This window comes from Patella vulgata, chromosome 5 (assembly GCF_932274485.2).
Source record: "Patella vulgata chromosome 5, xgPatVulg1.2, whole genome shotgun sequence".
Lineage (NCBI taxonomy): Eukaryota > Metazoa > Mollusca > Gastropoda > Patellidae > Patella > Patella vulgata.
The window spans coordinates 22,223,295-22,290,299 of NC_065883.2; the positions used below are offsets into that span (position 1 = coordinate 22,223,295).

The following is a 67,005-nucleotide window of genomic DNA, read 5'->3' on the forward strand; positions in this document are numbered from 1 at the left end:
CCAATCAGTTAATTTCATTGTTTTTGTGACTCACGATAACGGCCATTGACTGGGATTATTATTAGTCAATTTAACGATCGAGATCAAAACAATCAAACAGTCGAGGTTAATGTCGCCTTTACGTTTTGAATTTAAATCTTCTGCCAGGTTTGGGTGAATAGTCATGACATAAAGGCAAAAGGATAGAAGTAAACAGACATAAATCCGGGAAATCACATGCAAAAATAGTGCCACAGTCTAAAGATTGCTTTAACCGGGTGTAGCCAAAAATCGATATAGTCAACACTCTACAATATTTTTATCAGATCATCGTCTCATGTTGAGACCTGTGGTTATGTCGATTAAGATCGTCGGAAATGTTATAGGCCAAGGAATTCATGGATATAACATTTAAGTCATGTCTGAGACCATATACGTCGCTGAAAAATATTCCCAATTCCATGTCACGTATAAAACCATTACCACGTAATAAATGGCGCAGGTTTCTAGTTTCAAGACGATCCATTAAGAATTATGGCCTGTAGGCGACACACGCACGCAAATTGGTCGTGGCTCTGTCCCAGGGGGTCGGACATGCACCAAAAATAAGAGAGGTCATCCTCAGAGTATCAGGAAAAAGTATGAAAAGATTCGAAGACAATCCATTAAGAATTGGGGCCTGTAGGCGACACACACACAGAAAAGAAAATAGGTGTGGCTCTGCTCCTAGGGGTTGAGCATGCACAAAATACAATAGGGATGGTCCTTAGGGTATAAGGAGTAAGTATTCAAACTTTCAAGATGATTCGTTGAGAAATGCAGCCTGTAAGTGACGAATAGACACACACAAATTGTGTGTAGCTCAGCCCCCGGGAGTCGGGCATGCACTAAAACAATAGGAATAAGTATGCAAAGTTTCAAGACAATCAGTAAATAATGGCGTCCCGTAGGCCACCCACAGATACATACACAGTCTTGCATGTTAAAGGTGTAAATCGAGGACTTTGGCTGGATCCTACTAATCGCGGCCTTGGTAAATATTGCATCTAACTCAAAGCACCGTTATTTTTGAGCTCTACTACACCAAACGACTATGAAAAAATATAAATAATATCTCAATTTATATATTTTATGCATCTGACTTTTCATAGAAGAAACGCGGACACACAGGAGTTTAAAAATAATTAGAGAACGTCAACAACCGAGTACATACACACTCGCATCCGTGGAAGTTACAAGTGTATACCAATAATATATATTGAGGGGGTTCAACACTTTATTTATCTACACCCCAATTTAACCACAGGAGCTGCCCACGGAAGGAATACATATTTTATTGATTTCGCCACTTAAACTACAGTCTTTATGTGAGCTACCGAGAACCCGTACACAATCGAATACATTGAGAAAAAAAGGCGGGGGAGGGAGCACGAGAAACTTTTAACTCCAGTTATCATGATTACAAGGTATATGGTATAATACAAGCATTTGATATTGCAACAAATTTTGTAATAATCAGATTAAAAGGAAGAGTGTAGGAGGGAGATGACCGGATGAGGGGGGGGGGGGTCACAAACTCTGTAATTATGAAAAGCCCGAATACGGATCCTCAGTGACTGATGTTTACAAGCTGTTACTAACTTCAATTGTAAAGTCATAAAGACGCCAAGGACGGGACTATTGGAATCCGCTCAGTTTTTAAGATACCACCTTAAATTTCCAAGGCACTAATTTGACTTCTAAGAAACATTTTACATGTGACAGTCCTGTGATTGAAGGCAAACTGTTACATAAAACTTGTTTATCTTGAAAATACCAGATTATATCTTGAAATCTCATAAGTATCTTGAAAATTGATGTCGTGTTAATTCAAGTTAGTATCTTGGAAATTGAAGTTTTCAAGTTAGTATCTTGGAAATTGAACGTCAGCAGCATGTAAATTGAACGTCAGCAGCATGCCACAACTCACGACAGCTCAGAGGAACCAGGCGCTTGGAAGACTAGACGTTGGCCACACTGCCCACGACGTCGCCAATCACTTCCAGGTCAATGTTCGGACCATGTACAGGCTTCAGCAACGCTTTCGGGCCAACAACACCACGGATGATCGCCCAAGAACTGGTAGACCAAGGGTTACAACAAGGCGACAAGAGCGCCATGTTGTGCAACAGCACGTGCAGAATCCCTTTACACAGGCATCTGAGACAGCTCGTCAGACAGTGGGAACACACGGAAGACCCACCAGTACCGATACAGTGCGCCGACGTCTACCAGAGAGAACATTGCCGTAGACCTTACCGTGGATCGATCCTCAACTCTCGCGAACGACATGAACGTCTACAGTTTGCCTAATAACAGAACGGGCAACACAGGCAATGAAGAACTGTTCTGTTCACAGATGAGAGTCGGTATTGCGTATCAACTGCAGATGGCAGGACCAAAATATGGCGTCGACGTGGCCAGCGTTATCCTGACCAATGTGTCATGGAACTAGACTCATGGGGAGGTCAAAGCATAAGGGTTTGGGGTGGAATCGGCCCGAACCAGAGAGCGGGTCCTGTGGTGTTCCAAAATCTTGGTCCAAGGAGAGGAGGCGGCATCACAGTAATGCGCTACATCGATCAAGCTCTCGGACCCCACGTCATACCACATTTCGCACGTCATCGAAACAACGTTTTCAAGCATGACAACACCCGTGCCCACACAGCCAGAGTTACTCGGGACTTTCTACAGCAGAACGCCCCACTTTTCTGAGAGTGTGGTTCCAGGTGCCAATGGCGCTCATCAATCGCCTGGTCCACTCCATGTACAGACGCTACGCTGCCGTTATTGACACTCGCGGTGGACACACCAGATACTGATGTATAGACTGGACGGTTTTTTTTGTTGGTTTTTTTTTTTTTTTGGGGGGGGGGGTGCTGTTTAGCATAGTTTTTAACTAATATAGTGAGAACTGCAAGCTCCTTATATAATCCCCCATAATGTATCTTTAATATCTTGAAATTTCAAGTTAATATCTTAAACTTTTAGAATATTTACTTAAATCTTTTAAGATATTTAGTCTTTAATATGAAAACGAGATATTTTTGGACTTAAATTCCCCTTAATGGAACTCTAACGTCAATCTAAATGTTAAAAAGAGTTTCATTCGACATAAAACTAAAATTTATGACACACTACTTGTATGAAATACACTGCTCAAGTTAATCGCGGGACCGTCCATAACCAGCAGCCAGTTCCTGTATTATCCAAATGTCAGATCACTAAGGTAGTCCAAATTTCACGAACTAACATAAAACAATTGCAACTATTATTTCTGCAGTAATCTTTTATATCGCACCAGCTTCTGTTTTTCAGCATTGGGTGGCGTTTCTGCGCATCTTCAATATCTTTCTTTCCAGGCATTCTAAATTGGACGATTTTTCTTAGGGAATGAATAGCGATTTTTTCGTCTTCTCTCCATGATCTTTTCGTCTGCGCTACACCCGACTTAACCCCAACAGGGCTGGTTTTATGCCTTTTCAGAGTGTTGAATTGGTGGAGCTTCCTCATCTTCTTCGTGTTCAAGGGGTATTTCATCTAAGGATTAACCGGCATGTTTTCCCAACTGACCTGTTTCCATCGGGTTAAATGAGTCGTGTTAGCTTGCTACACGCACCTCGTCATCGGGTAATATGTAGTATTCTTTGTGGACTCTAATATCGTGCCCAATATAACTGGCTAGTAGCTCTAAATCATTTTCCTTTCGGGTAAACATCTGTGATGCTGTAGCCACCTGTTTTCTTAGTTTTGTTGATCTTAAATTTTCGGGATTTTTAGTAACTCCTGAAAACGTCCGCAGAGGCTTGGATATAACCAAGGCTATTGCAGTGTGGTCGTGGAAAGAGGTGTGCATTTTCTGCAGTTACTCCCACAGCTTCTCTAAACTCAATAAGCAGCGATAGATATTCTACCATCTGTGGTGTTAGTAGTACGGGGACTGTTCATCCACGCTTTCCGGCGATATATACTACTTCAAATATCCTACAAAGGTTTACTTTCCAATTCGTAAATATTATCAAGATTTGTGATTCTGGCAAAGTGCTTCTTTTTGAAGTCTTCTAATTTCATTTTAGATATCTCTCCTTGTCGGCGGCGATTGAACATCATGATTTGACATAGGGTTACCGCGTTCTGGTGGACTTTCCAAGCCTGCTTATATAAGGATGCATCACGTAACATTTTAACATTTTCTTTGCCATTTTGGTCAAGATATCTCAACAGACTCAGGACATCTACATTAGTTGGTTAAATTCTGTGTTTTAATCAGATTGCATTGCCAAGATCCAGAACTCGTGGCTCTATACAATACTGTTCAACCTCCTGAAAAAATTAGATTACCTATTTTTAAAATCTATTTTCAGTAAACTTGGGGCGGTATTTATGAAAATTCTAAGAGTTGGAACCAACTCTTAACTGTCAAAAATTACTCCTAACTTTGTAGATTTTCCTAAGACCTATTTATAAAACATTTTACTTTAAGAATTACTCCTAACTATGACACATATTTAGGAGTCCTCCTGTAGCACTCCTAACTTGTTAAAAGTACTCTTATCTTGGTTAACATGGCCGTCCGTGTACGCCGCCTAAGAGAGTTTAAAACAAGAAGAGATTTCTTAGTGGAGTACAACAATGACGAGTTGATAAGGAGATATCGAATGGACATGGGTGGGATTCTTTTTGTGACAGATTTAGTTCGGCATCTACTTACGAGTCCTCCTAAACGAAATTTCTCAATCGACGCTGAGATGAAGATCGCCATTACGCTTCGTTTCCTAGCTACTGGTAAAATGCAACTGTGTAGTGGTGACAATTTCGGCGTCAGTCAACCTACAGTGAGTAGAGTGATTGCAGAAACGTTAGATGTACTGTCTGATCCGCATATTGTTCAGAGATTCGTATCGATGCCCATATCTCAACAGGAAACTCAACGACACAAGAGACAGTTCCACGCACTTGCGGGATTCCCCGGTGTCGTTGGTGTGATAGATGGGACACACGTCCGTATCCTAGCGCCTTCACAGGATGAAGCGCAAGCGCCGCCACCATGACATCAACACTGAGCTATAAATAACTTCAGGGAATCCCCGGATTTCCCATGGTTACATCGCTAAGAGTTTGGTTAGGACCCAAGTCTTACATTTAGTTAAAAGTAACTCTAAGACCCTTTATAAATATTTCTAAAGAGTAACTTTTAACTAAATGTTGTTTTAGGAAGTCTTAGAGTAAAAGTTATGAAAACTCTAAGAATTTTTATAAATACGGCCCCATGAAATGAAGGGGTTTCAATTTAACTACTGCTGTCTTCACTACCTACGCCTATGACATTAGTCTTCCTTGATAAAATCTTTCGAGGGATATTATGATAGAAAAGAATCACTTACTGGTTGTAAAGAAATGCAATTCTCCGGTCTGTTACCACAACATAACTTCTTAATATTTATAGGCATAACTCCGCATCTATCACGGAAATTTGATTTTGTGATTGGCTCGACTGTTGATTCGCTACTTATTCCGAAATATCAAACGAATTAAAGGCATTAATTCGGCAAAGGACAACAAATGTCTCCTTAATCCATCTACTTCTAGCTCATTTACTATTTTCTGAAATTTAAAAATTGTGTTAGCAATTTGCAAATAATTATCCCGGAGTTCCTATACTGTGAATATTTTATATAATTATTATCAGAAATGAGCATACATATTTTTGTATTTCTATGTAAATACATAAGCTTATTTTTGATACAATTATAAAAATAAAAAAAATAGCTGCCCCTCTTGAGCTTCTATTTTTTGTCTTTTATATAACTACAAGATAGTGTGTAAAAATAATGCATTGTGAGTTCACAAATTTTTTTATGTAAATATATCTATAATTATTAAAAATTTGTTGTTTTTTTTATAAATATTTTTCTATTTGCTGTTTCTGTGTTAATATTTTACGACTATTAAAAGAACATTTGTTCTTACTTTGAATCCCTCTGTTCGTTCCTTTCTGAGTCTTTCAACTCACTCCCTTGTGCCAGTTTTCCCTTTTTATCTTTTGCCTCTTTTTGCAACTTCCGTCAAGATATAATTGTCCTTCGTGTAGGTGGTGTTGTTCATTTTAAAGGTTGTGTTGCATAAGTAGCTTCCGGTATAGTTGGTAAAGTAGGTGGTGTGGGTTCTCAATATCGGGTAATGAATCTAATGATTCCACCTGGCATGTCCGACACAAAAACGTAGACCCCCCCCCCCCCCGGTTTTAAATGACCTCAAATAGACTGCTTTCGAGATATCTGTAAAACGAAAATGCACGTAAATAAATAAGGTTTTCCAGAATTCATATAAAATTCTAGCCAATATGTATAATTAAAATTAACAATTACACACAAGAAATTTTTCTGATCTGTCCCATGTGTCCATTTACTGCAGGAATCCTAAGTAGTACAGTTGTCACTGGCAGTCATAATTGAGTACCAAGATCAGAACTGCAGAAATAAATATTATGAATGATTTATTTAATTTAAATTTAATATTACTCATAAATATACTTTGCAGGTTAACGTGAAAATAATCGTTTCTATGATCAATCAATAATAAAAAAAATGCAGCTTGGTGAAGCCATGCCAAGATCAGGCTTAAATCAATTTTAATAACGGGACCTATCATCTAATTTTAAAGGAGTTAAATCGCTGATAGGTCGCAACGCATATAATAATGTAATATGAATATATATATATATAAACTGATTTACATTTACTCGTTTCCGTTTTTACTCTTAATTTCAAATCAGTTATGTCTCAACCGAATGGCAATCTCTGGCGTCTGGTTATTCCAGTCTGCATCGATAGTATTTATTGCGCACGCTCTCCAGATAAGAATATGTCACCGGTTGACATGACTAGTGGAAGTTGTCTAGCCTTGTTCTTCGAGTCCCTTGTTACAAATGGCGCTGAAACACATTCTGTTATACGATTCGTGTACCAATGGTAAAATGTTTAATTTGTCTTAAATTTTGGATATCAAAAGCCCATCTTTTCCTGATAAGATCGCAACATAATGTTGATTTAAATTGACAAATAACTCGTTTTCAATGTCGAAGACTTTGGATGGTATTGATCCATCAATTAGGTAACCAAGCGAAGCCAGTGATAACCAGTTTACCTCAGTCGAAGTAGATAATGTATCATCAACAATGACAACGGGTATCCAAATTCCAATCATTCACTGCGCAATTCGTCCTCGATTTTGAAGCCATGAGGGTATAAGTAAATACACGGGAAAAATGAAATCATTGTTTGGGAAGGATCTTGGCGTTTACTCCTTTTAAAACTGTCAAAATAGCGAGAATCGAGCTGTCAATAGTGTAGTTCGCGTTCTACAAATGCGCGACAATGGGATTCCCCTTTTTCCGGTTTGTAGAATCTCTTACCAGTCTCTTTGATAGTGAAATCAGCGAGAATACCATCGGCCTAGCAATTATTTTAAAAATTGGATTGATAAGATGAAATATATAACACCAATGAATTGGAATATTGTATAATAGTACAATTTGATGACCAGAATGAAGATTATTGGGACTATTTATTTAGTTACAGCTAGATTTGGATCGACACTTTAAATAAAGATGGAGTTGCAAATGTATGCGTCGTATTGTCGAATTTTGCTACACCATGAACCGCTTTTATTACATCCTTAAAATATTTGGGATTAATGTAAAAATTTAAACAAGCAGTTAGATTGTTGGTGTTTTTATCTTAGAAAAAGTAAAGAAGTTTAGCAATTTTTCTTAATTTTGTTCTGATATAATTGTGCTGTTCCTTATTGTGACCCTGTTTGAGATATTCCCGCTTTGCAAGCTCTAAAAATAAATAATCACTTTTAGCTATAGGTGAGATGTTATCCGAGTTCATGGGGTAAAGTGATTCTCGTAATGTTTCTTCTATTTCTGAAGGGGGGGGGGGGGGTCAAAAGTTGACTCTTTCGACACATTCGTTAGAGAATTTCCTTTTCTTTGTGCCACCGGTTTCATTTTCATCTTCTGGGTTCATTTTCTTTCGCTTTTGGGCATACATGGTCATTTATTCTTCCTTAGATCGCGCCGTACATAACAGCCATGACAGTATATGCACGGGCCATAACTATCAGGATCCACATCATCATAAGTTGGTCTATATGATAGCACCAAAGTTCCTTTACGCTTCCGTATTACCTGGCAGTTTTGCTTATGGTTTCTCGGATTTATTTTACAGAGCAATTTGGATTTCTTGTCACGATCTCTTTCCTGGATATACCTGAAAACATCATCTTTATCTCCACGCATTTGCACGAAGTGTCTTGGAAGTTTTGAAAAAGTGTTTTCACAAAAAAAGACAATATTGCTTTTTGTCCCATTTTCGTTTGTTGTTTGTATTGTTAGTACTAGGATCATTCATTTTAATGATCTTATGAAGTAGGTTCAGAGTTGTCTGAATCGGTAATCATTGTCGAGTCATCAGGATAATATTCAGTTCATCGTGAGAATCTGATTTCCTGTCATACGAAGTATTGAAAAACGATGAACATGAAAATACATGTAAATCGAGAATTAAGCTTTGGTTGATTTCTGCTAATTGGTTTGGCTTCATTTCCGTTCGTTTCAGTAATTGTTTTCCATTTTTCCCCCTTTCATTTCAGTTCTTTTCTTCTCGTTTTAATGAATGCTTTCTATCTATTTTCTTTTCATATAGATCGGTTTCATCCTTTTTGGGCTGATTTTCATTTTCATCTATTTCACTTCGACTGGTTTCATATCTTTGGCCTAGTTTTTCATTTAGTTCGATTTCATTTGGGTTAATCACCCTTCCTTTGTTAATTTCTTTTACATCGTTCATTTTTAGGTTGGTGTCATGTATTTCTATTTCACCAGGATTGGCTTCATTATGTTTAGTTTGTCCATCCGACTTCCTTTAAATAACTTTTCGTTCATTTCAGGATCACTTTTATTGTAGGTTTTATTATCTTTCGTTTGGTTTTCAATTGTCTCTATCCGTGGATTTTCGTTTATGGCTTCTGGTTTGAGTTTCATTTAGTTCTATTTCAAATGAGCTGGTTTCTCTGCGCTTCTATAATATTTCCATTTCATTGGGGTTGATGTTCTTTTTCGGATGGTTTTCATCTAGTTCACAAGGATATCACAAGGATTGGTTTCATTCTTTGTATATGTGTTTTCAATTATTTGGTTGATCTTTCTTTTCTGTGGGATCGCTTTATTTCGATTGCGGTTTGATTGGCTCCATTATCGTTGGTGTGGTTTTTATTTAGCTCTACTTTTTTTGAAATGATTTCTCTACATTTCGGTAGATCAGAATGGTTTTCATTTAGTTTCGTTTCACTTGATTCCATTTTACTTTGGGTGTTTTTTTTACATTGTTCTATTCTGATCTGATGGTCATCTACATACCTAACAGTGTAGGAACGTTTGTTTACTTTCAATATTTCAGCCGAATACCAAGTTCCATCAGCAGGCCATAGGGCTTGTACCCAGTCACCGGCTTTGACTTTTGTAGACTGCCATCTAAAATAAAAAGAATTGTATTTAAGTCAGTTTGTTTCTAATATAGAACAGGTTGAAAACGGTTACCCTACATAGGTCATCGTGTGTTTTATCAAAGGTATGATAATAAGAATAGTAAAACTCACCTTATGTAGGCTCCATGAAGTTTACATATGGCAGAAATAACAACTTACTTCTCTCACATGACCATATATGATGTGTATGGTAAAAACGATGAACAAATGACTTGATACTCTCGCTGTTCAATAAACACTAACCGCGGACTTCATACACAAAATTATATTTTTCATTTTTCAGACGGGGGGTTGGATGGCTGAATGGTTAGCGTGCGCGCTGTATCATAAAGTCTGTCATTGAGTCGACTGGCGTGGTTTCGAATCCCCGGTTGTACGTGGCAAGGAGTAGGGTCGCCTGTCCAACCTCGTGGGTTTTCTCCGGGTCCTCCGGTTTCCTCCCACTGCTAAAGACCCCTACGCGCAAGCGAATTATGTAAATAAAATTAAACCATATGTTAGTCCCGAAATGACCTAGTTTGTGTCGAGTGGACGTTAAACCCCATTTCTCTCTCTCTCATTTTTCAGACCACACACACGAAAGATACACTCTAACTCTAGAATACTGCCTAACGCTGAACACCTCAGATCGACCTGAAAATCAAATGGGATATTAAATCCGGGCTTAGCTCAAAAGGTCCTCGTTTTTCCTTGTATGCTATGTAGAGGCCACAATTTTTGTCGAATCGGTTTCAAACCTTCGGTTAATGAGACTATAAGTGGTATTGAATCTAGTTCCTTGGAGTTATGGCCCTATAAGTAGCTTAATTTTGCTTGCAAGCTCTCTAGAGGCCATACTTTGAAATTTTACGATAATTCATCTTATCAGTAGATTGGGATTGAAATTGGAACTGTTTTCGTTCCGTGAAGTTGTGCTTCTTCAATTAGCGTAATTTGGTTTGTCCGTCCTCTAGAGGCCTGGATTTTTGACGAATATTTGTCAAAACCTTGGGATAATCATTATTTTTGGTAGAAGACACCTGGGATTGAATTTGAGCGCAAGTGGGATTGGGGCCCTTTATTAGTGACATGTTATTTGCCCGCTCTAGTGGTCACTTGTTATACACTCACATTTTCATGAGCATATTTAAGTGTGAGCAATAATATACAAGGTGATAGACAAGATGTGGATTCCAAGGTTGTAAACATTATTTACCACAGTTGCAATTTAGAGAAGGAAAATAATAGTGGGAAGATTCATGTGTGTGTTTTTTTTTGCGGGGGGGGGGGGGTGCGCGAGAAAAGACTCATGTTATAAGCATCCTGAAAAGAGAGAAATGACATCGCGTGAGATAGATCACTTGAGCCATTTGCATTTTGATTATGAGCAGCAAGAGCCTTGTAAATTAGATGAGCACGGCGAAACCCGTTATGAAAATGGAACGCATTAAGAGCAAAATCCTTTTGGATGTTGCTGATGAGCAACAAACAATCCATTGAAATGCGATACATTTAAGATCATTATTCAGTTACACAATTAATACTGACTTTAAGCTTTCCGAAAAGCTTTCCGAAAGATTTATCGATTAACTCGGGTATCTTTAAAAAATTTATTTGATATATCCATCAATGGATGACTTATCAAATTCATAGATGTACAAATTAGATCTTTGTCGAGCTTACATACAGTTGCCAGTAGATCATTTTGATGTTGTATTACTAGGGTTATTCTGGAAAAAAAATTGTATATTGACACTCAAATCTTCTTTCGGACGTTAGTCAGCAGCAGCTGCTTGTCAACGTACAACTAATGCAGTGACTTTTGTATTTAATACGAATGGTCACGAACTTATTAATTATTTAAATGATTTTGCCTCAGTGGAAATACCCCAATGTGAAGCTCTCAAAGCATTTAGACAATTGCGAAAATTTCTAAGTGAGCTAGTTTACAAGATTATAACATTCTTAGCTGTTTTATATAATTCTGTTTTAATGAGAATGGAAATAACACCAGAGCCGTTAGTTTGCATTTCTGGAATAACAAGCTGGTGACGTTAAAGAGGGAGATTCAAAGTTTGATATGCTAGTTACAATTTGTAGCCAAATGTGTTATACCTGGTTGGATACATTGAGAAAGCTAGATAATTAGATTGAGTTAGATGGGCAATTTATGTTGGACGTAAAATGGTGGAGATGTTTTTATAAGTATTTACAAGTGAGCAATATTTTTCTGCGCCCGGCGAAATTCTTCAAACTGACGCTTGTGTAACAGTGTGCGGTTTCCGTCTGTGGTTGTACAAAGAAACTTGGATAATATGTTGTCTACTAATGTAATTAATCATGTTTTTTTTTAGTTTTTAAATTAGTGTGCTCGAGGGCTTTTATATACAGTAGCAGTTTATGATTTTGATATTAGAGCTTGTCATATAGCTGGTATAACAAATGGCATGGCGGATGATTTAAGTAGGGGTCGCGTAAGCCAAGTGTTGACTGCACATTCTGAACTTGTGTTGCAAATCATGCATGGGGACCTTTTACTTGGTAATTCCATGTGAAAATATTATGTGTAAAACAATATATTATTGATGTATTATATTGGGTCAGTGTATGACTATAAATCACCGAATATTCGTATGTATGTTTACATACTGTAAGTGTATTAGGGAGTAATTAATTGTTGTTCACTTTTGATGTCACTGAATTTTACTGATCTTCCTTTGTAGATTCTACTGTCCAATGGAAATTGTTATGGTTTAATTTACGCTACTCTCGGCAAACTGTATTTGCTAATGGAACTTTAAAAAGTTTAAACCTCTTGGATCTTTGTTGAGTAGTGTAAAATTATTGTAAAACAGCATTAGCAGGTTTATACAGGACGGTTTGCAAACCTCTGAAACCCGAGTTACCGATAACTCAAGATATATTGATTCGGTTGAGGTGTGTCATCAACATGGATGATCAGTTACATTTAACTTGATGGGATATTTTTGTGATTGCCTTTTGTCCTTTTTAAGAAAGTCGAATCTTGTGTCTGACTCGACTCAACAGATTTCCCAGGGTCGGGGACATTTCTTATTACACAGATCAGTGTTTAAATGGGCCGTAAATTTTAAACAGAACCAGCAGGCTATTCTCTTGGTAAAATACACAGGCTACCTTTTATGTCCCGTAACGGCGTTGATCAATGTGGTTTACAAAATTTCAGGCAAACCGAGTGGTGAACCACTTTTTCTTGTAAACTTTGTAACCAAATTAAGTCCCGTATTATAGATTTTTAAAATCTGCTTTATCATCTCTAGGGTATGATCCAAATATATGCATAGCTTAGGCGTGGGGACTGAAATTTTGCTCACCAGTCTGGTATTGATACTGAATCTTTAAGAATTCATAGTCATTGGAGATATTCTACGTATCGGGCATATATTAAATATGTATTATGCAAGAGCTAAATCTGCCTATTGCAGGTCTTTCTTTAGGCCTGAAACGTTGTCTAAATTATTAATTAGACATTATTTAACTGATCCAGGCTATAATCAACTCTCGATGTTAGCGTTAGCCTGCGATCTTTAGTGGTTTGTAATACATTTTGGGGTGGATAATTTAACGTAAAAATGGATTATGCAAGAGCTAAATCTGCCTATTGTAGGTCTTTCTTTAGGCCTGAAATGTCTAAATTATTAATTAGACAGTACTTAACTGATCCAGGCTATAATCAACTCTCGATGTCATCGTTAGCCTGTTATCTTTAGTGGATTGTATACATTTTTGGGTGGATAATTTAACGTAAAAATGGATAATCGAGATTTTGTTAATTATAGAACCAACGTCAGTAATGATGATCGAGGCTAGCCGAAAATTGAATCCTTGATATCTTAGTTCAGAATGAAGCAATTCGACAGAAACTTTTAGTATGTCAGCTCTTTATCTAATCTTTCCTTGGGCGGGGCGGGAGGGGGGCGAATAGTTAGCACGTACGCGCTGTATCATAAGGTCTGTCATTGAGTCAACAGTTGTGGCTTCGATTCCCCGGCTGTACGTGACAAGGACTGGGTTTTCTCTGGACCCTCCGGTTTCCCCCCCCCCCACAGTTAAAGACCCCCGCGCACTAGCAAATTATTGAAATAAAACTGAACCATGTTAGTCCCGAAATGACCTTGTTTGTGTCAAGTGGACGTTTAGCCTCCCTCTCTCTCTCTCATCTCCAACTACCCCTTTAAACTGTGTGTACTCCGCAGTTGAAGGTAACAAGAGTTATAAAATTCTGTTTTAAAAAATTGTTTTGTTATCAGGTATAGACCTAGTATTTATTTTCTAATTTGATAGGAACTTTATTAAAATATATTTCAGGTTCCTTCATGGATTGTGGTTGATACATGTTTATAATTAATAAAGTTTGTTTTCCCCAAGCCATGCCTCGCCTCTTTATACTTCCCAAGCAATTCAATTCCATTTCAAAACATTTGTTTGAAATCAAATGACTTAACGGCTTGCCTTTCTGTACCATCGCTCTCTTCACAAGCTATGCTTGTCTGACCATTGTTGAACGCCCACTTTCTCACACATTTACGGCTGTATTGAAGCATAAGGATATTTAATGTGTATCGTTAGTTTTCTCGTCTTTCGTCCATTTCCCGTATTATTCTTGTTAAAATCACTTGACATTTTTAGAAATTAAAGTGCTACAAACAGACAGCTGATTCATCTGTTGGTGATAATAGACTGTCAACAGCATTTGACATTTAAATATTTACGTCATAAGAATCTTGTGATATATACGGTATATACCCACTCACTCTACAGCTACATTGCACCATAAGCGTCTCTTGGAACCGTTGAACTAGTATTTATTCCTTGGATTATAATAATTTCCAATGTTTTTGCTATAATTTCCATAACACACAATGACAGTTTAGCTCATTTTCTCCGACATTAATATCAAATCAGACCATTCCGTTGACAATTCAAAGAAATTTTTTATTTGAAGAAAAAGACGTAATGACTGTTGACTTTTTGTTATTAACTCCCTTGTGAGATCTGAAATTGTCGACTTCTCATAAAATGACTTCAAAGAGATTTATGATTAATGGCGTATGGCTTATATATATACTCTTCAAAAAACGTAGGGGATATTCAGAAACAATACAAAAATGCGGATGTGTCTTGCGTTTTTTTATTAGAGGCAACCAGTGTACGTTAATAACCGGCCAATTGCCTACACATGAACATAAACAGTTCATATAGGTGGCTTATCTGACGGCCCCATTTCACTTGCAAAGAGATGCACTGTCATAAGTGAAAATGGGTGTTTTTGATTTTTGTCTTAAAAATGAGTAATTGCTCCACCAATCCTCAGACATTCAGCAATTCGTCGTGGCATGCTCCTAATCAACCGTCCAATCACGATTTGGGGCAATCTGACCCACTCCTTTTGCAGTGCCACGGCCAATTCTTGCAGTGCATTAAATTAAACGTAACACACTGAAGCAATACAGTAAATCTTATGCAAGAACCGATAGGAAAGCAAACATGGATAGGATAAACAAGCAAGCGGCAGTTTTCAACAACCCTTCCTTGAAGTGTCAAATTTGACAATGAACCCCTCCCACGTGTATGGCGCTATTGCGTGTTGCACATGCAGCTCCGTGGTTCTGTTGGGGCGATAAGTTCTTCATCTGTGAACATACTCTCAAAGCATGTCAAGTGTCCATGACTATTTATCATATCACAACCTGCATAGGTATTTGCATTTCAATATCCACTATTGTGGCATAATAGGGTTTATAGTAAAAATGGCTGTACCAACCGAGCTAAGGATGGTGAGCATGGTAGGGAAATTTGGTTTTAATTTAACATTAATATCGTATCGCTTATATGTAGTATAAAGTATAGCTATTAAAAGAAAAGGACTCGACCGAGATGGGGAAAAATAGGGTTTAACGTGATAATTCGCTGCACCAACCAGGTTAATGAAGACGGTATGAATGAATGAAATGAAATGGGGTTTAACGTCCTACAGTTCTGCTCCTAACCTGGGCTAATGAAGACGGGCATACGCCATACAGTGTGCTATGAGGGAAATTTTGCCCGGGCAGCGGCACTATCGCCTACTCTTATACCGAATTCCAATTGTCAGCGCCTTACCCACCTAGCCACGTGGTCCCCTAATGAAGACGGGGAAATGAAATGTGGTTTAACGTCCTACTATTCTACTCCTACTGTGTTAATGAAGACGGGCATACGCCATGCAATGTGATATGAGACACATTTTGCCCGGACAGCTCATATTTCGAATTCCAACTGTGTACAAGGGATCTCTGGTTTTCGTACAATCCGAACGACTATACGCTGTCCCGTCCTACCCCCCAGACAAGGTGAAAACACGCCGGAAAATCTAGATAAACTTTCTCGGCCAATGCAGGGATCGAACACCCGACCTCCAGGCTAGCGGGCCAGCGTCTTACCCCGACCGAAATGGACTCAACTGAGGAAAATGAAATGAAAGAGGGTATAAGGTCTAATATTCCGCGCCTACCGGGGTAATGAGGACGCATTGTCTCCATTACGGTTGTATGAGGGACGTTTATCCAATTGCCAATTGATGTTTTGTTGGGGGGGGGGGTAAGTGCACGGGGGGCGGGGGCGGGGGCATGCTGGAAAATCCCGAGCAAGTCTATCGTCTAACACCGCAGTGGATCTGGGGACCTCCAGGTTAGTAAGCTAGCTTGTTTATTCACCGAGCCATCGTGGCTTCTCAAATTAGATCAAATTTCTACATATAAAATGTGTGTTTTACAAATATTAATACGACTTTTTATGAAATTTATTTATTTACATCCCGTGGTTTCCCCTTGTCAGTGGTGCAGGACGGAGGGCCTGACAAGGTCACCGAGGTCCCGTGTAAACATTGGAATGCACGTAAAAGATCCCTTGGCAGTTGGAATTCGATATAAGAGTAGGCGATAGTGCCGCTGCCCGGGCAAAATTTCTCTCATAGCACACTGTATGATGTATGCCCGTCTTCATTAGCCCAGTATAGGAGCAGAACAGTGAACGTTAAACCCCATTTCATTTCATTTCATTTTTATTTACATCCGTGGTAATTTGAACCCCATTTCTCTATATATATACAAATTCCCATACTCACTAGTCTTATAAACAAAACAGATGATGTTTGTTGTTTGCTCACTGTGCAATGTTTAAAAAAAACTCTGAAAGTGAGAAATGACAGATCATAATAGAGAGAGAAATGTGGTTTAGCGTCCACTCGACACCAACTAATTTGACTGCACTAAGAAGGTGTAAACGACTGTCGTTCAATTTGAACTGTTCACGTATTTCACCAAACATATATGTAATTGATAAAAAAAATTGCAATGGTTTTTTTTTTCAAAATTTGAATATAAATCACTTTACATACATTCATATTACATTAATGATGTGCTTTTATAACCATTTTTGTCTATTTCAAGGCTCCAAAAAACAGAGCCATATGCTCTTTAATTAAAGCCTGAAAACATTTGTCGACGCTGATTTTTGTCGTAGCTCTAGCAAGACGGTGCTACCAAGTCTCTGTCTATGCCTAGTAAGATGTATTATGATCTGGGGGTGCGTGGGTGGGAGGGGAAGGCAGAATGGTTAGCACGCGTGCGCTGTATAATGAGGCCTGTCATACGCGACAAGGAGTAGGGTCGCCTGTCCAACCTCGTGGGTTTTCTCCGGGTCCTCCGGTTTCCTCCAACTGCCAAAGACCCCTACGCGCAAGCGAATTATTGAAATAAAATTGAACCATGTGATAGTCCCGAAATGACTACCCTCTCTCTCTCTCTCTCTCTCTCTCTCTCTCGCGCGCGCGCTATAATACATTATATGTGACGAGTGCTTTTACCAACATCATAATACTGTAATCAACAGAATTATAATTTTATCAAAATTGCAGACAGAGGGAGAAATGGGGTTTAACGTTCCTTCGAACAAACTAGGTCATTTCGGGACTAACATGGTTTTATTTTATTTTATTAATTCGCTTGCGCGTAGGGATCTTTAGCAGTGGGACGAACCTGGAGGACCCGGATAGGCGATCGTACTCCTTGTCACGTACAGGCGGGGAATCGAAACCACGTCAATTAACTCAATGACAGACCTTATGATGCAACTCTCACGTGTTAGCCATTCGGCCTCCCAACCCCTCTTCGGGACTTATAATTAGATATGTTTTGAAAATATCCCTTTGGTTTCCCACATACTCTGATTTTTATAATCAAGAATACTCACGAACATTTAAAATTCGTATATATTTTTATAATATCATAAACAACTCATTATTATTCAGTTTTGTTAGCAAGTTATTTTAGAAAGCTAAAGAAACGCGTCTATTTTGAATTCTTATTTATGTTATTTAAGTATGTTATTTAAGAAGTCGAAAGATGACACTTCTGATATTTTAATTACTAATATTTTAGCAACACGGTGGCTTCCGCAATAAATTATAAGCTAAATGGTGCATCACGACTTGTTTGGTTTTAATTCGTGATATTGCATTTAACCCCCCGCAAAAAAAAAAAATATAGAAATCGGATGGTGGTCGGAAGAAAATGAACAGTTCATACATTTAAGAATATTAGTATCCTACGGAAGACCATTTAAACTTGATTGTATAGACTGCTACACATGTCTGGACAATTAAAACTTTTGAAAAGATTTCGCGGAATTGTCTTCGTATTCGTGATCTTCTCTTGCTAATGTTTAATTTCCTAAGGCGAGCAAGGCTACATCAGCGACGCCGGGTCTTGCATCTTCGGCATCTTGCCATTCAGCGTCCGGCACGTTTTCATCGGCACCAGAAGACGGGCATACGCCATACAGTGTGTTTTGAGGAAAATTTTGCCCGGACAGCCGCGGTATGGTCTACTCTTATATCGAATTCCAACTGCCAGGGAATCTTTTATGTTTCTCGTATCCATCCGAACGACTAGACAGTTGTCCTTCTCAGGACCTCCGTTCTGTACAACACCACTGAAACCAACCCGGAAAATTCTCGGCCGCGACCTCCAGGCTAGCGAGCGAGTATCTTACCCACTTAGCCACTGCGGCTCCCTTAATGGCCATGAGACGAGGGAGCCTATCGATTTTCAACGATTTACCTTAATTACTACCAGAGTTATGGCCCTTGATATTAAATGTTAGTATAGGGCAGAACTCGTAATCAGAATTTAGTGTGTTGTAAATGTTTTTACCTGACAAAAATAAATAAATATCATCACCATCATCATTATCGTCATGGTGATCTCCAGGTTGAGATTCATCAGCCTGCGCCCGTGGCTGAGCCCCTGCTATCACCACTGTGTCTACCACGTGAAGAGGATTGTGAATTGGCCTAGTTCCCAATATCTTTCCAGTATATCCCACTCCCCGTCATTAAAAATATTTCGACAAGAGGTGCCAGATTTTGTTGTCGGGTTTTTTTTTTGTTTAAGGCTTTTTTTGTTTAAGGCTTTTCAGCTTATTCCGGCGCTGATCGACCGTCCTCTGGAAGATCAGCCAGCCTTGCGATGCGAGGCCTGCAGCCGCACCTCTACATCGTCAGCTCTCAAAATCCGTATCTAGGTTGTTTGCCATTCCCTCCAAGCGATAAAACGGAAGTACAAGTGAACATGCGCGCAAAGTTATTCGGTTCCGGTAAACCCGTTGATCTCAATCAAACGTTCCAAACTCAAATCTTGGCTGCGAATAAACCGACTGTTGTTCCAGATTAAATTCAGAAAAATAATCGGACTCCTTATTTCAGATACAATTCGATTTTTAACGAATTGAATGTGACACCTAAATCCGGAATAAGACTTTATTCTGAATTCAATTGAGATTAAACCCCTAGTGTGAACGCACCTTCAGTTAATTTAACGATCTGTTAAACTCTAATGGGTCGTTATCTTGCAGACGTGTCATTTGTTTACGGTCCGTTAAATATCTGTTCCTGGAAAGTCAATTTCATCATCCGTTAGCTAACGGACTGGTTATGGTTCATCCAAAAGAGAGAGAGAGAGGGAGATGGGATTTAACTAGGTCATTTCGGGTGCGAGAGGGGGAGGTGGTAACGTCCACTCGACACAAATTGGTCATTTCGGGACTAACGAAATTTTATTTCAATTACTCGCTTGCGCTTAGGGGTCTTTAGCAGTGAGAAGAAACCGAAGGAGCCGGAGAAAACCCACGAGGATGGACAGGCAACACTACTCCTCGTCACGTTCAAGCAGGGGATCAAAACCAGGTCACTTGACTTAATGACAGACCTTATGATGCAACGTACACGCGTTAACCATTCGCTCCCCTCCCCACCCCTATGAAGGTTGTGAGTCCGGGGTCCTCACCTAGGAAACGAATAACGAATAAGATAATGTCATTATCAGAGAAGAATTTATTGGAACCATTAAAATAGAGATAGTGATACAAAGCCAACGCGAAGAAAAATTCATTATGAAACATCAATCGATAAACAAGGCACCACAAAATTTCAAAATATCTTATACTAGAGCTAGAATTACTTAAAATTTTAATGAAATCGAACTAGAATTTAAAACACCATCAAAAAGAAGATCTATGATAGAAAATTCCAAAATCACACGAAAGAAAACAAATTTGAACAATGAACGATTTAAATTGACGAAAACGGCAAAACAATTCATAGACTTTTAAAGATTTGTAGGCATTTAAACGGTTGGTTACACGGCTTACATAGCTACAAATACGATTTTAAAAGTAAATCTGATTTAAAGTGACAGTTGGTCTTTACTAATTTTTAAACAAGTCAGAACTTTAGTTACGTTTAAACAATAAGTTCTAATTTAATAAAAGGTTAAATTTGTGCGTCTTTATAATTTACTACCAAAATAAATTAGAAAATTCTAAAATGTAAACTTCCAAAAACAATGCATTAATTGTTATCAAAAAAATTTAATCAATTATGGTCGACCTTGATTGCATTGAATCCGAATTTTCATTTGTCAGAAATTACATGTGTTCAACATGTAATCGTGACAAAGTCTGCTGAAATCTACATTACTTTGAGACTACGATATTCTCACGGTTTAGAACTTGTTATTTTTTAGGCAGATTCCTGAATCTGAACTACATATTCGAATTTATCCATCGGATTTGGATATATTGCAATCAAAGCAGACCCAGCTAAATTATGGACCGTTTTATAATCTATAACTGTCTCTTTTATCATAAACATAGATATATATATATACTTTAATTGAAATAAGATCTGAAAAATGTATAAAATAAGAGATGCTAGGGAGCAGAACGCATCTAACTCATTTTAACTGACGTAATGGTGTTTCCACGTCATTGGTTTATGTGCTCTTACAGCACTGCCACTCGTAATTTCGTCCAATCAGACCCTTCCTAATACATGGGCTATTAATTATTAGACGAGTAAGTGCGCTTCTGGTACCTAAACAAATTTCAATGCACATTGAACTAACATCTGTATTAAGTTTCCAATCATCCAAAACATCCCCAGTCTTCACGAGATTAGTAACCGATGGAATATATAAACAGTCTGGGTGAACGAAACTACCCTGCTACGCGACAATGTTTAGTGACGGCATTAACTTCTGTACCGATGTGAACGTTTCTCTGCTCATGACGTCACTTAATTTTAGACCGAGTTATCTACTCCTTGATCCTCTTTTATGCATTGAATGGGATCTAAGGGCGGATAACTAGGTCTACCTTTTCTATGCTGATGTAGCAGCATTTGTTCCCAACACGCCATATCTTATACACGACCAGCGTATACAATGAAATAACGTAAAGGAGCGGTTTCTGACACTTTTTAAAATTCCAAAAACTTTCCGAGATCGTATCAATTCAAATCTTAATTTTGACAACAATAGTTATGAACACTTTAATGTTATTTAACTCTACATGATATATTTGCGACCAGCGCAGCTTAAAATTAACAAAATAATTATATAATGCAACATAAAATTAAGGATATAGATATGAACTATTGATTACTAATGAACAAAATGCAAGATAAATGATTATGACAATAGAATTATGACTAATAGATATATATGCAATGCTGAAACGTTGTCTTGTGAGGAGACAGACTTCGGATATTTTGTAAGTTTCTGAAGTATTAGAACACTAGTGGGTAATGATTTTAGAACTCTTATAACTAATTTTGATGAAATTTAAAAAGAAATCGCAACTTTCTTTGTTATCGACCAGCGATAGCCTTGAAATTGCTGATTTCTCCAAAAATTTGAGTTGTCTAAATTTAATACATAAAAAACATGCTAAACTGGGAAAAGATGGCCAATTTAGATCTTTTATAAACAAAGATATATTGAAATAGCAGTTGCCATAGTTTCGTATTAAACAAATCAACAATATAATAAATTTGATTATCATAATATATGTAAGTATATAAAGCTATCTGTATGAACTAAGCACAAAAATAAAGAAGAAATGGTCAGCCACGACGCAAAATGATAATATTCCGTCACTTCCTCATAAGGCACATAATGACGTCATTAAGATGATAGCTAACTCTAATAATACTTCCATCGCTCAAAGCTGACTTGATCAACAAGTCCTCCTGTTTAATAATAGTCCTGATCAACAGGAATCCATATATTATAAAAATAGATTCACAAGTTACGTAGTAAGCAAGTTTCCGTGATTTTTTTTCTTCACTGACCAGCAGTTTGTTTCCTTAGTAACTTCGTTATATAAACGTTTATATTAAACCACAAAGAGAGGGAATAGGATCGACCGGCGAACCTATTAATGTTCAACTGTCCAGCAGCTATAAAGTTTTTGGCATTTTAACCAATGAATAATGATAAAACACTAAGAGCTGTCCAGCAGCATGCCAAAGGACTCATCCAATGACTGTTTAGCTAACAATGGCAATATGCCATACTGGGAACATCTGTAAGTGGAGCTTACACAAAATTTTCCTACTGGGGGTCTTTTAAAAGGTTTCGCGAACCTGAAATAGAAGAAAATATTAATATTAGCAGAGAACATGTGACATATGCGAAACATTTTAAAGTGAAGTTAAATTAGCACTAAACGGACTAAGTGAGTAACGTTATATTAATGCATCTCTTCTGGTGCTGGGGGTCCGTGTGTAACGTTATCTGTGTCTTGGGGTCTAGAAGACACTGGTGTACTAGTTCAAAACATGGTTAACTTTACTCCGGCTTACTACAGTATAAAATAAATACTAACCTGAATTTGGTACAAGTGAACTGAGGAGCCTTTGGAGTTGTAACAACTCGGTTTCGTTTGTTTCTGGTTGGAAGTGAGATTGCTGCAGAGCCTCGAATTCATCTTTAACTTCAGCTACATCAACGGTGAGTGACATCTCAACTGGTGTACTATTAAATTCGTCTATTAATTCTTCTTCTGATAATTCAGATGCGTAGCTTGGGCCAGGTGAGAATTCCTCGTGTACTGATGATACAGGAGAAGGCACACTATGAAGAGGACTTTGGGATGACTGCATAGTTGTTGGCGTTGGATAGAAAGGTCTGAAACATGGCGTCATTGACACCATGTTCTGTTCCACCGGTTCTTGTTTAACAGCCGCCTGTGCGCTAGCTGTTTTTTTCAACTGTTCCTCGACATCATCAATGATGTTGAAGAAAGCCTCCAGATAAGATGAATCAATTACAGGAAGCAAGTCTTTTGATTTCACTGGTTTACTTTTTGCTTTAATCACCGGTTTAACTTCAGGGTATTCACGCTTCATATGTGGGGTCAACTTATCAAAAAATGACTCAATATCCAACGAATCCATTAAAGGCAGTTCCTTTCTCTTCCTCTTCATTCCAGTTTTTTCTGCTAAGCTTCTCTCCTCTCTTATCTTCTGGACCTGTTGAAACTGTTCAATCTTTGACAAATCATCCAGCAATTCGAAAGAGCTATCTAAGCCAGTTGTTTGTTCGCTGGAAGATTTGTGTTCCGGACTTGACGCCGGCGAAGGCTCAGGTGTCAAGTAGGAATCAGGAACAATACACCCAGAATCAGGAACAACCTGCTCCAAGAGATTTGGACTCAAACATGCCGAGTGTCTCAGCATGGATGGTTCAACAATAACGCCCTTCTTCTGCATAGTGGGTTCTGATGACACTGAGTAGTTACTGACTGACATCACCTGGGTAGGTGCATGCCAGAGAGATTCCAACGAAAGCGATGTGTCACAGAAAGATTCGAAAGAGCCGAAGTAAGAGTTTGTTGTAGGGCGGAGTCCAAAATCTCCTTGGTAACCGGCAGGTTTATCAGTGCGATCTGTGGAGGAGACTCTAGGAATCTTGGCAGGCTTGCATCCAGTGAGTTTCTTCTGCAGCATTTGCTTAACCTTCTCAGTTTGGAGTGACGCAGATTTGTTTCGTTGTTCAGTGCAACCTCGTCTTAGGTACTGTGGTTGAGATAAATGATCCTGGAATCCAGGTGGTGATTGTCGCATGGTTGGATACTGTCCATAGTTTGGAGAGTTGGGAATCCACTGATTAGTTTGGTGTGTTGATTGCAGATTACCAACTCCCGAACTCCACATGTTATCACTCCTCAATGGGTAAATACTGAACGTGTTGCTCTGTATTTTAAATTGATAGGCTTCCTGCTCACTGAAGAAAAAATAAAATATAATTAAACTTTTCCATATATCTATATGTCAGATTTTCTTTTTTATCAGATATGGCTTAGGGACTTTTGAGTATGTATAATCACTTTTACTTAGACAGCAGTAACGATAACGGATTAATTGCTTAAATATGAAATTTATAACAATATAAATTATTAGAAGATTGATATATTTATACGTCAATTCATTATATTTTTAAGATCTGCTTACCTAATGACCTGGTTAATACACACTATAACGGGCTCGTCGTTTGAGACTACCGCAGCTTGTCTCACGTGCATAACCATATTTATCCATATTACAGAACCATTAGCTCTGAGCATGCGTACTGTCACCATACACCCCATTTCATGACTGGATCTGATCACTGTAAAATTAGAAAAATTTGAATATTAATAGGAATTCGATAATGGCGAGAAAAACAACAAATTAAATATATCTGGCCTTACAAATGACGAAACACAGAAACGCGATAACGAATGTTTTCAATAAAGTCTTATCCAAGAAACATGACTTTGAAAAAACTTACAACTGGTCAAGAAACTTAAAGTTGCATTATGCAAGAGCTAAATCTGCATATTGACGGTCTTTCTGTCGACTTCAAATAAATTCCACATTTATTAACAAGACAAGCATTTAATAATCAACTCTCTAGACGATCGGATGGCAGAGATTTAAATGGATTTAAACACCGGCGACATTTAAAAATTTACGAAGAAATGAATAATTGAGACTTAGTCTCGGATGTCAAGTACCGTTAAACTATCTCCGGTACATTTTCAAACAGTCATAACTTCGCCCAGAATGAAATAATTTTAATTTTTAATATATTCATTCTTTATTATCTATTTTTAAACTATTATAACAAGAACAGCCCACTCTTTATCTAAACCATACATAATGCATCTTTAAAACAAAAAACAACTTTGTTCATATATGGGGTTAAATTCTAATCACTTTGAAAGGGTAGCCAAAAAGAGTCTTACATTGTACATGTTTCTCCCTAGCAACATGAATATCTTCAGGGTGTAATAATGTGTACCATGACTTCCGACTAATCTCGTTATTTGTGTATCCAAGATGATGCTCCGCTCTAAAAAAGAAGAAACATCAAACAATAAGAATAATTTCATTAAATTTTACATTTTTAAAACAAAATCAACAGAGGTATAGACGTAGACAGATACGTAGACAGGCGTAACCGCGTAACGTCTCTTTAAAAAAGGAATAATAGTAGAAATTCGGCAGTTGTGCTGTATTGCGATACAGCATTATACTCGTCCAGACACTGCCATGTGTAATAAGGACACAGACCACCAATAATTCTTCTCCATTGGTTACACATGACTTTATACCTTCTCTCTCTCTTTCTCGTTTTTCCCTTTTCTAGGGAGATTTTTCGGTGTGGAATAGAAGAAAGCTTTTTGGTGAATATTGATTATTTTCAGGCAGAAATTAACAATATTGATCATTTTGAGGCAGAAATTAACAAGTTGGTTAAGTTGAAATGTAGGCGAATAGTTGCACGTTTGCTAGAATGCTACTTCCATTTTGTGTATCTAAAGCTATCCAAGGTGAACCCTTTTGAGAAAAGCCTTCAAACCAACGAAAATTTGAGAAACGATTATAGAGAGTAGAATCGAAAGGTCAATGAGCAAATCTCTGACCATCCTATCCCTTGATCAAGAACCCCATATTAACAGTTGAGTTCGTCGGTCCACTGTTCTATTGTTTAAAAACCTATATATAGTACGGTCTGTCTTGAACTATGTGGCAGAATGATTTCATCTAACTATACTAATATTTGTGACTGGCGGCTACACTAGGTCTTCCCGAGGCTGAAATTTGGTGTATAGGGGTAGCTCGGACCGTTGGACTACCGATTTCTGTTTCGGAGTTATACCACATTCAAACCGTACAGCGCCAGGTCAACGTAGTTCAGCGGTGTGTTGTGGTTTGATTGATGGTTGTATAATAGACAATAATACTGACAGGATGAATCCATCATATACACCTACTTTACATTACACTCTAAAAACACAACACTCGGAAATTCGGATATGTTGTTACGTAATTAACATTATATAGTTACGGATTTATTAGAATATTTTGCAATGGAAGTCTAATCTGTTGACATTTTGTCTCACTCATTTGTATAACTATTTTTTGAATCGGAGTATTTTTCACATTGAATAAACTAACGTGTTTTACAGTGTAGGACAATCCTTGTTCTATTCTTAAAGGCTATTGTATATTGACCGGAATATATTGAATAATTAATACAGTGAAGTCCGGATTGTAAAACATTCGATATTTGCTTAAAGCCTATGCAATGAATACATTTTATTGAATTCTGATAAAGTGGCGCTTTGCACCCAACACAATCATTACCCATGTTATTGATTAAATAATGGCTTGATGAAAAATGTAGAGTAGATAATATCATGTAGAAAAATTGTCGCGCGATCTTTGTCTTTTGTTCATTGCGTTTGATCTCTAGTTTGGTCTGTGTCTGGTATGATAAACATCAACCAAACAACATGAAGTATCCATTTTTTAATAACCTTCCTTTTGAAAAAAAAAACTCAATTTATTTTCATTTACGATATTAAACGAATATTTAGCATCTATATCCACTGTAACAGACATGAAAGATTTGTAACTTTAATAACCTTTTTTAAAAAAAAATCTCAGGTCAATGTATATAAAAGAATATTTAGCATCTATATCCACTATAACATCCATGAATACATTACCCGAATTTTCATAACTGTCTGTTAACTTTGCATATTATTAACGAAATATTAAATATATTTAATATCTAATGGAACAGGTAATTTAGATAATATAATACCGTTTGATGTTTATCTAATCATAGATTTTTATCCCTTATTTTTAATCTCTTAAGACAGGACATATTCCAAACAAATTAGCTCATGTTATTCCACACATACGAAAAGATGAACGATGTTATTCTAAAAACTATCGACCATATCCTTATTAAAGTTGCGTTATGTAAGAATTAGATAAACAGCCGACCGTTCTTACTATAATAGTTCAAAAATAGATAATGTAAAATGAATACATGTATATTACATTATTCTTTTCAGAGCGAAGTTATCCCGATTTGAGGTATTCACAGCATAGTCTTGATTGTGAAGTACCATCGTTACAATAAGAGTTGATTACGGTCTTGGCAAGTTAATTAATGTCTAATTCATAATTTATATAACATTTGTGGCCAAAAGAAAGACCTACAATAGGCAGATTTAGCTCTTGCATAACGCATGTTTAAATAGTGATTCTAAATTAAACGTATAATTTATTAATACTCAATCTATTTATATTAAAAACATAACCTATATCCCTTTTAATTTCAGATAAAACTGAAAATAAATGAACGCCTGATTAAAATTATAACACTGTATTGCACTTTGACTTTAGATAAAACTAAAGTTGGGTCATTGATCCGACAGATAAACCTTAATGGTGAATCGTTCAATATGACATGAAATAACTATTCCACAATTCTAAATATAACCATTCACACACTGTTATCTGACCATCGGTCTATCATCTGTTTATTTTAAGGCACTGTAAATCTCAGTGATGATGCAAATAAAAACATATTTAAGGTGATTATATAAAACAAACAAGACTTTATGACAACAAATAAATTGTCTTCTGAATTGACTGAAAGCGTCCTATTAAATACTTGCTATCGTAAATTAACAAATCATAGTGGTGGGGTAGAATGCCTTCAACTATTATTATTTTACAGTACTGTAGCCATTTTGTTTTTGTATCAGATCATTAAAATTGTCATGGTATATCTGATATTTTATGAATAAATGTTATTTATACCAATATATTTCCTTTCTAATTTGAACTCTAATCACCATTTAGCTTGAAATAAAACTAAAAGTGAATCATATAGACCTAAACTAAATACAGAAAAATCCCAAACTTTAAGTGATTGATCTCTTTAAGTTCAGATAAAACAGAAAGAGCTTCGCTGATCCGAATTAAATTGATTGTATTTCTCTTTAACTTAAGAGATAAAATGGAAAATAAATCGTACTTTATATAAATGTATATAATATGAGGTTAATGCTGCGGTTATATTATCAGATAAAAGTAAAGTACATTTAATCTAGGTGGTGCGTGTAATTATTATTGTTATTCACAGTACAACCAACCGTAAAGGTAATTATCATTTTACCCTTTTCATTGACGTGGGTTCAGCACCTTCGCGGCTGTATTAAAATTGATTATGTGGGAAGGTGCTACAAATAATTATCATCCCAAATTGATTTACAACATGCGCGATTCTTATCTATAACTATATTGGCTATAACTATCTGGCCCTTTTTGTTTTGTTGTGTTGCTCTCTATTAACAGAAATGAAATTCTTATCTAAATGGAACAATAACCGATCTATATATGAAAGTCGGCCTTTTAATCGAAATGAGATTTCACACGTGAAACGCAACGTGATTAAAACCATCACATCAGATTCCACTGGTGTACAGTTTCAGAATTATTAACAGATAATAGGAAATCTAAGTTAATCCGGAGAAGCTGTGAATAGTAAAATCTGATTGGTTCGATTTCAGATTAATGGTAATTGTAGATCAAAACGTCTTTTACATTTAGACTAATTGTTAAATAAAATTAATTAGCTTCGATTTATATATATTTTATATTCGCTCTTTTATATTAATCACGTACAATCTAAGTTTATTTCCGTCACATAGGATATTTAATATGGTGGGATTGTGTTGAAAACGTAAAACACAGGTTCTAGTGATACTACAAGTTGATTATTGGTGCTGTTAAAGGTATTAACGCTGATTTTTAATAATACAAGTATTGATCACCTAGCCTATTTTATATATAGACCGATGGTTATCTACATTTATTGGGATGACTAAAAACCATTAGTGATATCAGGTTACTTGTAAAATAAAACTATCAAAGTTACATTTAGATCCCATTGTCTCCCTTGTGGAATAGGTTCACACCTACACAGATATTGATGACGTTTTACGTCATAATATAAGCAAATCATAATAACGTTTGATCTTGAGCTCCGGGGTTTATGTACCCACTAAAACTGTGCCCTCTGACGTTTAAAGACCATAAAAATAAATGTCTCATTCGACGATTTTCAATATATTTTTCATGAGTTTAGTTCACAAGACAATGTCCTAATGGTACGATTACATCACACTAAATAACTCCTACGATTGTATTTCTTTAATTTAAATTACCGTCCATTCCCACCCGGAAACAGTCTGCATCCAAAAATAACATAAATCATTACATCTTAGGCAGATTACATCGTTGTCGTGTCCCATTATTCCATATTAAACTATATTAGGGATCTGCACATCATGATTCTTATGTCCTGGTCCAATACCATTAATCACACTATCAATTTCGAGCAAATCAAAGCCTTTAAAGTAATGCCGATTGGATGAGTTTTTTGAAGTGAATATTCACTGGTAGCTTATTATACTTAAAATAGATTGTAATTGGGTTTTCAGAATTAATACTGTCCATGTTCAAATCTTGAGGTTTTTTTAGATAATGTCGATAATCGCTGTGACACTCTGCCAATATATAATCACGAATCTGGAAAAGTACATGTATATAGAGGAACCCGTAGTTTCGTACATGATTCAAATTTTACAGACTAAGAAAGAAACTAGAGGTCATGTAGCTTTTCCAGCTCCTCCTTGCCTCTACCATCATTCGTCAGTTTTTGGAAATAACTCCGCCTAGGTTATAAAGTCTTGGATAAAACCTTGAAAGTTACTTACGTTTCAGTGATCTCCATGAAGCTCATGTCCAGTTGGTGGACTGTTTTAAAGATCATAGTGTTGTTTTGTACCAAATTTTCTTTTAGTTCCGGTGTGATCAAAGGGGTACAGGTGGCCATAAAAACATACTGTTGGTCGCTTCCAGTTTCACTTCCGGGCACGGAGGTAAAATGTCCACGAACGTGCATTACCTGAAAAAATTATATTTGTCTAGTAAATAAAGAATTTTGTAAATGATGTGGAAAAGGATATATTCCAGTGGCTGACATCTTTTTACGCTTTTAATTTCGTGTCATTGCTCTGACTGAGCGAGCCCCAGGAAACTTCCATTTTTGTTCTGTACTTATACATGGACGACTAATCTAATTCTAATACAAAATACTGACTGCCTTAAAATCGAAACTTTTGACCAAATTAGGGTGTCAAGAGATAGGTAGTTGTAATAAAATGTCAAAAGATAGGCAGTTTCAATAAAATGATATATTACGTATAATATAAACAGCAAGAAATAGGTGTATACAATTATTATTGTTCATTTGATCTTAGAATTTAATATTATCCCCATTACTAAGCAAAGATAACGATAACATCATACTCGTTAAAATGGTGCTGAAAAAACTTTGCCCGTGTCATATAGTAGGTATTATTATTATTTGCGTCATACATATTAAATTCTAGTCCTCCATATTTTCCGAGTGGGATCAGACCACTAAATACCAACATACAGGTATGAATTCTTAACAAAAATGATATATTACGTATAATATAAACAGCAAGAAATAGGTGTATACAATTATTATTGTTCATTTGATCTTAGCATGTAATATTATCCCCATTACTAAGCAAAGATAACGATAACATCATACTCGTTAAAATGGTGCTGAAAAAACTTTGCCCGTGTCATATAGTAGGTATTATTATTATTTGCGTCATACGTATTAAATTCTAGCCCTCCATATTTTCCGAGTGGGATCAGACCACTAAATACCAACATAAAGGTATGAATTCTTAACAAAATAAATACTATTTGGAAATTTAAGCCACTAAAACCAATCGGCCTATATAATTACAATTTATTTCGTTTCGTTTTTCAAAGTTCAAAATTTCAATTTACTTGTCTTCACTACACTAGGTGTGTAGAGGCCATCAATGTATAAAAACGAAACGAAGTATCAGATTGATATACTTACTCATAACAAATAGACTTTTCTGTCATTAATTAGTTAAAATACGTAGCTCAATTTATTTACTTTATACTATTTCCCTAAATTACGAATTTCAAACATAATCAAATTGTAAGTTCGGTTTAAAGCTTTCACTGTTGTTTTTCTCGATCGAATTAACTTGTATAACATCTATTTCACAATTCTAAATAATTGAATTTTATATCATCAATCAGTGGAATCATAAGGGTACATTAGGCCCATTCTTGATATACATGATAATAATACACACGTAATTCCCCAAGCATACAAGAACAATTACATTGATTTCTCAGTAATGAACCTAGTAAAAATATTTGTACAAATTCTAAATCCTTTGCTAGAACGTCTCTATTTGTTACGAATATATCACGAAAAATATTTGTACATGGCTTTATTATTGACACAAAAACACGTTTTTCATTAGAATAATAATGATTCAAGACCAAATAAATGTACGTTTTACTTTAGTTTCAATGCATAATTCATTTTAATTCATGTCTATAAAGAGGAATCGACAGGGGGCTATTCATATCGTTTTAGGTTTAATTATTTCTTTGTAGGGAAATACTAGCTGGGTGTGTAGAAATCGGTGAGATCGGAAGTCCACTAATTGTGTTAGGATTAATTTGAAATTTGAGTGAATAAACTAATAAATATGATGGTAAATCCACGTGTAAATCAAAGCCTATTACAACTTCGATTAGTTACTCGCTCAATCAGCCAATTACAGAAACTGACTCTACATCGGACTCTACAATGACTAGTCAATGACAGAGATAACATGTATTCCAACCTTTTTAGATTTGCTCTATCGGTAAGAATTCGAAACGAATGCCCCTCGCAAATGAATATTTACGGTCTATATTTTTTGTAGCTCCATTTTTACGAATTTTTCGAAAATATCGAAATTAATGGCAAAGTTTTTATAAATACTTAAAAGAAAAATACAGAAACGTTAATTACGTGAAGCTTCAAGAGAAATAGAGCTAGTATAGAGCTTTTTATTACAAAATAGAATTAGTTGACTGAACCTCCCTCAATTACATTACGTTCATATGTACGATTAAACACAGATATAAAAGCTAGAGTAATGTTTCTGTTTGTACTTTAATCTATCAGTGGGGCTTGGCCCATTGAATGGCATCAAAGCTACAGAATATCCATTCATACACTCTGTTTATTTAACTTTATTCCCAAAGGAGAAAGAAAATAAATCGCTTGCAGAAAAAAAGTTATTAAATAGAGCAGCCATTATCGTTTTCAATTCGTAATTGAAACATTAGATTATATTACAAGTTCTAATATCTATTTATCAACATGGTATTTATTCGTATCCATGACAACAGGGTTTCGTCACGTGACATGAAACCGCAAGCAGCCATATAAAATATCATTTTATTTCCAACTTAAATTCAGGTTTCCAATATCAAATTTCTGAAAACATAGAATATTGGCGCCTAACTTATTTTTGTGTTAAATTTATACATCTTTATTTTTATAATCACAGACATGATTGGCCTATTAATAAGAATCCAACTGGTTTTGAGTAGCTGTGTATGGAAAGCAACATTCGCCAAAAGTATAAATCGTTTCATTTTTGTTTTGACAACACAGATCACTAGTTATCCGTACCTTTACATCGCCAAAACCAGCTTGGCGTTTTAAACTTCTCGACATGTTCATTCTGCAGAAGAAAGCGACATCTTGTGAACTTGTGACGTCACCTCCTTGTAACTGTGTCTGCACGGCCACGTGATCCCTTTTATCAACAATATCGTATAAACTATCCCCTTGTGTTTTCATATCCACCTGAAAATAAGAATTATGTCATTTGATTGAGAAATACATCAATTTAATGACAGAATAATCCAAAACCATTTACTGTCAGTACGCAAATGGGTTTTTCATTGGAAATGAATTGCACTGGATAATCAGACTTTAGAATATATATATTTGAATGATTGACCACCTTTTATTAAATTTCTGGCCATATGTTGAGCTATGGTATTATATAGATTGACACTTCTTTTGCCATACTTAAAATTAACTCTAGTCTCATCATAAAAAGAAGAGAAATATTCCTTAAAGGGATCGGTCAGACAAACTAGTATGATTTCAAAACTCACCATAGAATGTCCCAGGAAATCCGTTACGTTTTCTGAGATATACAATAATTTTCCCTCTCTTGTGGTTACTAATATAAATCCAGTAAGCGCCTGAAAATATACAGATAGAATATAAACATATTACACAATAACTGACCAAATTAGTTTACATGATTTGAATAAGCTCTGCTGAACACTAAGATACGACAATCTGATTTAAAGCAAAATATATAAAAGTGTATTTTATTTTCTTTTGATGGCGCGCCATAAGCGACATCATTTAACATACAGTCATGACTTAGTCATGATGGCTTTGTAAAAATTATGTCGAAACTGGAATGGAATTCTAAAAGAACTATTTACGGTCTTTTGGGTATTTGGTATACATAGGTGGGTAGATAGAGTGATATAGATGGAGTGATAGATAGATAAATAGATGGATAGATGGATGGTTGGATAGATAGATAGATAGATAGATAGATGCCGAGAAATTGATTTGTCTAGGGAATTATCAGGTGTGTGTTGTCAACAAAGACAATTATGTGCGATATTCTTTTCATCGCAAAAGTCTTAGCAATGCAATAGTACATATTTGAAAGATCTGGGGCCTGTTTCATCAAATTTTAACTAAGATAAAATCCAAATTTTAGTAATTTGATTGGATAACATTAGATTGCTTTTAGTGCTTAGCCAATCAAAATTAAAGTATATACTAAAATTTGGATTTTATCTTTAGTTAAAATTTCGTGAAACAGGCCCCTGGCTTGCTGGTTTTTCAAGTATGACGCCATTATTACTTTTTTGTTTTTTGGGGTTTTTTTGTTTTTTGTATATTACTCTGAAAGTGTATACGTCTCGTATATGTATACGTCTCGTATGATTTTATCGCAGATTGGATGTCACTGCACGGTTTATGTTATATCAGTGTATAAGGAGGCATTGTATTCACATTGTAGAAATATCAGACGATGGCGGAAACTTACATCCTATCTCGCAGTAAATACCATAGTAACGCTAACGTCAATTAAATGTTTCATTGATTACACAACTTAAGATAACGGTGTATCAAGAAACAGCACTTGAATGTTAAAATTATCATGGCGATACAACCATATATAGTATATGAATTGGACTATAAGGTCAAGGTTATTCGAATAAGTCATGATATTCTTTCAAGCGCATCCGCATCGCATCCATTACGTAATAATTTATTTTGCACTTCATGAAATGGAAGGAATTTAATTCTAACAGCATTTCTAGCAATGTTATTAACGATTTAATCATATATGGTTTTAAATACTTAGAGAATTGGGTATTAATTTTATCAGTATCAAATTTTCAACGGTCACAATTTTGTTCTCTTAACCCAGTATATGATCGGATGCAACTTGAACTCTGAATACCAAAAGGTCACGGGAGACAATACCCATGTTACGTAGGTCAACTGACAAATAAAATATGTACGAAACTGTCTTTAATTTGTGTACATTTTAAATACCAGTCAGATTGCCAGTAAAAACTTGCTGTGCACAACCCTAATTTTTAGTTTTAGGTGCTTTGTAATCAATTCGATATTTAAAAAGACAGGTTTTCAGGGAACGAAACATATGCCCACGGCAGCTAAGTCGTCCGAAAGGTCGCATAATGTTGTCGCATACCCATTCGTTTGTAAATGGTCAAGAGTATTAACCCATCAGTAACTATCACCAATAATTAAAATTCGATTAGCTGCTATAGTTCTTCCCATTTTATTTATATACAAAACGAGTGTTGGTAATCAGTTGATAATTTATACTTTTCCGACTTCCAAGTTATTGGAAACGTTTGAATATCAATAGACGTCTTCGACTAATAAACATATAAACGCTGTGTATACATTTCAAGTCAATCGGCTTATAACTCTACCCTACAGAGAGGACACACGGTTTTTCAAATTAATCAAAGGTGATAAAATCAATGGGATTCTTCGTCTCATGAAATAATTAATGTTAATTAACCCCGATTAAGCACGGAAATTTTATGAGTTACTAAATTAGATCTGAGTTTATTTTAGTATTGACAAATATGTTCGAGTGTATTCATCGATCTCTTTAGCACTAACTAGATTATCAACAATTAATTAAATAGGCCAAGACGTAAAAGGAACGTTAATGTTAAAGCGTAAAAATCGTCAGACTCTCAACTAGTGTTCATTTCCCCTTTTATTTGGTCTTAAACTGATTTATTTATCATCTTGCGACATTGTGAAATATAGTTAAATACAACGACATTATGAATTAGAGTTAAATTCAACGACATTATGAACAATGGTGAAATTCGACTAACCAATCGACTAAGATTAAAACAATTTTTAAAAAAAAAAAAAAAACAATTAAACAAGCAGTGGCGGAAGTACGAAGAGATTTTTTTTAAATAATTGCTATTTTTTGTCACTATTTATACCAATAAAAATATTTTCTTTGACCCCCACCCCCACCCACTAATGGCATCGCGGACATCAATACAACATTTAAGTATTTCAGAGTCTGATTCACTTTCTACTGAATACATTAGGCATTCATTTAAAAATCAATCTTGGCAGGTATGAAGATTGACCTAGTCACACTCAGATTTGTAATCTTCATTAATCTAGACACACGGGATAGCCCCATAAAAACATCCAATCAGAATGATTTCCCGTTTCATCCAATAGTCAGGCGAGATTTATATCCGGTTTGGTGAGACTTGGCCTTGGGGAGGTCAGAATATGACTCCGTGAATAAAATTATACATGACATTATCATGGTCAGTTACAAAATAAACAAAGTCTTTTATGCGTAGTCAAACCTATCAAGTTACCAGAATATAAGACGTATAAATACGTCACATAAATAAGTCTCGATTACCAAGACACTCTATTGATGGATGACCTTTAGGATTTTCCCACCTTTATTGGAGCGATGTAAGTAAATAGACGAACTTGGTGACGTCATATTGTGAATGACTACCAGTACAAAAGAGAACTCAATATATATAAGATAATAATAATTGCACTTATTGAATTCACCTATACTGACGTACAACGGTATAATAAAAGTTCAATGGGCTGTAAATTGGGTGTGAAAACTAGACGTTGTCCTCACTGTGTATTTATCTTTCATATAAGAAGATAATACTTAATGACTTTAATCTACTCTCAACTACCTGACATTTCTCGATAAATAAGCTTGATTGTGGGTTCGCTATATAATTCCAAACGGTTGAACTTTATAATAACTTCATAACAACCACTTATTTACAAGAAATTTAATACTGCTATTTTGTATTTGGCACCGTATTTAAAGGAGCTAAATCTCTATTCTTTGGCACCTGGAAATGGTCACAAATTGGTAGCATCGCATATAATAATGTAATATGAATAAATATAAACTGATTTACATTCAATCGTTTCTGTTTTACGGCAATTTCTTATGAGTTATGTTCGGCGAAATAAGCGAAGAGTCCAAATTCAATGGCAGTCTTTGGTGTCTGGTTATTTCGGAAATCTATGTGGGATATGCTTAGCCTCGTTCATGGAGTCGCTTCATTACAAATGGCACTCGAAAGCATTCTGGCGCGCGATTCCTGTATCAATTTTTAAATTTTCATTATGTATCAATTTTTAAATTTTCATTATGTCTTAATAAGTATTAGATATCAAAAATCCAACTTTTCACGGTAAAATAACAACATTAATGTTGATTTAAATTGACCAATAAGTCGTGTTTGCAATGTCGAAGATTGTTGATGATATTGATTTAGAGACTTGCCTCTCTTAATGATGTAATTGACAATTAATGATAGTTGTGTTATATGGACTTAAGAAACATTGAAGAGAACATGTCATGCTTTTCTAGACTAGACCAATACCGGCAGGAATACCTTTCACTTTTCCCTAAAATTTGTAACTCAAACTCGAAACTATATACGACAATCACCCATGTAACATTGTGTAATTAAGCCTGCGTTTTGTTGGGGGTTTTTTTTTTAAAATGTTTAACAGGCTGAATAAAACACGAATTCTTTAACAAATAGATAAAAGTAATAACCGATATTATCTAATAGCTATCTTTATGCCAGTTAAAAACATTACGAACTTCGTACTTTGCGGTTGATGACACAGCTATTTTTCCCGCTTAACTGCGGTGGGTTTCGTCGATGTTCTCATTATCCAGGAATTTGTAGTTGTTATTTTGAAATAAATTCCAAATACTTGGTTAAACAAGCAATCATTATAGGTTTTTTATCATTTAATTCCTATAAAAGGATAATATATCTTTAACATAGAACATAGAATGGTGATGAATGAAATTTGAAACCGAATGCGCTAAACATCTGGTTTTAGAAAACTCGACAAGTTCAATGTTTTATGGACATAATAGCTAGAGGCAACAACGGAAATGTTATTTTTTTTAAATAAATAATAAAAATAGGCATTCTTTGAAATGATAAAAACAGATATTCGTGTTCTTAACGATTTTTAATTTTAACAATTTGTTGGGATTGGGGGGGGGGGGGGGGTAAGTGAGAAAACGGATATTATTTTCCAATTAATTTCAGACCGATGGACAGATTGTTTAACGCAAGAAAATCCAATCCAAAGTCCAATAGTGCTGTTCGGTTGAGCTAAAAATAGAACCCCTTCCTGTTAATTGCAGGTAGGTCAAAGTTCACGTGCCCTTATCTGGATAAAACTCATTACTTTCTTATTAATTTTTTGTTATGTAACACACACTTTACGGAGGGTGGGGGTTGGGGGATTGGGGTGGGGGAATATTTAACTCCCTACTTTTTTTTTAAAAAAGTGTTGTTTGTAGCCATTTTAAACGGTTGAGGGGATGCCAATAATTTTCAAATTGGAGACTATTTATAATGAAGTAACTCACTACGTTTAAACAAACAATGCCATGTAAATCTTTTTTTTCTTTATTTCTTTTTTTTGGTGTGTGTGTGTGGGGGGGGGGGTATGTTTAAACTTCCTACATCAGCACCCATCTAATACTTCTATTATCCCCCAACCCTTCTCTCCCATACCGCAAAATGTTTTGTGTCTTCCTAATGCCATGAGAAAGATCTTCAGACTACAGTCATTATCTCGTCTATATATATATATATATATATATATATCATAGAGCAGGGGAAATCACCAATAATGATCTTTATTAGTTTGTGTGGGCTTTTTTTTCAATCTCCCCCACCGTGTTCCATATCATTTTGCTTCTTTGAGTCTCCCCCACCGTGTTCCATATCATTTTATCTCCATTTACATATCTCCATATAAAGCTACATGACGTATTATCTCACCCACCTATGTAATTATACCTATGATGCCCCTACATTATATTATCTCATCTATTACATATTTCAAAGTTTCATTTGTAATCTGATCGTACCATTTTCTTTGTTACATATACATGTACTTATATAAATGCTCTAAATACACTTCTTTAAATACATTTTAAAAAAAGGTATTGGCTTCTTATTTTTGTTTTGCAGGTCAATGAAGATGCGTATATGGGATGTAGTGTGCTACGGGGGATTTTGGCCGGACAGCGGCGTTACAACTCACTCCCATTTCGATTTCCAACGTGCTCCCAATGAAATATATAAGGGATCTCGATTTTTCGTCCCATCCAAAACGACTTGCTCTAAATAGATAAATGAATTATGCGTGAAACAACTTTTCAATTATTATTAGGTGTAAATCGTTTTTCCAATAATCGATTAAACAGAAATCTACATTTTACATTTCTGTATAGCATTCGATCATGTCAATCAATGATGGATACGACATTATAGAAAAAATATTTTAACTAAAAAGAATAAAACTTTGTTTTAATAACCAAAACCGCAATTTCTATTCCGTTTTGTACTTTGAGACATAAAAGTCAATCAATATCTACACATATACGTCATCGACTTTTTTTTGCGCGTTTGAAAGTTAGATGTTACCCCCATTTCACTGCTTTTACATACGTCATCATCCAATGATTAATTTGGAAGGTGGTTTTTAAAAAAACTATGGAAGCTATCTATTTAAATAAACTTGATGCGAGATATCTTAATATGATCCTAAAATCGCATCATAATGTCCTATGTATTTAAAATCTAAGTCGGCAGCTTTAGTAGGGCTATTATAAATAGACAAGCGTATAATGAACAGGAGTGAAACTTTTCGCGTAATCATATACATTGCTCGGGGCGCCTGCGACCTCGTTTTGATAAATAGCGGTGTATACTCGTAACATCTATATGACGTCAATGGCTAGACTATAAATAGCTACAAATGTCACTGTATGTAAATGTAAGCAAAGGCAAAAGCCAAGTAAAAGATTTTTTTGTTTTTAAACGATGACAGCCTATTTCAACTCGTTCATTAGACTTGTAATGGGATTTGTCGTTTTGCATAATTTTAACTCGCAAGTTGAGTACAGTAAAATGGCGACTGGCGCACCTGTATCGGTGAAATACGTTGAATATTTATAAGTACACCTGCGGATTAGTTTTATGTAAACTTTTGCTTCCTTTCAACTTCGCCCATTCAAAGGTTCATTTATTTAGATATATTTTCGATTTCAAGGCCTCTACCACACACTATTTGCAATACAGTTGTGTGAAATGAAGCAATGAACTTTGACTGTTTCGGCTGTAATACAAAGCTAATTATTTGGCTGCGATAGTATAAATGCTGTTATAACTTTGCAATCGTTAAGCCGTGTAACGATGTCAAACAGGGCGTGTGTGAAGGGAGGGGGGGTGCATGTACTTAAAGCTTCTATTTCTAGTCTGTCAATTGTGTAGATTCTATACAATTGTGTGTTTTTGAAATAATATATAAATATAGATATGCGTGACGAAATGTTACTACTTATAGAATCAAAATATAACCCTATTTATTATCCCGTATAGTGGTCACTCATGGGTATGCAAACAAAATCTAAACTACATGTAAGTTTACAATTCATTATTACGTATAGTTACCATCCATGATGGTAACACGTTAAAGCAAATTCCTAAATATCATTTCGGAGGTTTCAGCGTTGTTCTACCATGCCAGTGGGGCAGAACAGAGGGTCTGGCAAGGAGCAGCGTATAGTCGTTGGGACAGGACGAAGAACCGAAGTCCCGTGTACACATTGGCGTGCACGTAAAAGATCCCTTTGTCGTTGGATTTCGGTATAAGAGTAGGCCGTAACGCCGCTGACCGGGGAAAATTTTCCTCAAAGCACACCGTATATGGCGTATGCTCGTATTCCCATAAAAAATGTGTTCTGTTAATGTGTTTACCGGTCGCTAAATGCCACTTAAAGATTATCGTATTCATTAGCCCAGTCGGAGCAGAACAGTAGGGTGTTAAACCCCATTTCATTTCACCAAAATTTGTATAAAACGTACTTGAATTGCGGAGAGCGTCGACCTCAGTAAGTACAACAACGAGAGGAGTAGCCCCTGGCGACCAGCTCCTGGTCCAAAAACAGTATGTGCGTAAAATAAAAAATCGGATCCAATGAAAATAGTCAAAACTGAAAGTGAAACAACTTCCGCGTCTAATAATGAAGGGGCTCATAATATATATAGAAGTTTGGGTGTGCCATTATTATCTGTAGTATTTGAGTGACGTCTCTTTCCCTGATAATGACACTTGCTGTCAAAATAGTTTTTTTGTCTCCTTGAGGCCGGTGTTAAAATGGGAAACACTTTAGCAGCCCATTCGTTTTGTATTTATTTATTCATAGCAACCAAAACTTACGCATCAAAAATATCTAACCGTTGTTAAAATATTATCATTAGAATTTCTAGTGATAAATGAATAGTTAGAGATAGTTTCTTGATTTGGTCAGCATTATTGATAATATAAATATTAGAATTGTAAGGGGTGGGGGTGTTTATGCTTTTGTGTAGTACTGATAAAACAACATTCACATTTTAACATACTTTTAAAGGGCGTGTGACTTTATTCTTTGGATCTTTAAAACTGACGAAAATTGATCTAAAAGCACACATTTATACAAAGTCATTTGTATTCAATTTTTAAAACAGATAATTGTAATTTCTAATCAATTGTGTTCGGTGAAATACGTTAACAGTCCAAATTAAGCCGCATGTGTTTACTCCGGCTTAGTTCTACATGTTTTTTTTATCATTATTTTGTCGTTTGTGAATCAGCCATTACTAATAACTTCCGCAATGTTGTAATGTATTCTTTTGTTTATTACGAATGGCGCCCGAAACTAAAGAATACACGACTCGTGTACTGGTTATAAAATGTTCATATTGTGTCTTAAATATTGGATATCAGGGTCTCATATTTTCACAGTAAGATAACAACACCAATATTGATTAAAAATGACTAATATTAAGATCTAATTTCGAATATAATGGAAATATTGAGTTAGAGGTTTAGCTCCTTTAAAACAAAAATATGAAAGAGATATATTTACCTGGAAAAAGTCACAGGGTAAATCTTTTCCCTGGCGTGATGATCGAAAAACTGAAAGAAAAAAGAAAACAGAACTTAAGAAGAATGTCTTCAGAACATAACAAATAAATCGATAATTTGAGTTAATGTAAATATGGAACTGAATAATTAATTTAAACAATTGTCCACAATAGTTTGTTAATGTAAATACAGAGCTAAATAATTAATATTATAAACAATTGTCCAAAATATGTAAATATAAAACTAGATAATTCATATTATGAATATTTTTCCACAATATTAAGTTGAGGGTGATTAAAGCGAGCAGAAAAGAATATAAACATGTGTTTTAGTAAAGCTATATAACCGACAAAAATTACTGTTGGACAAAAGCCAAATATAAATTGACAATACTAAAATCTAAGGTTACGGGTTAAAGATCAGATAGTATGAGACGATATGAATCATGCATCTGTCGTCATGTCAAAACGGTAAAAACCCGTGTAGGTAGCCTTCTGTAAACTAATAGTACACCTGTAAACGGTGTCATTATAATTACATCGGTAAATCATAATTTTTGGTTTCAAGTTCAGTTCAGGCAAATACTTGAAAAACAAAATAATGCGTGCGATTTTTGCTTATGTTAATAGTTCGAGACTATTTTTTTTTAAGGAACGATGACCATGATGAAATTTAAAGTAAATGGTGAATTAAATGTGAATATGATGAAATTTAAAGAAATGAGTGTTGTACACAAGGAACTCCTTTTCAAAATGGATTCGCATATACACCCAAAATGACTCAATATATCAGTGCCATGGCGTATTTAGGAGAGCCCATATTGCCAGTATAGGACTATGGACAATTGTGTTTGTTTACACTTGGCTATAAAAAATAACACAAAAAAAACATATAGATATGCAGGTAACATTTTAAATTCGTTGACCTCTCCGCCGCCCTTTTTCTCAAAATCTGGATACCGGTACGCTACCATATCTGTTCATGTCCTAGAACATGCAGTGGAGCTTTGTGGGCGGATGCCATTTCAAGGGATAAGGGTTTAACAGCATATATTTTTTTTTAAACCTGTATGCATGTTCTTGATAAAAATAATCAGCATACAACGGTTTCCACCCGCAGTCTTTTAATTAAACATATAAATATCTATGTTTAGTTTAGTTTACACGTTTCTCGTTACTTTAACCACATCTCGACCAAAACCAAACCTATGTAACCTTTGAAATGATTGGATAATTAACGCGGTAATCATTCCACATTTAGCCAATTAAACGCCTATTTTTATACTAAGTGTACTGTTAGGAGAAATTTAAGAAAATAAATACTTGCTTCTAATGGCAATACGATATTGGTTTTTGTGCATAAATGGGACAGTTGCTTCTCTTAATTATGCGGGAAGCTGAAACATCTTAAACTTCTCTGCATCAATCGAGCGGGTTTATGAAAACGGTATGCTTGAAAATGTCCAAATGAATCAATGAATTTAACAAACGGTATGATTTAACATTATTTCATATTCCTTTTATCATTCAAAACTGGGAGTGGTATCAAGTATTCTAGACTCTAATCATCGAGTGCGAATATATTAATATACATGCCAATTTTAAGAGAATTCTCTATTTTGTTCCATGTAAAACTGGAACCAGAAACTAATATTTTTATTTGATTTTGACCTGGGAATATTCCTGTTGGTACGACCTTCCTACGTTCTACTGCGACCTACATCTCAAGATATTTAGTTCTAATCTAGGACACATATGGTAAACATTCGTTTCGTATCTTATCATTTCACTGCTGAATATTCATGTCGTAATTTAGAGTGACCCACTTTGACATATGAATTTCGTCTGTACCTTAAGGCGGCCATGAAATTATTACAAATATCCATGCATTCGGTTTAGTGTCTAACTTATGAAAAACTACTTTATTCTGTAGCCGTCAAAAAACTTATGGAAGAGACGATGACATATATCAGTTTTTTTTTTCTTTACCGACTGTCTTTAAAATATTATGTGTGTTGATGAATAGCGTGGTATACATGTCAATCCTTTAAAGATTCATTATGTAAGAGTTAACTTTTGTTATATGTTATATAAATTATTATTTAGAGATTTATTCATGACAAGTTTATAATCAGCTCTCTAGACTATCGGATGGCGCAGATGTAAACGGATTAAAATACGATCGCCATTTAATGATTTAATTTAGAAAAGGAAAAGCGAGGCCGGGTCTCGGTTAACAAGTAACGTTGATACGATAATAAACATCTATGTCAAAACTTCAAACAGTACTAGTGATAACGAATACAACAATTTGAATGAAATTTTCAATACATTCATTTTGAATTGTCTATTCTGGAACTATTATAGCAAGAACGGTCAATTTTTTTTATCTCAATCTTACATAATGCATCTTTAAGCAAGTAAATTAATTCTCATATTTACGCAATTAGGAGTCAAAAGCAGACCTTGGTCCACGTAAACCTAACGCGGTATCTGTTACAACCTCGTGGGTTTTCTCCGGGTCCTCCCACTGCTAAAGACCCCTACGCGCAAGCGAATTATGTAAATAAAATTGAACCATAATGTTAGTCCCGAAATGACCTAGTTTGTGTCGAGTGGACGTTAAACCCCATTTCTCTCTCTCTCTCTCTCTCTCTCTCTGTTACAAATATTGCCCTACTAGTGGATAACACAGCGTTGCACGGGTTGTGCACGTACACGTAACTCGGAAACCGGAAGCAGTCGGCCAACGCCACCTAGCCTATTTTACTCCCCGGTCCGTGCTACCCCTATACACCATATTGCAGCCTCGGGACGTCCTAGTGTAACCGCCAACCTGAACAGACAAACAGGCAGATGGATAATCATACAGACAAAAGTCAGTCACAAAATGTCCCGCATAGCACACTGCATGGCCCAGTCGGAGCAGAACAGTAGGACGTTAACCCCATTTCATTTCATTTCACCTACATGACTGGATTTTGTTTAATAGTGGAAAAAATCAGGTCGTTCTAAAAATATCAATAATCAATCAAGGTAGGTAGCCACACCGATCCATCATGGCCGTTCTATAATTAAAATAATTGGCTGTAGGCTATTCTTTCAACAGTTTTAGTCAACTGGCCAAGATAACTTAACCCAATATTCATTCAATAAAAGTTACAACTATTTCTGACAATTAAATCAATCAATGAAAAAATAATTAATTAAGAAGTGTAAATCTATTCCGATGCCTTGGGTGTTTCAAAAATAGATTTATTGCCATAGGTTGGGGTTGGGGGATTTTTTTGTTAAAAGGAGTAAGGGTGTAAATTTATGCTTTTAAGCTGAAATTCCTCTACAACTGGCTTTCCGTCTGGTTTCATTTGAAAAATCAAAGCATTCTGTTTTGTGGGTAAACCTAATAACGCGATTGTTGTGGGATGAATGTATACGCGTACAAAAACAGATGTGTGGAAAGACAAGGGGGTGCCTTTAACATAAATATATGGATAAACAATATAATTATTAGGACAGTCTGGGGTCAAAAGAGTTCAGTTTCGAAAGTGTTTTTGTGGGGTATGGGGATCAGGTCACACAAACACACGTCGTCGTCTTCATCGAAGTTCATATTTCTGAAATATTTTCCATATAAGTCAGATTATTCTTCATAATACAGATTTTATTCTAGGAAATGTTAATTAGATGAGAATCTTTTTTTATTATTATTTATTGTAACCTGCTAAGCGTACCTTTATTTGACCGAAAGTAGATGTAAAATGAAATGAAATTTAACGTCCTACTGTTCGGGGGAAATTAGTCTAACCATGCACAACTTCTAAACCAATCGTGGGTCATAGAAAGAATACAAAACCATATTCTAATAACAGGAGCAAGTTGTTAATTTTCCTACTTTTTTTCTGCGATAACATTTCCGTGGAAGCTGACGTTAAATATCAACTAGTCGATCAGTGAATGTGTATTTACATGTAGTGTGTGATTGACAATCGAAACCGGTTAACCGCCAGAAGTAAATATACACATGAATCACGGGTAGATGGATACATAAATACAAATGGTGCAATTAATTGTACATTGACATGTGTGCATATAAAATATAGGTTACGGAGTTATTCATTTATCTATAATTTAAAAAGCGGGAAATCGAGTGGATTACTCATACAATAATAATTAGATAACCACTGGTAATTTTGCGGTCTCATGTTTTTCGGTGGCGATAAGCTTTATTATGACAACATGTATATGGAATTTTAATTTAATCTCATGCCATATTAGGCAATGACACACACCTAATTGCATATGATGTCATGTTTATAAATGGATATTATATTAAAATAAATATAATTTTCGAGACGACGAGATTTATTATAGCTGCTACTGTTTCAATTAGATTGTATGCTTAATTTGAGGCAAATCTGCTTAGTCATTGCTGAGATATAGACGTTCTAAAATGAAGTGGTTTTGGAGCATTCGTCTTGATTAGCCCAGTTGGAGTACAACGGTATAGGACGTTAAACCTTATTTCATTTCGTTTTCATACCGTTGAACGAACACTCGTGCAAAACACTTTAATCTAAGTAGATTTTCGATAATTTGGGAGTCTTAAAAAGTTATTTTAAATATGATATTATTTAAAACTAATTCATATTCGTAGCCAGAGTGATGATGCTTCTTTAATACCTTATAATGGGTTGGGTGAACATGTTTTAAGAGACATTTTGACATAAAACATTAATAATGGCTTGGACTTTTATTCTAGTTTAATCTACATAATATGCAATGTACAGTTTATATTTTTACAACTGTTTATTGGTGTACGAGATTCTGACGATGATTCAAGCCCCTGAAGCTCACTACAAAACCACACAATAAAAAAAATATTTATGCACACCAACAATAAATGTTCTTATTGGGTTAAACTTATTCTGACTTATGTTGGTTTAACCTTATTTTGACTGCAAGGCTTTTATTTCCAGTGGCAGTTTACAATAAAATATATTGTTTTAGTGGGTGTTTTATTACGTAAATCTGTCTGATCTTTAAATTTCTACGCATATCATTTCCAGAATATCTTTTGTAAAACCAACCCATAGGTGGTTTACCCTGAAGATACTAGTTATATGTGTGTCTTACATATCAACACCTGTGCTTAAAAATGATAAGAAAACACTTGTCGAAACGTCGTGATGTATGCGTACCAACCGGTGATTGTTTTCCATATAAATTGCGTTGTGGATTTTTTTTTTTTTTTTTTTTTTTTGGGGGGGGGGTAATCTTTTGTGCGGTTATGGGAAACTATTGATGATGTTTAGCCAAGCCAAAATATTATTTTGATTCTTTAATATCAACAACAACAATACAACTGTATAATCGGATGTTTGCTTGTAAATGCCGGCAGTCTGTAAACACGTGGGTGTTAAGGGTCAGATCCTGTAGCAACCAACCAAACATATGCGAAAAACATGGTCTGACGTAAATAAATAAAACAAACACTACCATTCACATTCTTACCGCTTATAACAATTCCCAATGCTTGTTTGCAAAATGAACATTTATTTTTACAGTGCATAAACTCTTTGTTTTGATAACCTAGACTAGTAATAGGATCTTTCTTCCAGTAACATTTCTTTTCCAACAATCTTACATCGTCCGATCCTCTAAAAATACAGGCCAATACTAAAACGTATATATTTAGCTCGGGTATATTATCAACAACCCTGCATGTTTAAAGTACAAAATTGCGCGATTTATATAAACTTATGTCGCTGAATGTCTTTTTTGTTTGCTCTTTCTTTCATAGAGCGTTTTGCTCTAGTAGTTTATCTTATTAGCTTCAACTTTTTTAGGCTGTGCACGAGAAAGTATGTTTGGCGAATTAAATTTGTTACATTTCAATATTAGCACTATACATAAAGTGCTATGCACAATCCGAGTTTTAGCAAAATCCCGCCAGATAATATATATTAACTTACAATCCCTCTATTCATTTGTAATTATTAATATTAGTTATAAGATACCCAAATTAAGTTTATCATTTTCATTATTTGAATGCAATTACGGTGACATTGTCCTTATAATTAAACACATATGTTTTTTTTTAAAAAATGCAGCTTGATATGCTAAATTTAAAGAACTGATACTAAATATCATCTATTAATACGGAATAGGTAATAATGTATAATATTTACAAACTAATTAGACGTCTAGACTTATACATAATTAATAAGCAGTTATTACGAAACGTTTGACTGGTGCATTTGTTCATATGTATAAGAAGATAGGTGAAAGCAGGTCGCCTTGGTGACAACCTGATTAGTAAGTGTTGATATATTGACAACCTGATTAATAAGAGTTGGTATAGCGATGTAGACCTTTACATTACTTTTAGCTTCAACCACCCATCCGTCACATATAATTATACCTATCGTATAGATTAAAGTATTGGCAAAAAATGGGTTAAAAGTATAAACAATGTCCTTGTAGAGTAAAGTAATTTGAAACTTTAAGTTTTGGACGAATATTATCTTAATGAACATTTACTATACTCATTTGTTTTGGGTTGGTTTTTTTTATGTTATTTCATAGTTTAATTTAGCTATCTGATTCTTAACTTCTCTAAAATATACACACACTCATAGTGTATATATAGTTACGGTGTCTTAAATACTGGGGATATGTTTGATGTTGTGTCTTCTTCCTCGTTTTGATTCAAGCGCATGTTATACAACAATCAGGTTTTTTATCATACAATAGATACGAAATATGGTTTTATGACCCTGTATATCACAGGGGCTTGCTTGTGAAACTCAGCATTGACCTACATATATTTGAGCACAACCACTTTGTGTTCTGTATAAATGAATAAAATATCACAGCTCATGATTCATCATTTGTACTCAAAATCTTTCCTGTTTCGCGCGTTTATATTCCTCTTTCCTGCGACCTATTGATGACCCTACTTTGCTTAAAATTTATAACATATCCTTTCATAAATATTTTAAAGTTAAATTTAAGCACTTTTGAAGTGTGTCTATATAGAAAGCTGTTATATAATATATTCAAACATCTTTTTGTAAATAATTAAATCTAAACTGCTGAGAAGTTTTTAACTTTTCTACCCACTTTTATTAAAATATGAAGGGCTTGAGACCACACATACAACCAGTTTGTAATATACTTTTATGCGTAATTTAGGTAGTTGTTTACTAGATTTTAATAAACACAGGGTTTAGATAAGCCTTAAGAACAGCATTTTACAAGTTCGTCATTACTAGATCAGAAAACTGAACAACACCAACAGATTTTCACCTTGTCTAAATACTGTTATTGTAAATGGTTTACTAGGATTGAATGACAAGGGCGTTGTGAAGAATACCCTTTGCACATTTTGGTGCGTGTTAATCGAAAACAACTGAGTCTATTGGTGTATGAATTGTGTATACATATATATCCCTGTACATTAAATCGTACAAGTTTTTAGTTTGTTATTAGATTCCCCCAACATTAAGACATGGGCCGAACTAATAAAATAAGATGGTGGGGCGGGGTCTGGGTGGGGTCTGGGTTGGGGTTGGGTTTTATACAATGAGTTAAATTTCTTCAACGGTAAAACTTAAATTATCGTAGTGGAAAATACTTCAAAGTGTTGAATTAATTCAAAAGGTAAATAGAGCCGTCTATATTCACCAATAAGGAAGAGTTGAATGGGGTTGACTTTGGTTTGTATTTGTCAACAGGGCGTGATATCTCTTCAAGCTGTAAAAGGTCTCTATTATACAGTAGATTTGTTAAAACATATCAGAAATTTAATTCATATCCTCGAGGAACACCAGTTCAGAATCTTTGTGGTTGATTTAAATATAAAAATATCACCCCTTCGAGGAAAAACGTGCCTGTCTGATTCTCCATAGTATTGTCGCTATAGGCTTCGGGAAGCCACGAACACAAGAGATACGATGCTGATAGCTTAACTGCCCGAACTCAATATTTATCGTTTTGTTGAATTTGAAATATATGTTTCTTGATAAGGTTTATTTTGTTTTGTTCGTGGGTTTGAACCTTGGTGTGCCATTTGTAGGTTTAGGAAAACAAACGGCATAAAACAGTAATGTTTGATGGCTACAACATCGTACGATTACTCACGTTTTTGTAAGATGTTGCACTTCCGGATATATACACAGCTCAGCGACATTATTTGTAATTGCGAAAGTCGCTGTCTGGCTGACTCAGCCAATGGAAGCAGATCTCTCATTGTTCCTATTTCTGTGTTGATTTGGTCTCTTCTCTGTTTAGATGCACCACGGTTTGATCTGGAAAAAAATAAAACAATTTTTAAATACCGAGAAAGACTTTCTATGGAAGGGGAGGGGGGGTCTAACCCCGGTGCCGCCTTTTGACTTGGTACCTGGTGTTATATGTAGCTATACATTGTATGGATGCGAGACTTGATAATCTAAATGGTCATATAATTTTCTCAATAATGTTTAGACGTAGTTCTCCAGGTAATCCCCAAAACCAACCCCACATGGAAACTGAAAGAACTTCAGATACCTGCAGAGTATTAGGATACACTTTTTGGGGGTCATTCACCCGGAATTAACCAGTGTTATGAACTAAAAAAGGTCTGGGACCCATCCTTTTAGATTGTAAATCGCACGATACAGCAGAATATTACTGAGGTATATTACTGTAATGTAAAGTACAGTTAAATATTTAGTCAAATTTTATATAAAAACACCATTTTTACTGTTTTACTTGCATCACATGTAACGTCACTTGATTAGCATAATTATTTAATTCTGTGGATGAAGTAAAACAGCGTAGGCGAAAGGGAACAGACTTGAAATATACGAGAAAAAAAAGCTTTGTAATTAACTTGGTAGGATTCCGTGTTGACATTCCTCCACTTCTATATACAGTAGCCTGCATCTGTGTATTTACATACGCCTCTATAAGATTACCTTCAATCGTTTATAAATTACATACACACAGCTACGCTTACTATTATTCCAAATACTTCGCTAAAAGCGCGACTTTGTGAATTTGGGAACACTTAAAAAAACAACAGACTAGAAGCAAAATCAAAAGATCAGAAATCTTTGAATTTTATCAAAAGTAATGGCCTCTGAGGCTAATGACATGTATAGAAAATGTACCAATAGACAGATTTAGGTCCATGGTCATTTAAAATTCTCTTACGGCAAGCTATTCTTGCTTTGCCTAATTTGTGGCAAATGTCCTTTGAATGCGAAGCATTTTCAGATATATCCTAAAGGCACAATTTCCGGCAATTAACAAGACAAAGCTTTCTAATCCTGTCCGTCATGCATATGCAATTATTCCAATTATTATGGATTTAAATTTTACTGTCGTTACACATTTTACATAATTATGCGACTGTATAATATGTATATACACGATGTAAACCAAAACGACCTGGCATCCCTGAAAAGACATAAACTAATTGAATATGTAGGTTTCAAGCTTACCCAATTACATGTAACTCCATTTGGCTTCTACGTGTCATATTCAAATTTCTAATAGGGTAAATCAGTCGCGGAGTTTTACACTTCAGATGGTAATGAGTTCAAGATTTAGTTCTAATGTGACACAGAAGTTTCCTTGTCATGGGATTATAAACAAATGTAAAACTGTTTCAGCTAAATTTGTAAATATTATCTTTCTTATCTGATAAAAGCCATGGATTATTGTTGATAAAACTAGAACTATGGTCTAAATGTCCAAACAGCAAATAATTCAGGAACAGACGGTATTGTCGTTCGGCAAACTCCGGCGTTGTGACCAAAAAGTACATTTACTGACTACGTCTTATTGTGTAGTGACGGTTCAATCTTGTGCAGATTGGACCGATTCAATATTTTTCTCTAAAATGTCGGACATCGATCAGTTTGACAGAAAAATAGGTCTTGATTCTTTGAAAACTTTGTTGTTTTGTCACAGATCTGGTGAGATTAAGAAATAGTTCTTGGTTGAAATGAAAGGAAATTGGGTTTAACGCCCTACTTTTCTGCTCCGAGTGGGCTAATTAAAGACCGTTCGAACGTTTAGTGGGCCGTCAGGGTGTAGAACAATATACATATTAAGATAATATAAGTCTGGCAAATAACTGTGGTCATATAAATCAAAAAATTCACGGACTCGAATCTCAAAGGAGCTACCACACAAGCATAATTCTTTATGGAGGACTCTTAGAAATGTTTATCCGAGTCCTATTTGAATACCTGTGTTAAATTCTCACAGTTTTCAAACACCCTTACCTTAGTTGCAGTCGTAAGTAATTGTCGCGATTAACACGTCACTATTTGAACAATGGAATTCCCTGAAATTTGTTACGTAATCCCGTTTAGTAGCGAATCAAAGAATCACTTCTAAACCGTTCAATATTTTGAGATGAAACTTTTGGACAAACTATTTGGACAATTAGGTTTTATTTTTTGAGACTGTGCATTCTGAGATTGATTAATATTTTGAGATGAAACATTTGGACAAACTATTTGAAATATTGGATTTATTTTATATACTTAAACCCACATTTATCAAAGAGTTTAATGTGCATTTTCAGATTCCTCTCTCAGATATGAAAATTACACCAACCTTGAATATCCGTTAATGTATGTATTGTATCGTGAATTAAATACAAACATGTTTTGATTTAAATATATAAATGTTCAGTAACTTTTATCGCCTTACATCAGGCGCTAACCACCGGAGGACATGATGATATCGCGTTATTGCCCCTGGGTAGATAATTTTGTTTATATGTTTACGGTGACAATGTTTATCTTGACTGAAGGTCATCTGAAGGTTGACCCGTGTTTTCTAAAAGGTCACCGAAACCCTTGTATCTGTGTATATCTTAGGGGCAGATTAACCAGTGAGTCGGTTAAAATCGCGTTAACTTGGAGTATTTGTGCAGTATTGCTAAGAAGAGGTCAACCAGATTGTATAAAATGTTTTCATCTGTAATTAAACCGCAAATTTTACCAACAACAAGATGGAGTATATTTGAAATGACATGAAATAATTTAAAGATAACCAACAAAAAAAAAATGATATTTCATTCCACGTGAACAGAATATGAGGTGCATTATTTGAAAATGTTTCTCTGTTTCAGACGGTTGTTACTGAAAATAGAATATTGGTCAATAGAGTTACATAAACGGATCTTGATGATTCCTTCCGGAAATTAAGTCCTTAAGACGAAAGCGTTGTGGGTTATTATAATACTATCTATTTCTATATCGTATACATAAATACAATTAGTATAAAAAGTTCAATCTCGCCCCCATAAACTATTTCAGTTTGACCATTTTCTTAGGCCGTCTTCATTAGTTCAGTCGGTGCAGACAATTTGGACGATAAACCCCATTTCATTTCATTTGTTTTCTTAATCTGAAAACATAATTTCAAATACGGAGACTGAAATTAAACACAATATCACATAGAATAAATTAAGCATCCTATAAATTAAATATTTTTTGTAAAATCTTACTGAGCTTGACACTTTAAATGATTTTGCTGACTGTTTAATGATTCAGATGACTGTCAGTTTTTATATCAATTTGAAGGGATGTATTTTTCATGCTGAGTTAATTTTTGCGTTATATATGGTGAACTAGACCTACATGTAATATTTCATACGAGTGACTGGACCTATTCATGTACTACGCTGATAATAAATTGAGTTGTCACTACTGTAATAAAATGTCGTAAATTGTGAAAGTCAACACATGGAAAACAAATACTGTAAACTAGACAAATATATACATTTTTATTGTTTGTGTTTTATGTATTATCTTTATAAGAAAATATATATAAAAGGAAACAGTAAATCTTATCGGAACATTTGAAATACTCAGCGAGAATTCAGATATCATCAAACAAGATTGGAACAATATACCGATTTGTTTCAAGCAATACGATTTGCACAATAGGGTGTCCAACGCTATGTATTTTACTTGTATCCTAAAACCGTAAAGAAAATAGGCCACGGGCCAGGATTCACTCCTGTTAAAACATTTTTATGGCTTCAGATAATGTCTATACGTAACCACTTTTAAACGTGCCAGTAACGGTTCCAACAGCGGAATTTGACAATTCCGATTAATTTAAACGGTTAAACGTAGCGTTCCGTTCTGAAAACGGTTCTAGATCGCCCGGTATGTTTGTTGGCATCTGGATGACATACATGGGGGACTGAAATTAATCTTTTTGGGGAATTGTTGTACATTTAGCGTACAAGGTACGGTTCCTAGCAATGTAAATGGTACAAATTTCTTCAATTTTATACCGACCATAAACGGTTGTGGCAAAGTCTAAACGTTTACCTGAACTGATTAACAGAGACCTAAAGCTAGGTTCCCATTGTCGTGCTTTACGTTGCAATATGACTGTCCCTATTGAGTCCACGATCTGGCACGTGCAGATACGTTCGTATACGTTTAGATGCGATCAACACGATTTCTACGACGGGAGAGAGAGAGAAATCGAGTTTAACGTCCAATCGACACCAACTAGGTCATTTCGGGACTAACATATGGTTTTAATTTTATTTCAATAATTCGCTTCCGCGTAGGGGTCTTTAGCAGTGGGAGGAAACCGGAGGACCCGGAGAAAACCCACGAGGTTGGACAGGTGACCCTACTCCTTGTCACGTATTCTACGACGGACCTAAATATATGATAATGATCTCTGATAACAGAAATTGTGCACAAATGGTGTGGAATAACATCTATATTTCACGTTGATATCCATGGGGATAAGAAAAAATGTGAAAACATACTTTAGACAATTATCACTGAAAAAGGAAATGATATAAGCCAGCAGGCATGTTCATTTCTTGTTGATATGATTGAGATAAAGTTTTTCTTGTTGTTAACTGAATCCGAGAAAATTTCATCTTAACACATCACCAAGTTAAAAAAAAAAAAAGAAAATATGATCACTTGCTTTTGTAATATTTCAGCAAAATGAAAATGAAGTTATAGATTATTTACTAGATATCGTGACGGTGAAATAGAATGTTCGTCACATACCTCTTTTTATTATTATTATTATTATTATTATTATGGGCCCTGTTTCACGAAATCTTAACTAAAGATAAAATCCTAATTTTAGAAGATACTTCAATTTTGATTGGTTAGGCACTAAAATCAAGCCAATATTATCCAATCAAATGACTAAAATTTGGATTTTATCTAAGTTAAAATTTCGTGAAACAGGCCCCACAGACTGATAAAATATGTGTTATGTGACCCACGAACAAAGAAATGGTTGGGGAATGATATCGTCGGCAATGGTATCAAATAAATGCAGTATTTCGGTTCACGTGGCAGTATCGGTTGTATTTAAATTTATCTCATACATTTTAAGAATAACGTCGTCATAAGGAGTATTTTAAAATTATGGAATGGTGACCAAAAACCCACATCATGTTAAGGATCCATTGACGGTTTGAAATCGTAATATGGGTAGAGCGCGTGACTGTCTTCAATAGCCCTGTTGGATGATAAACTCCAGTAGAAGAGGATGTAATAATAACTAACCCAGAAGTAGAGACAGAATTACCGAACAAAACTATTATACCATGCATGCATTTTATAATCACGATCATTAGAGATTTTACATGTACAACAAAAAACTAAATTTTCCCCGAATTCAGTCTATGATTGGTCTTCTTTCATTGAAATCGGAACATGATTGAAATCGAGCTTCCACACAGAGAGAGAGAGAGGAGATTTAACGTCCACTCGACACAAACTAGGTCATTTCGGGACTAACACATGGTTCAATTTTATTTCAATAATTCGCTTGCGCGTAGGGGCCTTTATCAGTGGGTGGAAACCAGAGGACCCGGAGAAAACCCACAAGGTTGGACAGGCGACCCTACTCCTTGTCACGGACAACCAGGGAATCGAAACCATGCCAGTTGACTCAATGACAGACCTTATTATACGGCGAGCACGTACTAACCATTCGGCCATCCAACCCCTCTCCGCAAAAAGAAAAGTTTTACAGAAAGAAAAGAATACAAAGGTGGCTATAAAAAAACAAGCACAATTGACCCTACCCAGTGATCAAAGTTCAGTGGACGAATTCTAAGTGGACCCGCCACATAAGGAATCATATCATAAAGGTAAGTGGTACCCGTAATTCATAAAAGGTAAGCATACCCTCCTTGTGCGTGACACTCGCCACCGCTAACCGCTGAAACTAATACAACTGTAACATAGGATAAAGAGTTTTGTTGTTTGCGTTGACTTGGTTTTCTAGTGTCTTTGTATATTCCCAGGTGGAATCAACTAACGGAGAAAGTACGATGCCCATCGTCACACCTGTGTTCAATTTCATTCATTAATTTAATCAATACAATATTTAATAAAGCAAATTAACTTTCCTGAAATTAGAACACCTCTGAGACATTTTTTTCACATTTCCCAGAACATTATACAATATTAACATTATTATACTATTCATTAAAATATCACGACTTTACATAATCAAAACTGGCTTCCATTGTATATGCTATTTGAGATATAACACAACCGAATACTCTACTTCCTCGATGTTATCTAATATTTGATTCACATTAAATGCACTAAAATATTAGACATGTTTGATTGCGTTAGATACTCTTTTAGGGGCGAAATGTACCGATACCCTGGATCACTACTTTGTTCATATTTGTATTTGAATTGTGTTGTCTAGTACACTTCTTCCTGCATTAACAAAGTACAAAATGATTTAGTCTGTTATATTGAGGGAGCTGAGGTAGTCGAGTGGCGAGGGACCGGAAGGGACCAACACCCAGGGTCCATTGAACCCCATTCTACCCCATTCCATTCTAATATATTGGTTTTCTGGTTGGGATATAAAATTTTGTATTCATGCCTTAGGTGTTGAAACTTCGCAATATTAAAACGTCATTCGCACTCTTCAATTTTCTATCGAAACTTCGCCATATCAAGACAACTCTGGTTGTATACAAATATATTATAAGATACTTTCTGGGGATGAACTGTGGTTACCTTTTATGATAAGATAGATACCGTGTGGAGATATGATTTATTCCCTTACGGAATCATTCAAGACAATTGTTCCGAAAAATAAAATCAATCGGTCGATAAAGGTCAAGTAGGTACTAATGGTGTTTTTCGTGTGTTTCCATGAAAACTGTGAAATAACTGGGGGATGGGCTAATGTAGATATATAAATAACATAAAACTTCAAGCTGTTAAAAATATATTCTATACATGTATACCAATTATCACGGATCGACTTCCTTTATTTTCAAAGGGTGTTCGATGGGGTAACTAGTGGTTTAACACGTGCTTGTGAAATCACAAGATCTGGCATTGAGTCAAGCGGCGTGATTTCGATTCCCTCGTGGGTTTTCTCCGGGTCCTCCGGTTTCTTCCAACTGCTAAAGGCCTTTCACCTAATTGTACACAGGGTATCAGATTTTTGTTCCAACCACAGTGAACAGGCAACCACACTGTAATAGTCTGAGGAACTTTCTCGGGCAATTTATATTATCAGGGACGGTTACATAATGTATATTACAAAAAAAGTTCATGAAGTTAATGATTTATATTAAATAGAATAGTGTACATATACATGTGTGTGGGGGTGTTGAGGAACTGTCTCACTAAAACAAATGCGTGGAACAATAAAAATGTTTAGCAGATTACATGTAGATGACAACTCAGGGTAGCCTATTTATTATAAAATACCAAGTAATCAGTCATGTCATGTCATGTCGCAAGCTGAAGATAAAATTGACCTGGGAAGGTGAAGGAAGTCAGTTCATATCAATCCAATCTTTGTGCATTTTTTTTAAACCTCAAATAAATTTATTTCCGAAATGAAAAGATTACATATCAGTACCGATCTAGGGAATGTTTGAATTGAATATCTGGATTTTATTTCGATGTACGTCGAGAACTATTGTTCAGGGCGAGAAACTTGTCGAATGACGTTATCTCCAGTTAAATAGTAGGTCACATTTAAGATGGCTGATTTACCAAGAAGACAACACTCGCTTATATAGAGTAATACTGAATAGGGAAAAGAAATGAAATAAGTTCACCGATTAAGTTACAATCCTGGCCAAATTTAGACAGCTTCATTTATTTCCTCATTCGTAAAAGTTTTCCTGTTGAAACCTATTTATCAGTTTTAAACAGAAGCATTGCGAAAAGGATTAAGCTTTCAACATTACTCAACCCACCATCCCTTCTTCCTCCTGGATTGCCAAATAACTTACTAACCACTTAAAGACACATTATGGGAGATTAGATAAAGAGCTGGCAGTTCTCACTATAATAGTTAAAAACTAGATAATGTAAAGGGAATTTGCTGAAAATTTCAGTTAAATTGATCCACTCCGAACCGAGATTTCAATAATTGAATTTTGAGTCTAGCTTCGATCATCATTACTATTCCGTACGATAAGATATCGCCGGTTAGCGATGACATCGGGAGTTGATTATGGTCTGGATAAGTTAATTAATGTCTAATTATTAATTTAGATAACATTTCAGGCCTAAAGAAAGACGTGCAATTGTCAGATGTAGCTCTTGCATAATGTATGTTTAAATGCACAAAAATAAATATATTGAAAGAGACCAAATAATTCCAAAAGCATGAAGGACAAAATATACACCAAAAAACAACGTTTAGAAATTAATATGCAGGATCAATTTATATTTATATCAGTTTAATCTATAAAATACTTGCATCCATTTATCAAGATTATTCAAAAATACTAATTATGATCACTTGAATAATTTATTCATATTCAATTTACAACAGTATCCATTTAAATTGAATTCCTCACGTGGCAATGACAAAAATTCATTTCTATCGACAAAAGTTCAATTTAAATACGCATATTAAAACAATTACTATTCCAAACTACGATTAAATATGATCACACAATTATTCTGAATTTTTGTTATCTTTTTTTGAAAAAAGAAATTTTCGTAGTATGGATCTGTCTATTAATCCGACATTCGGAATAAAATAAATATCTCGCGCAATGAAAAATAAAACGAAATATAGTCTGTTTTGTAACAATTTCTAAAAATAGAAACATCTAAATTAAATTTAGTTTTAAAATACGAAGAAAATTCAAATGAATCTTTATTCTTTCTAAGGATATTGATCTACATGTAAGTAAATATTCTATATATTATGTAGGCCATTACAATGACAAGTAGAATGTATTTGTAAATAATGATCACTATGGTCCGCGATTATCATACACAATGACTACTTGAACGTTAATGGACAAGATATTGACGGGTGTGGTTTCATTGATCGACGATTAACGGTAAAAACCAAGTTAATTAATCAATTGTTAAACGCCTTACCTGTCTAAATCCAACATTGTCATTTCATCCACTGGGCTAGGAGCCATTTTGCTTAATCAAAAACGTTTCGATCATGTAAAAAATATAACACTACAAAAAAAATAATAGGACGGACCAGCCGTCTCAACGCTTCAGGGAAACTTTGCTTACTATTTACTCTTGAACTGATACCTGTATAGTCGACCAGCTATAGATCACGTGATAATTTCCGTCTGGTTAATCTTTATACTATAAGTAAAGGGTATTGTAATACCAGTTGATCTAATCTAATCAAGCTTCGTTTATCAAGCTTCATCTTTTCTATTATGAATTGCGTTATCTCTGCGTCTTATTGATCGAGTTGGTAGCATACTGCTTCAATTACGCACGAGGCCAACACATATAACATCTTTGTGAATTGTCCTTCCTCGTTTAATGCAGCACTGCCAATTAAGTTATTTTTATAGTGAAATGCCCCACCTAAGGGGGCACGGGTAAGTTCTGGGGGGTCTGTTTTTGTGGGCGGAGGTTTTTCGCCCATACACGATGTAATGCTGATGCTATTAGGAGCTTACTGGTATATGGGGAGCCACGGTGGCTAAGTGGGTAGACGCTGGCTCGCTAGCCTGCAGGTCGCGCGCGTTCGCTCCCTGTATTGGCCGAGAAAGTTCATCGAGATTTTCCGGCGTGGTTTCGACTTGTCATTGGTACAGGACGGAGGGCCTGAAAACGACAGTCGTTTGGATGGGATGAAAAACCGAGGTCAAGATCCCTTGGCAGTGGTAATTCGATATAAGAGTAGGCCGTATATAACATTTCCCACTGATCTGTATGACCAGGACCGAAATGTTAACGGCCGAAACCTCTTACATTACTTTTTTTGGGTGGGTGGGGGACCAGTAACTAGTCGCTAACCGCAATTCATTTTTCACCTATTTATCCAAAGACGTAGTTTCGTACCTCCGATTGAATATAAAAAAATACCAAACATAACACATAGAACCCGATTATATAAGCTTACCATTATTGTACTATTCTCGTTAAGATTTTAAATAGCAAATCTCTATGGAATTGTATCAAAGATTAAATATTTTAATTGCAAAACGCTACACTAAAATTAAACCTCGGATTAAGTATGGTGCCGATTATGCTTATAGTAAACACAGCTTAAGTCTTAGTAGTGGCGCCAGGATTCCTGGAGACGTATATCATTAATTACAAAGACGGGTTTAAAATTTTTACCTTAGTCACGGAACTCATATCATAGTTTGTTGAGTAAATGTCGTTCACTTTGCTAACATCCGATTCTTTTCTCTTGCAGGTGCAAACATCTCGCATTACTTTCAGTGTAAAACAAACAAATAATGCTATTCTCTGCCAACGGTTGGGGGTTTTTTTTGTTGTTGTTGTTTTGTTTTGTTTTTTTGTTTTTTTTGATTGATTTATCTCAGATAGGATAGATCTTGGAAGAAACGAGATAAACACATTTAGTTTTATCTAACGTGATCATATTTAATTGAGCGCAGAAAGAAACAAATGGCGGCAATATTTATTCCTTAATGTGCTAAAACTTAAGGTAGCTTTTCATCATTAACTGTTCAGGTCAAAATCATTTTTAAAGATTTTTTTGCTACGATCGGTCAAATGAATCTATGATGCATGTGTTAGTTCCTCCAGCCTCAAAATCATGGATATTCATTAAAACCTGGTAGAAAATGTAAATTCAAACACACTCCTCTTAAGATTCTAGATCAAATATTGCCATGCAAAAAAGTGTCGAAAAGACAGAAAGAAGGAATTGATATGAACGACATGCGTGGTATACCGAGATAAGGGGAAACAACTGGTCTAAAACTGAATTAAAAAAAATGCTCGAATTGACATTGTTGTCCTAGTGTGTGGTGAATATTAATGATTTTTGGAGCAGAAATATAACGGAATAAACAGCCGAGATATACGGTAGTAAACTCCGAAAAATTCGCTAGCTCGTGTAAAAGAAATCGAAGCCAGATGACCAAGCCTTTGAGATTATAAAATGTTGGTCCTTTGGAAGGGCCTTGAGAAGGGACCCTAAAAATCCAAGGAAATATTCGAACTGGATAAATCTAAAATGATAATTATACTATTCGTGAATGGAGGTCCCGTGTTCGATCCAAGTGTTCGCCGGGATTTTCCAGCGTTGTTCCACCTTGTCAGTGGTGCAGGACAGTCTAGCAAGGTACACCGTATAGTCGTTCGGATGGGACCAAAAACGGGGTCCCATGTACACATGGGCGTGCACGTAAAATATCCCTTGGTAGTTGGAATTCGTTGTTAGAGTAGGTGGCAGTGCCACTGGCCGGGCAAACATTTCCCTCATAGCACCCTGTATGACTTATGTCCGTTTTCATTAGCTCAGACGGTGCAGAGTAGTATAAGGAAGTTTACCCCATTTAATTTCATTTCATGTCTTTTATACTCTACCTCTTGTTTGACTCCATATTCTATAATACAATATTATAATTGTAATATCTACGCCTAATAAATCCAATAATTAGCCCTTGAAAAGGGTAATGTAATCTGCGAACAATTTCATTTAAATAATTGACAAAGATGAAATAATTTAATTACTTCGTTTCGCTTCTTTAACTCTGCGATCCGATTATCTAGAAAATTAATAAAACGAAACGAAATGCAAGCAATGCCCCTTTACTGCTTACGAAAAGAGAATAACTTCATTGTGTTTAATCATATAATAATTGATGTCCTTTGATTTAATGAAAAATTCATTATAATTAATGTCAAGATTAACCAGGTGGTCCCGGGTTTGCCGAGAAAGTACCTTGGGATTGTTGCAGGGTGGAAGATCTGGAAAGGAACACTGTCTAGTCGATCAGATGGTGTCAAAAACTGAAGCCCCGTTTACACGTTGGCGTGCGCGTATACGAAAATGAAATGAAATAAAATGGTGTTTAACGTCCTACTGTTATGCTCCGAACTTGGCTAATGAAGACGGGCATACACCATACAGTGTGCTATGAGGGAAATCTTACCCGGACAGCGGCACTACGGTCTACTCTTAAATCGAATTCCAACTGTCAATGGATCTTTTACGTGCACGCCAATGTGTACACGGTACTTCGGGTTTTCGTACCATCCGAACGACTAGACAGCTGTCCCTGGCAGGCCCTCCGTCCTGCATCACTGACAAGGGGGAACCACGCCGTAAAATGTGGATGAACTTTCTCAGTCAATACAGAGATCGAACACCCGACCTCCAGGCTAGCGAGCCAGCGTCTTACCCACTTAGCCACCGCCCCCCCCCCCCCCCCCGCGCGTATAAGAACCGTTAACAGTTTTGAATTCGAAACTAGAGTTGGCCGTAGTACCGCTGTCCGGCAAAATATTCCGCATTGCACGCTGTATAGCGTATTCTCGTCTTCATTAGCCGACCGGTGCAGAAAACGCCACACTTTTCTGCGCCGAATGGGCTAATCCTTGTGAACTGTTTAAAAGATCGCATAACTAAAAAAGATTAACCTCAGAAATTATTTGACTTTTAGACGGATCAGTAAAAACTAGTTTAGTAACTTGATATATATACATTTGCGTGGTAAAAACTAGATAATGCTAATCGAAACGTCGCTCAATGACACAGTAATTGTATTCCATAAATTGTGTCATGTGATATAAATAGTCATGTAACCATAGAAATATGAAACTGCCGGAATTTTGTACTCTTGTTATTATATTTTATTACTAGATCTCGTTTACTAAAGACGTCAATATTGCGTAATAGTTAACCTTGATCTACTTTCGAGTATTTATATATCTTGCAGGGGTACATGTGTGTGGGGGGGGGGGGCTAAGTGAATAGGGCGCTGGATCGCTAAACAGTAAGTCTCGGGTTCGCTTCCGATGTTAGCCGAGAAAGTTGTTCGTGATTTTCCGCCGTAGTTTCCTAATGTCGGTACCAAGAGCCTGGCAAGGAGCCGTGTCTAGTCGTTCGGAGGGGATACAATTGTTCCCCATTCAGATGAAACTTAAAACAAGTAGTTAAAGATCAAAAGATCTTGAATGAGAGGACGAGCCCTGTTGATTTTACCTCTTCCCGGTACATTCTTGCAAAATGTGCGCGTATCTTGCTTTGATCTGGTCATAAATGATAGCAGTGGATTATTTGATGGATAAGGGGCCCCAAGGAAAGAGTGTGAGAAAAACTCTATCCCGTCGTATTTTTTCATAATTACATAGATACAACGGACGGAATTGAGATGGGTTTGAAATAAAGATAGGCTGTTCAGTTAAACATACATTATGCAAGAGCAAAATCGGCCTATTGTAGGTCTTTCTTTAGGCCTGAAATGTTATAAATACTATTAATTAGACATTAATTAACTTATCCAGACCATAATCAGCCCTCGATGTCAAGGCTTGCCTGCGATATTTGTTGGATTACAGTCCGATTTGCTGCAAAACTTTCCTTCGTGATTAACGATTAAATGGATAATCAAGACTATTAGTTTTGTCTTATCGACTTCAGTAATGATGATCGAGGCTAAGCGGAACTTTCATCCGCTTAGTTTTCGGTTCATAGTAGATCAATTTGACTGACATTTTCAGCAAGTTGCCTTTACATTATGTAGTTTTTAACTATTATATTATAGCAAACTGCATGACGCATACAGGAAAGTAGGCCGTTAAACCCAATTTCAGGTCATTTAGAAGCATATGCGAAATCGAGTGTTCTAAAGACGGAATATGAAAAATAATTGAGCTCCGAATGTAATAGCTGGGCAGCAACGCGGGAGAAATAATATATGTTCTTGTGCAAAACAACTGTGGATGCATTTCTTTGATATTTGAATCCGAGCCATAAAGATATACAATGTTATTGCACAGCTCATAAACACATTTGTCTTAAGACTGACACATCGGTGTCACCTGTCACTGCTTTAACTGACATGTCATATATTCTATTGATGTTGCCGATTATAACTAAAACGGGTGTCAATTATTTGACATATATTATACATTTCCATGGAAACATATCCACCGGTGACCCCAAATTTCTACATTTTATATCGGTCACCTTATAAGATATGCAAAATATGTAAATGACGAATGACATTGTTTTAGATTGCGACCTACCTGTAAAATTGAACTTTGACCTGAACAATGACAAGAGTAACTTACAATAAGAAACATACAAAAGTTCAACAGAAGTCGTTGGCGAAGTGCATGGCAGGGCACAGCCATAAACTAAAACCAACTGATTACTGCACATCCTATGTTCTAGCCTAAGGCAGCCATTGCCATACATACTATCCTAGATCTATTTGTTAAGGCCAACTCAATTTTCGTCAAGGTCGCCGGGATGTAAATAAGGTCAGGGCACGTGATTGTTGGCGGGATTGTAGGTAAGGGTAGGCGTTAGGGTTAGGTCCAGGGTTAGGTTTAAAGGCTCAATACCACTCTTTTTGTAACTGAATAATATGTCCCAATCTTTATTCTGGTCAACAAATTGTACTATTTTAGAATATTTCAATTAATTGATGATACAAATTTCATCTTAACACACCTTATTTAAGAATTTTGAAAAATTCAACATAATGGTTTGAAACGTCTAACGTAAACCTTTTCAAATGAAACTTCGATTAAAAAATATTTTCGAACCCTCTGGACAAATAAAATAGGATGTAATGGATAATTTACACAACAGGTAGGACACTTAAACATCTAGTACTTAGATAGAGATATTATTTATTTTCTGGAGCTTTCAAGCCAGCAAGAGTGTTATTGTCCCTTTAAGAATTTGACTTCCGATAACACAGAATTAACATATTTATATTTATAACCGTGTGTCAGTATCATTAACAGTCCAAAGGCAAACGAACCTTTACGATGTTTTGCCATGTAATTTTCGTGCTTTAGGTGGGGGCGGCAATGTGTCAAAAATACAAAACTTTTGAAAAAGAAATCGAAAGTGGTCGATGATCATAATGATAGCTAAGTTTCATCATACAATATTGCCCAATTCAAAAGGCTAAATAGCACGGATTTCCGATTTTCAAAGCACGGATTTTTTTTATCCAGAGGCACGTTCGTGTCTGTAGGCACGTTAAAATGGGAGCCGTCCCTCTCTATCCCCCGCTCTTGCTACCGAAGGAAGATGAAAGTATGTTTTAAACACAATCGAGCAAAGTCGATGGTGATGAGTGTAAGAATAGATTATGAAAGTGACAGAAATATTAATACACCTCGATCGGGCCCCCTAGATTTTAAGCCCTAGGCTTCAGTCTGCGAAGACTATAGAGACCCTTTATACTGAATATATGGAAAGTATATTCTGGATAGCACATAAAACCATGGTTATGTTGAATTTTGCCACTACTCAAAAATCAGACAGGGACAATAACCCTTTGTACTCAAGTACTTTACTAATTATTTCTAATAATATATTTTTTTATGAAAATTGGTTTTTAGAGTAAAGTCTAATTTTCCGAAGTAATATTGTCTTATTGGACGACGTGTAATCAGAATGTCTGATGGTTATCCGTGTATCTAGTTTTCCCGAAATCTAATTTTCCTGCATTCGAAGGGTCTCCTTAATTAAGTGTTCAAATTATTATCAAGCTAAAACTGGTGTTTAGCGAAATGAAATTACTGGTATTAGTTCTAAGGGTATTAATTCCTTTCACGGGATTTATTTTTCATATGACAGATGATGAGGTTTTCAGTCGCATTATCAATAATTCATAAACACCTGCTAACGTATCTTCTTTTCTTCTTTTGTCATCATTCATGTCATCATTAAATTTCTCAAATATATTGTACTGGTGTACAGTAGTCTTGAAGAAGTTTATATGCGTGGGATTAGTGGGGGGGATTAGGTGTATATATTTTTACCATTATCTCAAGCGCCAATACAAAAAAACAATCAGGAACCAAGCATGACGTCATCGTAGCCATCTTCCATTTCAATATCAAATATACGTAAATCCATGCGCAATATTGTTCAGTGAACAAACATGCCATTCCTGTTGGTCGTACTTTGTCAGACCTTTAGACTTTTTTTCGAAGAAAGTCGCCCCGGCGATAAAGATTCAACAAGAACAACGGGATGAGTAGCGCTTGGGTTCCAGTTCCTTATTTCTTTTTCTAGTAGTTTTATTTTAATTACTCACTTATTTCTTTGGGATTTTTATTCATACTAAACTTACGCTGTCTGTCTACAATTAGCTCCGCTTGAGAACAGACACTAAACTAGTTGACCGACATTTTAATTCCTAGACTGACGAAAACACAAAGTATACATCAATCAAGAATTTTGAGAAGTATTTATTCTGCACCATGGACTGTATTATAAGGTCCTTGATATGAAGTATTATGTGAAACGCAGTAGAACTGCATTTTAAAATAGTAAACTAATGTTAGGATCGATATGGCGATCATTCAGGGCAGATCTTTTCTTTCAGTATAGGTAGTCCTATGTGTGCAGAAGGACGAACATCATAACACTATTCTGATCAGAATGTATTTGTTGTCTATTGATGATAATTTATATATAAAATAAAATAAAAAAAACAAAAATAAAAAAAACATTTGTGTGTCATATAATTGTACTTCATAATATTCCTGGTATAGGCCTACACTGTAATAAAGAAATTAGACGAAATGGCAACAGGGCATTGTCTTTGAAGTCACTAAAGCGTTAAATAATATTTTTTATTCGCTTTTAAAATAAGCTATGGGATATAAATTAACGATTTTTTATCAGACTTAACCCGTTTGCAGTTTCAAAAGACATTATTAAAGGGGAGACAACCCTGCAGTCAAACCACCTGGAAA

General features: G+C 35.6%; 1 protein-coding gene across 1 annotated transcript; it reads right to left on the minus strand.

Moving 5' to 3' along the window:
• Positions 1 to 19,942: 19,942 nt before the first annotated feature.
• Positions 19,943 to 59,358, minus strand: LOC126821912 (neuronal PAS domain-containing protein 4). Its single transcript, XM_050550530.2, has 10 exons — positions 59,197 to 59,358; positions 49,946 to 50,112; positions 41,806 to 41,855; positions 33,368 to 33,457; positions 32,874 to 33,050; positions 30,037 to 30,227; positions 25,198 to 25,304; positions 24,422 to 24,578; positions 22,795 to 24,194; positions 19,943 to 22,552 (listed from the first exon to the last, which is right to left on the minus strand). The coding sequence occupies exons 1-10, from the start codon at positions 59,241 to 59,243 to the stop codon at positions 22,521 to 22,523; spliced, it is 2,418 nt and encodes an 805-aa protein (XP_050406487.1). The 5' UTR covers positions 59,244 to 59,358; the 3' UTR covers positions 19,943 to 22,520.
• Positions 59,359 to 67,005: the final 7,647 nt, after the last annotated feature.

What these genes read in the sequence shown, in the direction of transcription:
- LOC126821912 (XM_050550530.2), bottom strand. Translation starts at nt 59,243, where the DNA reads ATGGCTCCTAGCCCAGTGGATGAAATGACAATGTTGGATTTAGACAG. An exon ending in ACAATGTTGGATTTAGACAG is followed by an intron (nt 50,113 to 59,196) that starts GTAAGGCGTTTA and finishes ATTTTTTTCCAG; the next exon opens with ATCAAACCGTGGTGCATCTA. An exon ending in TTCATGGAGATCACTGAAAC is followed by an intron (nt 25,305 to 30,036) that starts GTAAGTAACTTT and finishes CTTCTTTTTTAG; the next exon opens with AGCGGAGCATCATCTTGGAT.